The sequence below is a fragment of the Elgaria multicarinata genome, chromosome 13 (assembly GCF_023053635.1).
Source record: "Elgaria multicarinata webbii isolate HBS135686 ecotype San Diego chromosome 13, rElgMul1.1.pri, whole genome shotgun sequence".
Classification (NCBI taxonomy): domain Eukaryota; kingdom Metazoa; phylum Chordata; class Lepidosauria; order Squamata; family Anguidae; genus Elgaria; species Elgaria multicarinata.
The window spans coordinates 11842474-11913602 of NC_086183.1; the positions used below are offsets into that span (position 1 = coordinate 11842474).

At 46.3% G+C, this 71129-nt stretch overlaps 3 protein-coding genes across 4 annotated transcripts in view; 1 reads left to right on the forward strand and 2 right to left on the reverse strand.

The window, feature by feature from the left end:
- The window catches only part of NUDC (nuclear distribution C, dynein complex regulator), a 16220-nt gene extending 11756 nt beyond the window's left edge, over positions 1-4464 (reverse strand). The window contains exons 1-2 of the mRNA XM_063140092.1: positions 4314-4464; positions 598-675 (exon numbers count right to left, since the gene is read on the reverse strand). Coding sequence (XP_062996162.1) covers positions 598-675; positions 4314-4409 — 174 coding nt within the window. The 5' untranslated portion in view covers positions 4410-4464. The remainder of the gene's footprint in view (positions 1-597; positions 676-4313) is intronic.
- A 15883-nt stretch (positions 4465-20347) lies between these two features.
- Positions 20348-49583, reverse strand: KDF1 (keratinocyte differentiation factor 1). 2 transcript variants are annotated; one of them, XM_063140187.1, is made up of 5 exons: positions 49541-49583; positions 35372-35438; positions 31743-32845; positions 29745-29825; positions 20348-23764 (listed from the first exon to the last, which is right to left on the reverse strand). In XM_063140187.1, the coding sequence occupies exons 3-5, from the start codon at positions 32821-32823 to the stop codon at positions 23682-23684; spliced, it is 1245 nt and encodes a 414-aa protein (XP_062996257.1). In that variant the 5' UTR covers positions 32824-32845; positions 35372-35438; positions 49541-49583; the 3' UTR covers positions 20348-23681. The 2 variants fall into 2 exon arrangements, with proteins under 2 accessions (XP_062996257.1, XP_062996258.1); XM_063140188.1 differs by lacking the exon at positions 49541-49583 and adding an exon at positions 49151-49209.
- A 13427-nt stretch (positions 49584-63010) lies between these two features.
- TRNP1 (TMF1 regulated nuclear protein 1) lies at positions 63011-63550 on the forward strand. Its single transcript, XM_063140581.1, has one exon. It carries the CDS (start codon positions 63011-63013, stop codon positions 63548-63550), a length of 540 nt encoding a protein of 179 aa, XP_062996651.1.
- Positions 63551-71129: the final 7579 nt, after the last annotated feature.

Sequence of the window (71129 nt, forward strand, 5' to 3'; positions counted from 1 at the left end):
CCTCACGATGACACGCTTTGAGGAAGGACTCTTCAATGGATTGCATGCAAGCAATCTCTTATCTGGTGGGGGAGGGGAACGGAGGCGGCGGTGGCAGCACACGCTCTCCTGTTTCAGGCAGGGGGGACATCTTGCGCTGCTGCTGTTCACATTTGTATTAGGCAAACTTTGCTATTTGGGGACAAAGCCACCATTGCAGAAGTGGACTTAGTGCCTTTCTAGGAGCAAACAAACAAAGCAAGCTGAAAGTATTGATCCTGTAGCGTCTGTCAGGAGTTAAATCAGTACATTTTGGCATGTCAGCTTTTCAAACTATCCTTTGGTCAAAGCATAGCCCCCAAGAACTCCAAACAAACAACCCCCTCTCATTGAAACTGCTATCATGAACAGAGACAAACTTGATCAGACACTACTTGATGTGGCCTCTTCTGGTGCTTTCCAGGTTCAATAATAAAATGCGATGTCACTTCGTTACAGCAAAATCAAGGGAATCTTTATGGTATATTTGAGGCACAACATGACACTGTGGGAAACAGCTCAGATTGCCGCAAAGAGGTACCACCTCTTCACAAGCCAAGTGATAAATAAATCAAGTACCTTTTCAGCAGCACCCTCTTCTCCTCCCACAAAGAAATCAGTTTTGCGTCTCAAGAAGCTGAAAAAGGTGTTCACAAGCTGTAATGAAAAACAGACAGGATATTTTCAAGGGTTGAAGCTACACAATTAACGTACGTGTGTGTGTGTGTTGGGGGGAAGGGCTCTTCGAGAAGGCAATGCTTCTTATGGGCGACCCAATTGTGGTAGCTTCTCCTTTTTGCAGCTTGTTCCTGCCCCACCAAAGAGGGTCTGAGTTAGACAGGATGTTGTCAATGAAGCTGCCAATGATAATTCTCCCCCAGAATTCTGTATCCATCAAAATAGTCCATGAGAAACTGTACCAGGACAAAGTATGTGTTCCATTCATGGTTTCTTAGAGCCTTCAAGAACCAAAGGTTTTAGGACATCTTTTATATGAAGTTTTAAGCCCTTAGCTGTGTCAACTCATGACAGACCTTCCACTCAATAATAATCTTTAATGCAGTTATGTTGACACACTGACCACTTCCACTAATGCCTTTTCAATTAAATCAATAGGAGGGCACCAGTTTAAGTAGTCATTAAAGGAGCCCTTTAAAAGATCAGAGGTTTGATCTAGATGAATGAAAAACAGAGGTGAGAGAGATACACAATAATAATAAAGTGGAGAGGAGAATATGAAACAAGAAAACGGCTTTACTCTTGCCTGTAAAATAAAGATTATTTGAATGGAAGAATAAATCTCTTGCAGAGCCCAGAGGCTATGCTTTGTTTTTTAAGTTTCAATCAGGCTACACAAGCCACATCATATTAGGATATAAAGAGGTGCTTTACCAGAATAAAGCCAGTGATTCATCCACTCACACTTGCCCACTGTGGCAACAGGTCTCCAAGATCATGGGCAGGGAGACATTTTGAAGTCCTGGGATCAGAGAAGAGATCCTTTTAAGTGGAGACGCCAGGGACCGAACCTGGAGCCTTACTCACGTAAAGCAAACATTCTACTGCTGTGCTACAGAGCGCGTCCTGATCTTTCCTTTCCCCACATTAATTGTTTAAGCCAAGGTGAGAAATATGCAGACTCTGTCATCCACAATTGACTGTTGCCATGTTGCAAATTGACACTGGGGTGGGGTGGGGTGGGGAATAGAAGCCCGGTTTTTTTTTGCTTTAAAATAAGGTGCCGGAAGCACACACCTTGTTTTAAAGCAAAAACATGCCCCCCGTTCACCAGGCCTTTGGGAGCATCACTTGGCACTAAAACAAGGTGTGTGCTTCCTATGTGAAAAATCTGGTTTTTTTCTTATTAGTTTTAAGCTAACAGCAGTGTAGAAGACTGCCACTGGATTAGTTCTTGCTGCAGGGATGCATGATACCAATTGTTAAAGATTAAAATGCTGCTAAGAGTGCACTCTACTATCAGACTCTTTTTCCACAGTGTTGAAGTGTGCGGGGCAAAGATTTCTAAATGCTTTGTTATGATCCTGTCCATTTCCATCAGGTTTCAGGATGTGGAGATTCAAGCTCTGAAAGAGAATGGCTAACCAGATAGAGAGTGTGCAAGAGCAGAAAGAGAGAGGGAAGAGTGATAATCAGAAGTAGGTGAGCTGGATAAAAATACTTTTGTTTTTAAATCTTTCACATTCCGATGCTAACTGAAGCAAATTACATTACTGCGATGCCACGTACACTGCTTTCTTATTACCAAGACCAGCAATCAAGATAGAGACCTACCATTTACCCCAAACCCAATTAAGTAAAAATAAATAAATAGATGAATCCATAGCTAGAGGTCATAAAAGGTCCATGTAATCTTGAATTCAGTGACTAGATGTCAGAAGCCTAAAAATGACTTTGCTTTGTTTGTCCGCTGCATCAGGTAACTACTCTAAATATGGATGCTCCATTTAGCTGTCTGGGCAGCATTTATATGGAATAAGACAGAATGCCAAAGAATCCTGTCTTATTGTTGAAAACCTGAGTGCAAGAAGAGATAATCTAATCAGAAAGGAAAACTTTAGCAAGCCAGGGTTTGCCCTTGGGTTGCAATTCCTGGCTTGTATGAGGTGCAACAAGCCAAGAATCCCACTTTAGGTGACATGCTAAGCTTTTTCTTCCAGTTTAGTTTAGCCATGCCCCCTGGCAAAAGGAGCCAAGCAGAAACAAAACCAGTTTGTGAACGATAAGCCAGGATTCTCTAGACTCCTGGCCTAGCATTCTATGCGATTACAGCCCTATGTCTAATAGTGACAGACCTTTGATTGAAAAAATTGCTTACTTCTTTTAAAAATGTTCTAAGCTAAGCTTGTTGCCTTCACATCATTTTTCAGTGGTGGGATATTCCATAAATTATGAAGCATGAGTTATTATGCCAATTCTGAGCCTAATACTCAGTTTGATTAGGTGACTGCAAGTTCTAATATTATGATGGGATATTACCTTCTATCACAGGTTAAGATACTTAGGTGGTGAAATTAATATTTTTGTTTTATTAAGCTTTTTGCTCTCTGTCAGATACTTGGATCAATGTAGTCTATTCTTGTATGTGCCAAATTGAAAGGTGCATTTAGGGTGCCGGAACTGGATCGTCAGTCCCTATACTTTTATCTTTTCTAAAGAATACAGGGAATTTCCATCTAGATCATAAAACCAGGACCCGAGAATACATAAGGAAGGTCCTAGGAAAAGCCTATTGCATTATCTAAACAAAGGGGGTGGGGAGGAGTGTAGATCTCCAGATGTTTTGGATTTCAACTCCCAGCATTCCTGACCATTGGGCTTGCTGGCAGTGGCTTCTGGGAATTGAAGTCCAAAAGAACTGAAAGCTTTTGCCTGAACAGGGGTATTTTGAAGCTTCCAATCCAAACCTGTCAGCTTTCTACAACATCTATGGATACTTTTATTTATTTATTTACTACATTTATATACCACCCCATAGCCGAAGCTCTCTGGGCAGTTTACAAAAGTTAAAAACAGTGAACATTAAAAAGTATATAAAATTTAAAAACATAAAAACAACGGCATCCATTTAAAAACAACAGTTCTGGGGGCCGTTAAAAAACAAACAAACTTATCATTGTTAAATGCCTGGGAGAAGAGAAGTCTTGACCTGGCACCGAAAAGATAACAGTGTTGGTGCCAGGCGAGCCTCATCGGGGAGATCATTCCATAATTGGGGGGCCACCACTGAAAAGGCCCTCTCCCTTTTTGCCATCCTCCGAGCTTCTCGGAGTAGGCACCCGGAGGAGGACCTTAGATGTTGAGCCCAGTGCACGGGTAGGTTCATCTCAGGAGAGGCGTTCCGTCAGTTATTGTGGTCCCAAGCCGTGTAAAGCTTCATAGGTTAAAACCAGCACCTTGAATTGGGCTTTTCTCTCTGTTTCTTCCCTGAATGGATGCAACTCTTGTTTCTCAAGGTTAGTTCACCCACTATCCAACCCACAACAACGTAAGAGCAGACTTACTGGATCAGACCAAAAGCCTATCTATCCCAATATCCTGCTCTCTACAGAGGCCTATGAAAAGCACATCAGTGAGACATGAGTGCAAGAGCATTTATTCAACCCTCCCAATGTTGTTGGCATTCAGAGGGGAGGGGAATTATGCCAGAGGCGAAAGAAATACTACGAGGCCGGATAGGGGGGTGAATAGACTCCGGAAACGGGAACTTTTAAGAAAGGGAGCCGGGGGGGGGAGAGAAGGGAAGGCCAACCGCCCCCTCCTGCCCTCCATTTTACCTCCCGCACGCCGCCCTGGTGCTGCTGGGCCATGGCTAACAACATGCCGTCGAAGCGCTCCTCGCTGTCGGCCGCGTCCTCCCCGCTAGCCCCCATCACTGCCTGGTACGCTGGCCGGTTTATTTTTCTTTTTTTACTTCGTCTTTAACAACCACCGCTCGGGCCTCCCGTTATCAGCACGCACTGTCAGAGCCGCGCCCGGAAACGGAAACCGTACTAAAACGGTCAACCTGTTCCGGGAGATTTTTTTTTTGACCAATCGCCGAGCTCTCTGTGTTAAACGGCAACAGGCTCTTCCAATCAGAGTTGACAGGAAGCCAGGCGCGATCCGTTGGGTCCTCGGTTGGCGTCGGTTGCCGTGGTTACCGTCTGCCTGGAGGGCCGACGGGAACTTCCAGAAAACTCGTCCGCGCTCGGCGCGTGGAGTTAAAAACTCGCGCTAGTTGTAATGTGGCTTGAAATATGCACACACACATCTATTAAAGGACTGATTCTCGCTTGAGGCCATGGAATTGTTTATTACAGTTTTAGCTCGTCTTTTCTCCAAGGAATCCAGAGTACCGTTTTCTCCCGTTTAAACCTCACAACAACCCTGCGAGGTAGATTCGGCAGAGAATTACTGGCCCAAGGTCACTCACCCAGTGCAATTCATGACGGGCGGATTTGAATGTATGGGTAAAATCCGCCGTAAATCCGATTTAGAGTAGACCCCTTGAAATTTCTAAATAGGTCTTTTGTTGGATTTTACCCAACGTATCCCTGACCTTTGCCCAACAATTCCACTACACCACGCTGGCTTTCATTTCTCTGAAGAAGATGAAGTTGTTAATCCTTTGAAATATGTTTGAAAAATGGTATAAAAACAAATAAGACCAAATGTGCCTGGTAAAAAATGTTACCCCAGAAGATAAACCATGCAGAATTTCATTTATTTAAGTGGGCAACTAAGACACAGTTGTTAAAATCCTCGGATGCTCTGTTTCCATGTGAAAGTACCCCTGAAAGAGCATACAGCAAAGTAAAATACACATTTAAAAACATTTAGCTGCAGACCTGTATGCGCTTACCTAGTAATAGGGACTCTTGGAAATCAATGGGACTTACTTCTGAGTAGACATGTACAAACTTGTGCTCTTAATGTAATAAAATATTAAGCAGGATAACAGCACCAAGCGGGAGTTTGTCAAGCAACTCCAGATGCATTTGGATGAAACAGATCATTGGGATCCATTTCTATTTGTTTTTATAGCATGGAAACTGTTGGATGGCCTTTTGGAAACTGTTGGATGGCCTGTACTGAGAGGAGGACAGGGCACGCAGATGGAGGGGTGGGGTGCAACCCTAATTCTGGACCTGTCGGCTTTTGCTACTGTTATTCACAATTTCCTTCTGGATAGCTCCTTCGATTGGGAGTTAGGGCCACATGGCTTTACCCCTGGAGGGTGAATTCCAGAAGGTGGTGCTATGCTGACTATTGCTTGATCACATAGCATTTAGGCTAAGATACAGGGTGCCTCCTTGGTCCCTGGTGCCTGTTGTATAGTGACAGTTCCCTGTAAGGAACATGCAGGGACTTACAAATGAGACTAAGTTAATGCAGAATATGGGCCATATAGACAGTCCTTACATTTTTTAAAAAAAGTGTTAACATGAGGCTGAGAGAAAGTGGCTTGCCTAAAGCCACCTAGTGAGTTCACGGCAAAGGTGAGATTTCAAATAAAGAACGACATGATTCAAAACTCAGTCTCTTGTTGTGCCACAAATAAATAAGTTCAATAATTCTGCAATCCTATACAGGTCTACTCAAAAGCAGTTTCCATTTGGTTCAATGGGGCTTACTCCCAGGTAAGCAGATTCAGGACGGCAGTGTAAAATGTACTTACTGCATCTTCATCTCATTAGCTGATATAGATTAAAAGCCATTGAGCATCTTTGACTGGTAGAAATCCATCTATACATTTGCTGGTTTCCTTCAGTCTTGTGATTTTGCTGTCTGTTCTGGTATTAGCCCTTCCGGGGTGGTGGTGGCTTTGACCCCAAAACTGAATAAAAACATCAAAATGAATATATGTGGGGGAGTTCCCCTGATGCCCTTCCTATGGAGCAGTCAATGATACAAGGCATTGCACAAGACAAGGTCATCAGAAAGAAACACCTTCTATTCCGCTGGTTTCAGGGGTTGAAGTCCATGGCTTTAGGCTGAAAGACAGCTTTGATTCACAAGCAGTCATTTGTAAAACTTAGAAAAGATGGGATTTCATAGCAGGCGATAAAGAAACAGTTGACAGGAAATCTGCAGCTTGTTTCTAACGTATTTATTCCCATTATTTATGCTAGAACCTGGAGTCATCCTATGAAGCTGATTGGTAGGAGATTCAGGACAGATAATTGAATTGACTAGGGATAATCCCTAGTTTTCTGGTACCAGTCCCTGACAAATCACTATCACTTTTCTTTTAAAGAGTAGGGTAGAAATATCTTCTAAAAAATAACATAAGAGACATCATTGCAATGTATTTCAAAGGAGGGGTTATCAACGTGAGTAAAGTAAAGCTTCCCCAAGTTTTAACACCAGAATCCTAAACGCACTTATTAGGGAGTTAGCGCCGTTGAAAATCATGGGACTATTTTTGAGTAAATAGGATTTTGTAATTTTATAGTTTTTAACAGACTCTGACTATTTTTCAGTGCACTTGTTAGAAAGTCTGTCTAAACATTTTCAGTGGAATATGCACTAGAGGTGAAAGGGTATTAAATTTCCAGGGGGGAGCAAAGTCAATCTTTTTTGGCAAAAACAGCAAAGAGTCTTTTGGTTAAATAAATTCACTTTTCAAGGACTTGTCCACTTCATTAGATGCATGAAGTATTATCCTAAGCTGGCAAGTATAGATACGTATTGGGTGCAGAGGAAGTGGGGAATTTAAGCAGTGGGGTCAGAAGGAAACAAAAGGCCAAAAATGAAATGAAATAGAAATTGTGCGAATATTAAATCATAAATTTTTGTAAAGTAATTACTGTGACCGTTCCCAAAGCAGTGTTGATAAGAACACAAATGCTCTGGCATTCAATTAAGTCAATTAATCAAGTAAATTAACACCTGCATTAATTAAATAGCAAACCCAGCTCTGGTCTGCCACCTTGTGGATGCAAGCCTCCAACTTAATTTTTCTTCCTTTAGTTTATTATGTTGTTTTCAGAAACGTTTTTCATCTCTAAAGATGTGAAAGCTCTTTATTCATTAGATTTCTATACCGCCCAATAGCTGAAGCTCTCTGTGTGGTTTAGTCAGAACCATTAAGACCATAAAAATACAACTAGCTTAATTAAGTAGGCCCAACCTTGAGAATGATCAGTATCATTGTCCCTCTTTGATAGATGGATAAGCAAAAATATGAGGAAATCAAGCAGCAATTTCAGAGAACAAGGAGCAGGTTTCTCTCAAGGTCACACGCGAGTCTATACCAGAGCCCAGAACCTCGACTCTGTGACTCCAACTTGTTCTACCAAAGATGACTTCCCGCTGGTGCTACAGTGCGGCTGTATTTCCTGCAGTTCAAGGGTGTCACAGCATCATTTCTTTTGGCAGGCAGCAATCCAACAGGTGAAACTGTTATCATTGTGGTTTTGTGGGCAGTGCAGCTATTACAGGCTAGAAGCCTCAGCCAGTGGGGAGGCAATCATTGCACTGCTGTTCATTACGGAGGCCTGAATCTGTGGGGAGCTCTAACTGAAAAGTAGACCTGGCTAATGCATAAAGCCCAGAGAGGCTGTTGGCCAGCAGGCTCTGAAGGGTGGAGGCTGTGCTCCCCACTCCCTTTAGAGGTAGGCTGAGTCTGCAGTCGTGACATTCATTATATGTGGGACTTAACCTGAGCCAGGGTTTATCCGGGCTTAGCCACGGAACCAGTTTTGAAGGCCAGAATTCAGACCTGGAGCATAATAATATGACCAGGGTGGGATAGGGAGTGGGCTGCAGTATCGGACTAACACCAAGGAGACCCAGGTTCAAATTACCCTTCAGCTGGGAAGCCTACTGGGTGTCCTTGGGCCTGCCATTTTAGCTCAGCCGAACCTACTAGAAAATAATAATAATAATAATAATAATAATAATAATAATAATAATAATAATAATAATAATGCAGATCGGAACTGGGTTGGTCAGGAGTTATTAATCTGTCTTGCTTTCTGATTAGGAGCGATTGTCCTTGTGTTAAATGCTAATACAAAGACAGCCCTATTATAGGGTGACCATATGGAAAGGGTGACAGGGCTCCTGTATCTTTAACAGTTGCATAGAAAAGGGAATTTCAGCAGGTGTCATTTGTATGCATGCAGCACCTGGGGAAATTCCCTCTTCATCAGAACAGTTAAAGCTGCAGGAGCCCTGCCCTCTTTTGTATCTGGTCACTCACGGCAGGGTTCCTGCAGCTTTAACTGTATGCTGCATGCATACAAATGCTGTAATTCCCTTTTCTATGCAACTGTTAAAGATACAGGAGCCCTGTCCTCCTTTCCAAATGGTCACCCTACCCTATTAGGAGAAGGGTAATTGGGGAGGGTTTTTCAATCAATCAAATTTTTATTTGCACCAAGCCATTAGCCATTGCAATTTAGAACAATTAACTGAACATAAGGCATAAAACAGACAATAAATGTCCAGAGTTCAAGAAAAAACAAAGTTTTAACATATAAAACTCAGTGTCTCCAAGCAAATAAAACGTTAAATACAGTTAAGGTTAAAATTATATAATTTAAAACTCAGGGTGCAATTGCAGCCCTCATTTTAATAGCAATTGCTAAAAAATTCTCAGTTTTTGCTCTAACCATCCTGTTGCAATCCTCAAGAAGAAAGTTCACATAATAATCAGTTGAATGCCCTGGATAAGGTGATAAGGGAGGTTATTTATTTATTAATTAAAATATTTATATTCCATCCTATATCACAAAGATCTCAGGGGGCGGGCTCTTCCCTCACTGACCCCGAAGCAAGCCTTTGCAAGCCAAGAGTTGGAATTCCCAGTCAAGCCACTTTGACTATTAACTTCACAGTTTCACTCAGAGAAGCTTGAAAAGACGTTTTTCCTTCGCTTAGGAGCGTTTAGCACGACTCAAGTGTGCAACCCTTTGCGTAGTTACGGGGGAGCAGGCTCCCCTGGACTTAGCAGAACCGTCTGCTCTGAAGAAGCAGACGCAGGCTTGCAAGGCATCTCTGAGACGTGCCCTGCGCTAGAGGAAAACTGAGCCGTCGAAGGTGCGGGAGTCGCTCGCCCTCCGCTGCACAAGCTCAGAGGGCCCGCTCCACTTCCTCTGCTACAAGGCCACTGCTGTGGAATGCCGCTGAGGCAGTGTTGTCACCGGAGGCCAAAATGTTCAGGAACCAAGGCCTTGGCTGGCCGTCGTGCAAACAGTCTACTGTGTCCTGCTACTATGAAAACAAACAAGCACTGTGAGAATGGACTTTAGCCCAATGCCCTGCATGCTCCTTTTGTTAGGGGGCTGTCGTCACCCCACATCTGAAATAGACACAGGGGTGGTGGCGTTTTCTCTTCTCTCGGCACAGGATGGAACCATGAAGAAGGCGATGATAATTTTGGTCTAAGTGTTTAGTTCAGTTGGAAATTCCTCACCTGTGTGTGTCCAGGTGGGTAAAGATACACAGGATGCTTTTCAGGGGGATGGAGGTGGCGGGGGTGGGAGGGCACATTGCCCATTCCAGAGGGCACTGCCCCATAAGAGAGGCGCTTGCCAATGCCAGGTCAAAATACGTAAGCTGGACTTTGATTCCATTGACACTACATAAAGTGCACCAGGTGAAAGCTAGGACCGGCATGCTTTTCTGATAGCTAAATAAAACATAATGTCTCCAGCACCAAATTTTGTAGGTCTAGGTCATCTATTTCAAGTGGGTTAGCGAGTTCCCAGAGGGGCAGGAGCAAGCAAGTGCTGGGTCTATGTGAAGTTGCAAGTCATTTGTTTGTTTGTTTTGTTTATTTATTTATTACATTTGTATCCTACCTTTTTTTCCTCCAAGGAACCCAAGGTGACATACATAATCCTCCTCCTCTCCATTTTATCCTCACAACAACAACAACCCTGTGAGGTAGGCTGGGCTGAGAGTCTGTGGCTGGCCCAAAATCATCCAGTGAGCTTCCATGGCCAAGTGGAGACTAAAACCCAGATCTTCTGACTCCCAGTCCGACACTCTAGCCACTACACCACACTGTCATTCCTCTTTTTAAGGTACTAATAAACTAAGGTTTGTGCTGCAAAATGAAAAGAAGGTGTGATTTAGAAAAACAGCCTTTGCTAACCTGATGCCCTCCGGGTGTGTTGGACCACAACTCCAAACATGGCCATCAAGGAGGGCACCAGATTGGGGAAGGCTACTGAAAACCATTTTGCATCTGCTGCAAATGGTTCTGAAGCTCCTTTAGAGTTCTGACTGAAACCCAGAGCGGATTCACGGCTCCTGCCATCGGAGCCACCAGCCTCCACTGCTTTTTTGTGCATACTATGAGCAAGTCTTTAGCATCCCTCATGCACCTGAGCATCCCCTGTGCACCTGAGCTCTGAGTTTTCTTCAGGAACGTCTCTTCTGTTGCTTGAATGGCTCACGCTGCCCGAGAGCCCTCTCCATTACTGGCGCTTGCTATAACGTTGTGCTGAAGGGACAGGAGCCTCCTTTTATGCTGACATTCAGTGCTGCCCCCTGCAGGCAACACTGCACCCTGATGAAGACAGATCCCATTAATTGATCTTAGTTGTCCTAAACCAGGGATGAATCATAGAATAGCAGAGATGGAAGGGTCCTACAAGGCCATCTAGTCCAACCCCCTGCTCAATGCAGGAATCCACCCTAAAGCATCCCTGACAGATGGTTGTCCAGCTGCCTCTTGAATGCCTCTAGTGTGGGAGAGCCCACAACGTCCCTAGGTAACTGATTCCACCGTCGCACTGCTCTAACAGTCAGGAAGTTTTTCCTGATGTCCAGCCGGAATCTGGCTTCCTTTAACTTGAGCCCGTTATTCTGTGTCCTGCACACTGGGAGGATCGAGAAGAGATCCTGGCCCTCCTCTGTGTGACAACCTTTTAAGTATTTGAAGACTGCTATCATGTCTCCTCTCAATCTTCTCTTCTCCAGGCTAAACATGCCCAGTTCTTTCAATCTCTCTTCACAGGGCTTTGTTTCTAGACCCCTGATCATCCTGGTTGCCCTCCTCTGAACACGCTCCAGCTTGCCTGCGTCCTTCTTGAATTGTGGAGCCCAGAACTGGACACAATACTCTAGATGAGGCCTAACCAGGGCTGAATAGAGAGGAACCAGTACCTCACATGATTTGGAAGCTATACTTCTATTAATGCAGCCCAAAATAGCATTTGCCTTTCTTGCAGCTATATCGCACTGTTGGCTCATATTCAGCTTGCAGTCTACAACAATTCCAAGATCCTTCTCATTTGTAGTATTGCTGAGCCAAGTGTCCCCCATCTTGTAACTGTGCATTTGGTTTCTATTCCCTAAGTGTAGAACTTGGCATTTATCCCTATTAAATTTCATTCTGTTGTTTTCAGCCCAGCACTCCAGCCTATCAAGATCACTTTGAAGTTTGTTTCTGTCTTCCAGGGTATTAGCTATCCCACCCAATTTTGTGTCATCTGCAAATTTGATCAGCGTTCCCTGCACCTCCTCGTCCAAATCATTAATAAAAATGTTGAAGAGCACTGGGCCCAGGACTGAGCCCTGCGGCACCCCACTCGTTGCCTCTCCCCAGTTTGAGAAGGTTCCATTGATAAGTACTCTTTGAGTCTGATTCTGTAGCCAACTGTGAATCCACCTATTAGTTGTTCCATCTAGCCCACTTTTAGCTAGTTTGTTAATCAGAATGTCATGTGGTACTTTGTCAAAAGCTTTGCTGAAGTCAAGATATATGACATCCACAGCATTCCCACAGTCCACAAGGGAGGTTATCCTATCAAAAAATGAGATCAAATTAGTCTGACAGGATTTGTTCCTGACAAATCCATGTTGGCTTCTAGTAATCACTGCATTGATTTCAAGGTGTTTACAGATTGACTTTTTTATAATCTGCTCCAGAATTTTCCCAGGGATGGATGTCAGACTGATTGGTCTGTAGTTCCCAGGTTCCTCCTTTTTGCCCTTTTTGAAGATAGGGACAACGTTAGCCCTCCTCTAGTCATCCAGCACCTCGCCCGTCATCCATGATTTTGCAAAGATAATAGACAAAGGTTCTGAGAGTTCTTCTGCTAGCTCCTTCATTACTCTAGGATGCAGTTCATAGGGCCCTGGAGATTTAAACTAATTCAAGGAAATTAGGTGTTCTTTGACCATTTGTTTATCAATCTCAAACTGCAATCCTGCCCCCTCAACTTCTGTTTCACTTTTTCCAGGGGGGTCATAGACCCGCTTTTGGGAGAAGACCGAGGCAAAGTAGGAATTGAGCACTTCAGCCTTTTCTTTGTCGTCTGTTATCAATTTGCCATCCTCATTAAGCAGTTGAATCACCATGTCTTTCCTCTGTCTTTTACTACTCACGTATCTAAAGAAAGCCTTTTTATTGCTTTTAGCATCCCTCGCTAATTTCAGCTCATTCACAGCTTTAGCCTTCCTGATGCCATTTCGGCACTTCTGAGCCACATGTCTGTACTCTTCTTTTGTAGCCTGCCCTTCCTTCCACTTCCTATATGTATCCTTTTTTGTTTTCAGGTCATCTCTAAGCTTTTTGTGGAGCCACATTGGTTTCCTCTGTTGTCTTCTATCTTTTCTCCTGGTTGGAATTGTTTGTAACTGTGCCTTTAAAATTTCCTTTTTTAAATACTCCCACCCATCCTGCACTCCTTTTCTCATTAGGCTCACTTGCCAAGGGACCTTACTTATTATAGTTCTGAGTTTATTAAAATCAGCTTTCCTAAAATCCAGAGTACGTGTATGGCTATGCTCGACTTTTGTCTCCTTCATAATCAAGAATTCAAGTATGACGTGGTCACTTTCCCCCAGAGTTCCCGTAACTGCCACTTTATCCACTAAGTCATCCCTATTGGTCAATAACAAGTCAAGGATTGCCGATCCTCTAGTTCCTTCCTCCACTTTCTGTAGGAGAAAGTTATCACCCATACATGTCAGGAATTTCTTGGAAGGGCCGCTTTTGGCAGTAATGGTCTCCCAACAGATATCAGGGTAATTGAAGTCCCCCATCACTACTACATCACACTTCCTTGAAACACTGGCAATTTGTTTCTCAAAATTTTCGTCCTCGTCTTCTCCTTGATTGGGTGGTCAGTAGTAGACTCCGATTATCATATTCTTTTTATTCTTTGCCCCATTTATTTTAATCCAGACGCTCTCGACGGGGCTCCCAGTCTCATCCGCCTGTATTTCTGTGCAGGGATAGGTATTTTTTAACATATAGTGCAACTCCACCTCCCTTTCTATTTCTTCTGTTCTTTTTGAACAAGTTATATCCTTCAATTGCTATATTCCAGTCATGGGAGTCATCCCACCAAGTTTCAGTTATACCTATCAAGTCGTATTTGCCTTCATGTAATAAGAGTTCAAGTTCATTCTGTTTGTTTCCCATGCTCTGGGCATTAGTATATAGACATCGAAGACCATGTGTTTTATAGTCTGGCTTTGTTCCTACATTGTTGCAGACACTATTTTGGGACACTATTGGAGCTGTTCTCTGTACTGTGGTGCATTGGCCTTCATCCATTGTTGCCTCGAAATTTACGTCTCCCGCCCCCATAAGATTCAGTTTAAAGCCCTCCTGATCAAGTTCTTCATGCTGTGGCCGAACTCATTCTTTCCAGCCCTTGTGAGGTGCAACCCATCCCTTGCCAGCAGTCCATGTTCCAAGTAGCGTAGCCCGTGGTCCCAGAATCCAAAACTCTCACGACGGCACCACCTTCGAAGCCAGTCGTTCATCCGGAGTATTTTTCTTTCCCTTTCTAATCCTCTTCCAAGAACCGGGAGGATGGATGAGAAAACTACCTGGGCCCCAAAGTTCTTCAGTTTCCTTCCCAGAGCTTCAAAGTCTGAAATGATTTCTTCGTAGCTCTGCTTGGCGACATCATTTGTTCCCACATGGATGAGAAGAAAGGGGTATGTGTACGTGGGCTTTATGAGCTTCGGTAACCCTTCAGTCACATCTCTAATCTGTGCTCCAGGGAGACAGCACACCTGGCGAGTCCATGGGTCTTCACGACATACTTGGGTTTCAATCCCACGCAACAGGGAGTCTCCCACAACGACTACTCTTCTCTTCTTCTTGGTTGACCTACCTTCTGCCTCTTGATCACTGTTGCATGGTGTCTCCTGTACTTCTTCCTCTGCAAACTGTCCTTCAGTCTCATTCTACAGAAGCTGAAAGTGGTTGCTTAACTCTAATGGTTCCACCGGTGCAGAATGCCTTCTAATTCTTCTGCTCCTAACTGTCACTCTTTTCCAGGGAGTTTCCTCTTCATTGGTTTTCCTCCCCTCAGCATACTCCACTTCTGCTTCAGCTGGCTGTTGCTCTTCAATCTCATGTGCTTCTTGTTGCTGTTGCAGTTCCACTTTTCGGTCTAAGAACTCACTCGCCGCTCAAGTCCTCTCACTTTTTCTTCCAAAAGTGCCACCAGCTTGCACTTGTTGCAGGTATATGCCATGTTGAGCTCAGGCAGAAACACGAACATTGCACACCCTTTGCAGGTCACCACCTCTAGGGACTCCTTTCCATCCATATTGTCGATTTCTGCTTTGGTTTTTTCCTTTTTGATTATAGTGGAATTGCCTTTGCTTTGTCCTGTCCTCACTGAAGGTACACAACTATATGAGTATGTCTTAAGGGAAAGTAAGATCTTGAACCTCTGTCATCTTGAAGGCCAAATTCCAGTGATGGGCAAGAGACCCAAATACCAGAAATACCAAAAATAATACCAGCATACTTTAGCTTAAAGTTTCTACTTCCAGTAACTAAGCTTTCAATCTCTCTCTCTTTCAAAATACTAGAACCCAGGTCCATCCCATGAAGCTGATTGGTGGGAGATTCAGGACAGATAAAAAGAAGGACTTCTTCATAGTTAAACTATAGAATTCGCTACCACAAAACGCAGTGATGGCCACCAATTTGGATGGTTGTAAAAACGGGTTAGATAAATCCCTGGCGAAGGCCACCATGGGAAGTAGGTTCCACCACTGAGAAGGCATATCAAGTTGTCTGCTAATGAATCACTGCATAGTGCAAAGGATCTGCATAAAATTTGCCAATATATATGTTCAGATGCAATTTTACAAATCATTACTATGACTCCAGTAGAAATGCAATGTATCTCACCACAGTGGGGAAGACAGTGATCAGATGACTTATTTAGGGTGCAATCCTATGCAGGCTTAGAGAGAGAAAAAACTTGGTAATTCCCTAAATCGTTAATTCCTTTAAAAAATGATCTTTTAGGGAAGCTTTCTGCCATTAGTGAACTTCTGGTGAGGAACAAGTTTCAAAAGAACCCCATCATTTGAAAAACCACTGCGAACAGATTACTTCCTGTTCCGTAAATTTACGTGAATGAGAAGTTTCAGTTCTTTGTAGTATTTTTAGATAGTAATTTGCACATCACATAAAATCTTAGAAAGCCATAACAGTCTTTTGGGGGGCGGGCAGATTGCAAAAGTACATTTCTCCATTAATAGATGTTTTCTACAATCCTTTCCAGCATTGCATGCTAGATGGACATTAATTTTAAGTAAAACAGCTTGTTTTGAAGTGGCGGCTACTTCTGTTGTATCCAGCAAAATGCTTTTGAAATTATTGAGCCAATTCATCGTGGTGGTGCTGCCATCCTCAGGGAAAGACAGGTGATAGGTGTTTTATGGCCATGTTCCAACTGAAGCGGGTTCATGATTTCACAATAAATAAGCCAGTGTTTTGGAAAGGAGATCTGTCCATTGTGTTCTATTGTTACCTCGGACTAGAACAAGAACGATGGTTCATAATGAAGAGTGGAAACAAAGACAGTAGAGGACACCGTTGGGAAACCTCTGGCCCTCCAGATGTTGATGAACTGATGGGAAGTGGAGTCCAAAAACGCCACTCTGGTTGAGGATCATATAATGGGTTCTAGCCAAAACTTCTGAAAGGTGCCAGGTTGGGGAGTCCCTGGTTCAACTCTCATTTCAGCCACCAACTCAATAACAGAGCAATCCTGTTATACTTGCTTACTCAGAAGTAAGCCCAATTGAATTAAGTGAGGGTTACTTTCAGGTAGGTGGATGAAGGATTGCAGTGGCGTGGGCAACCTACTGTTCTCTCAGGCTCAGCCCTCCAGCTTCAACAAAGGGATAATAAATAATATGAGATAGAGCTGGGGAAAGAATTTCTGAGATGAAAGCACTTCACGTTAACACTTGAAATGCACCAGAGAAATGCAAGAAATGCATTCCGTCGCTCAGTAGAAGAGCACCTGCTTTGCAGGCAGAAGGTCTCCCAAGTCTCATCCTTGGCATCTCCAGGTAGGACTGGGAAGGACACTTGTCAGAAGCTCTGGGGAGCTGTTGCCAGTCAGTGTCGACAACACCAGGCTAGATGGAGCCATGGTCCGACTCTGTATAAGCCTGCTTCCTATGTTCCAAATAGTTATTTGAAGGAACGCCTCCTCCCATATGTACCTGCCCAGACCTTAAGATCATCCACAGGGGCCCTTCTCCGTGAGCCCCTGCTGAAGGAAGTGAGGCAGGTGGCTACTAGGAGGAGAGCTTTCTCCGCTGTGGCACCCCGGCTGTAGAATGAGCTCCCCCAGAGAGGTCCACCTGGCAGCTACACTGTACTCCTTTCATCGCCAGCTGAAGACCTTTTTATTCTCCCAGTATTTTAACACTTAATTTTAACTTAAATTTAAATTTTACTGTTTTAACTCTGTATTTTAATTTTATATCAATTTTGCTGCGTGGTTTTTATTCTGGTTGTGCTTTTTATATTGTATTGTGTATTTGTGCTTTTAACCTGTTGATTGTCTTAGTATGATTTTAATTTTTGTGAACCGCCCAGAGAGCTTTGGCTATTGGGCGGTATAGAAATATAATAAATAAATAAATAAATAAATAAATAAAGCTAGCTGCGCCCCTTCCTAGAGTCGGAAGACCTAAAGACGGTCGTGCACGCGCTGGTAACTTCGAGGCTCGACTTCTGCAATGCGCTCTACATAGGGCTACCTTTGTGCCTAGTCCGGAAACTTCAACTAGTTCAAAATATGGCAATTTGCCTTCTGAGAAATGGGAAATGCTGCAATTTTACTGCTGATTTCGGAATGAATGGTTTTTTTAGGCTGTTGTTGTTCATCTATCCAATCCATCATCAATGCAACTCTTCAAAGGTGAGGAGTCCTGACAAACGCACTTCTGCCATTTCTACAGCCCAGGCTGGACTCCCTCAACACAAAACAAACAAATGGGCAACTTGGACATCAACTATGGTGACAAAACCCAATGCTAGTCTATTGTAGCAAACACACATACACACAAGCTTGTGGCACCATAAAGTCTAAAGGAAGCTTTCATAAGCCAGACTTTATCAGCTGCCTGAAGCAGTAACTGCAGTGGGAGGCATAGCACTTAGTTTACATACACAGTAGAATGCAATGGCAGGGTTGCCAATGGTCTCCGCTGCTTTGCATACAGAAAACACACCCACCCACCCCTGTTTATTCTGTGGCATCTGCAAAAATGGCTGAGCAAAGCAACTCCTGCCTGAAATCCTGAAGGCACTGCCAATCAGCGTACAGCAGCAACACTGATCTAGATGGCACCGTGGTCTGACTTAGTATAAGGCAGCGCCTATGTTCCTCCCTGCTCGAAGAAAGCTAGCCCATCAGGGAGAGAGGTTCTGACCCAGACGTTTTCTTGTGGTGCTAGATTTCTATTGGCAAGGTATTTTTATACATCAGGAAGCATTCAAAAACAGAGTCAGTTTCTGGGGTCTCCAATGTGGTGCCCATGGATACTTCCCTTGGCACCTGCCAGGCTCCCTACCACCCCAAGTTTGATTTTGTTTGAGGTATTTAAAAATATATGTTTTTAACTGGGAGGGTGGCATGCTGCAAAGCAAAGGTTGCCCTCCTGGACCATCTTTATTTGGATTCAAAGGAAAGATTTGTGTTTTTGAAGCTCAGACCCACCCTACCCCGCATCTCTGCCTTGTACGTAGGTTCTTGGGCACATTAGTTTGCTTTTTAGCCCCAACAATTTGCCTTCTGAGAAATGGGAAATTTTTGACCGGATGTTGCCCCCACCCCCGGCAGCCATTTTATGGATGGGCAAACGCCACCTATGGCAGCCATTTTGTGAGAGCACCCACAAGTCTCTGAAAATGTGCCTACGAACCCCAAAAGTTGGGGACCCCGGTCTATTTTACCACCACATTCTCCTGGATGTGGAAATCTAGCCTACAATTAATTACAAAGAACAGGGGTGGGAGAGAGCCGCTGCAAGACTCTTGAAATTACTTTTCTGTGGAGTGCACGTTTGGTGACACAGCCAGTAGATTTTCCTTCTAGCAATACAGAAGGAGGAAAACTGGTCCTTCAAGTTGAGTGCATTGTAACCTTTGCATTCCTCTGAAGATATCAGGCCTGTGACAGAGAGTCAAAGACTTTTAACCCATCTTGGACACATTCAGACCCAGCCACAGCATTTCCCCCCTCGACACAAGCCTTTTCCAACCTGGTGCCCTCCAGATGTGTTGGACTACAACTCCCACCATCCTCAGCCAGGCTGGACATTGAAGTCCAACACATCTAGAGAGCACCAGGTTAGGGAAAGCTAGTCCAAAGAACACCATTTCCAGTCTGTTTATTTACGCAAACTCACAAATTCCGTTTTGGGGCGCAAATGGATGCTATTTTGTAGAGAAGGCTGGCTGGCTAAAGGAAGTAGTGGCAGCTCCTGTCAAAGTTTTGCTGGTCACCATTTCAGGGTAATAAGACAATTTCCCCGCAACCACCATTTATCCCCAAAGAGGCTGCTCTTTTACTTTCCCCCTTGCCGATAATTAAAACACGCAAACCATAAAAGCTAAAGGAAATTTTTAAGCAGCAGCTGTACAAGAAATTTACAACAACCAGGGTTGTGAACATGCTACTTTAAAAAGTTAAAAATTAGGGATCCAGAGAAACTGAATGGCGCATAAACAGGGCTACCCACCAATTCATGCAGCCCTTGATTTGGTACATGTGCTGAGCCCCCGAGTTCTTCCCAAGGTCAGAGATGCAGAGGAGGATTTTTCCTAGTGAAAAAATGGGCCTGCCCAGGCTCCCTTCCTCTGGTCTCACTTCTTTTCTCTGGCTTCCAATCATTGGGTGGTTTTTCCAGCTTTTGCATCTTTTCCCACCCCCTTCCAAATGGCCGAAATGCCTCTCCTACGGTGTAGTTACTAGCAGAAAGAGCTTTATGGCAAAGTATGCTGGTATTTTTGGCCCCCGCCCACCACTGCAATGAGGCCTCCAAGCACTTCAAAACTGAATCCCGTCCTCGGGCTGAAATAGGTTCAACGTCCGTGGAGAAGACGACCACGGTCTGGATGCATAGGCGTGCGCAGCACTTTTCATTAGGATGTGCACCCAGGGGATTTTTTTTAAAGGTGAACATTTATTGAACACTCAGTCATAAAGGACATTATTTGTATTCATTTAGTATTTATTAGACACTGATGTCCTACTCCGTGTTTGGCTTGCATGACTGCGAGAGGGCCATTGCAGTTGCGTGCGTGTGTGTGATAAGGAGATGTTCCTGAAGTCCCAACATTGGTGGGGAGTTGTGGTAATACTGGCCAGAGAAAAGGTTTAGGAGGTGTTATTAGCCTTTGGGGGCCTTCCTCCTTGCCTCTTTCAAGTGTGGCTCGTGGCAGGACGGCTACCAACAGAGCGATCCCTTTTTGCTCCTGCTGCCAGGAGAAACAGCGCTCTCTCAGATGCAGTAGTTATTTGGTGTGGTGGAATAGTCAGACAGCAGCTGGAGAACTGTTCCCGCTGCATCTGGATCCCCCTCTGGATTCCTACGCAAGGGCCCCCTCAGTTCAGCATTTATTGCTTGAAACGTTAGGGTGTGCTTGGACACACCCGGCACATCCCTTGCGCACGCCTATGGCTGGATGGCCCAAGCCTCTTCATGCGAAATGATGCTTCTCTTGCGTTTTAGGAAACACACATGCTCAAGCCCATGTTCCAAATTTTATTTTCAAGTAGAGCCAGAAGCAACTATTAGAACACTCTGCAAAGGTAATGTCCTTATTTACAAAAGGCAGAATCTTAACCCTTTCCTAGATCCGGTTGCCATCCTTTAGTTTGTCCTGTGGCTTTTCCCCAAACTAAAGGCCTTTCATCATCCCCAGCCAGAGGAAAGCTCCTTGAGATTAAATTAATCTATGGTGACCATATGAAAAGGAGGACAGGGCTCCTGTATCTTTAATAGTTGTATAGAAAAGAGAATTTCAGGTGTCATTTGTATGCATGCAGCACTTGGTGAAGTTCCCTCTTCATCACAAGAGTTAAAACTGCAGGAGCCCTGCCCTCTTTTGCATCTGGTCACTGTGACTGTTTCGATGAAGCTTTAACTGTTGTGATGAAGAGGGAATTTCACCAGGCGCTGCATGCATATAAATGACACCTGCTGAAATTCCTTTTTCAATAAAAGATACAGGAGCCCGGTCTTCCTTCTCATATGGTCACCCTAATTACTCCCTTTCTATGTGTGGAAGAGGGGAAGCTTTAAAAAAGAAAAGAAAAGAACCCCCTCTGCATTTTTTTAAACAAAAAAGGGTCCATTTGCTCTCTTTAAAAAAAAAAGCCAAGGCACGACAGGAATCAAAGGCATGTACATTTCAGTAACAGCTCCCCTCCCAAACTCACCTGGCATTTCCAAACCTTCCCTCCAGGCAGGCCAAGGTTCATACCAGAGAGAAAAATGCAAAAGAATAGAAAAGCCACAAGAGCCGTTGAAGAATTCTTTAGAGACTGGCACACTCCAGAAATCAGCACCGTACCATCTTCATGCATCCCAGTGTGTTATTTACAATGAAGAGTGCACATTCAAAGGGTGGGATGGGGGGGAGGAATTATACACCAGCAGTGATCAGGTCTGAGCTTAAAATGAAGATAAGCAACTGGAAAAATCACCAAAAGGTCATAGGAATGAACTTGGCGAGTGGGAAGGTTTCCCCATGGACTGATGCAGGGGAAGAAATACGGACAGGGGCTCCCATCCAGCAAGGCTTCAGTGGTAGAAGGCAAGAGAAGGGAAAGGGGATTCCACGGTGCTGATCTTTTGGCCTGAGATGCAACTGGGGGATGGGAGAAAAAGAGAAGGAGGGCGACATGTTTGCCTCTGCTCCCTGCACTGCAACACAGACACGCTTGCAAGAGCTCCCAAACCAGTATGCAGAGTTACAGAGCTTTGGGTCACGGTTTCCGTTCTTAACATCACCCTGTGATCCTCATTCATCCCAGTTAGGCTCAAGCCCTGTGGCCGGGAAAACCACCCAACGATTGGCAGATTGGCAGCTGTGGGAAAGGAGCGGGGTCGTGGGAAGGAGGTGTGGCCATATGGGGAACCCCAGTGGGCTGGACTTGGTCCGTGAGCCTGAGGTGCAACATCCCAGCTCTGGGGCTGCAGCTCCAGCAACAATCCTATTGCACTGCCATCGTAAGAAACACCTCCCCTTTGAAGGCATGCAGAGAGCCACTCTTGGGGGCGGGGTTGTAGGAGGGGACAGCTGGTTGTCCAGGAGACAAGAACCCCATTTCAACCTTAGCGCTGCATTGTTCCATCAGCAATATGTCATTTGGTCTTTTAGGATTCTTTGTAGTAATGGCAGCTTAGTTCGTAGGCTGAAGTAATTCTACTGATCAAGTAATGCTGAGAAAGATGGAATGATGGGCAGAACCAACTCCAGGGATCAATCTGCTGTACAACAGTGGAAGTGAAGCCTAGATGTTGGTGAAATTACCCACAGCAGCTACACTTCCATTTACAACTCAAAACTCTTCTGCCGCTTAAGCAGAAGCGACATGATTTCAGGCACAAAGCGGAAAGCCCAGCTCCAAGAGGGGTGTATTTCGTCAGGAGCTCTCTGGCACATTTGCACGACAAATCTAAAACCAGTTTCAAACCGTTTTTAACTGTACCTGGGTCCCAACCAAGGAACCCCAGGTATAATTATTTCTGTGGGCAGATGCGAATTACTAAAAGAATTGCCCCAACTTCAAGAGGAGATAAGACACTAAAAAACAGGTTTCAAGCCAGTTTGAATTTGAAGTTAGATGCACCCATCTAAAAATATTGTGAATTCCTTCCCACCTGTCATAAAGTCCCTGTTTCTCCCCATAATAGACAAAACGTATCAAGGGACATTTCCTAATAGCATTGTAGGGCGTAGAAATTACAATGAAAGCTATAATCTGCTTTGTTATACACCTGCTCCTTCTCTTACCTGCAAGACTTAAAACACTTGGCGGTGTAGTGAGGGATAAGGTTAGAAAAATAAAGAACCAACAATTACACTTGAAGCCAAGTCCTGTAGTTTTACAGTTGCAATCCACAACGTACTCATTTTAGTTGCTTGTGGACTGCAACCTTGATTTCTGACTCAGGGTGAAACAATGTTCAACAATTGACCAGCAATCCACCCAAAGCCATGTTCAGGCCAGTTTTTTTTTAGCTGAGGTCAAGTGTCTTGGATCAACTTAGTTAGAAACCATTGGGAAATGGCCTCATGTTGCTTGGAGATTGACGTGCCACCACTGGGTTCCTCTCTCAGTGCAGTCCATCTAAAACACAGGTGAGGGACTCTTGGGCCAAGCACGACTCCACAGGTGTTGAAGCTTCAGAAACACGCCGTCGCAATCTTCAAGCGCTTAAACGGACACATTTAAGGTCAACATGCGGGATATTGCTTTGCAGGAGTTGCAAAATCCTTTGGAACGATCACACAGAAAGACACGTGCAAAACGCGGTCATCGTTGCTACATAATCTCAGTTAACATCTCTCGCGCTGGAAGAGATGACAGTCACTCAGGAAAGAGTAAAAATAAAAATGCACCAGCTAGTCATCTGAAGGCAGGTTTACAGCAGAATCAAACTTGGAAAACGGCAAATTGAGCATTTGCAGGAAGGCACAGCCTATTGGGCATGCTGGCATCCTTTGCCCGTCGTTTTGCTACTTGAGACTACATCTCCATCACCCGTTTGTGAGGCTCGCTTAAAACGCAAGTGAAAACGAGGCAAGTTGAATTTTTAACATCGAACAAAGGAAACTGGCATCGCACTCGTCAGTTACAAAAGGGGGATTCTGTGGCAGCCTTGTTGTCTACCGTATGTCCGTTTTCTCAGCAATATACCGAGAGTAGAGGCGCCCCAGAGGAATCCGTCTCTGTGTCCTGGAAAGAAGAGCCTGTGCTCAGTGGAGATCCTTGGGGTGGGTGGGTAGGGGGTGGGAAGAAAAAGAAGAATTTTTTTTGGTAAAAAAGTTCATATTGGATACAAAGCCTGGCAAATGCACGCTCAAAGGGTATAACTATAACCAGGGCTGTATTACAATCTGCACCAAAAGAACTCTGAGGTTCTGTGCAAACAAACAAAAAAACCCAAATAAATGACTAGGAATGGAGGTTTGTAGATTGGCTTTGTTTTAAGATCCTTAGTGAATTCCTGCACTGAGCAGGGGGTTGGACTTGATGGCCTTATAGGCCCCTTCCAACTCTACTGTTTTATAATTCTATGAAAGGCGGATGTTTTGAAGACTATTGTAATAGGCAGGCTTCCCCAACCGGGCACCTTCCAGATGTGCTGGAATACAACTCACATTGGCCATGCTGGCTGGCAATGATAGGAGCTGCAGTCCAACGTTATTTGGAAGGTGCCTGCTCAGGAAAGGCCACAGCAGGGCACAAATATCACTGGGTTTGTTAAAGCGTCTGGCTGAAGCAAAAACGACATGAGCCAGATGCTGGAAATCCCCTTCTCCACCCAAAAGGATGAAAAGGCATTTGAAACGGCACAAAATCAACAGACCTCAGCCACCAAAATAATGGGCAAACAGCATAAATGCACTCCCGCTCCGGGAAAATGGCATCCATTCATAATTCATCGGACTTAAAAATAAAAAAATCATGATGTAAAAAACTGGATCTGTTTGTATTTATGTAAACTTTAATGGGCTTTTATTTATTTTTTAAAATCCTGTTTCTGCTTGCCATAGAGAAAGAGCACTAAAGCCCAACAGACTACCGAAGTCTTGGTCAACATTCACTGCTGGCCAAGATCTCACAGCGTGTGTTTTTAAGTGTCCCTTTGTAACCACAACAGCTCAAGGCTCGCTTTAAAAATAAAGAAACGGAGGCTAAGACATTGGCCCAGTTCAGACAACACGTTTCTCAATGGTTTTTACACCACCGTTGAGAAATATGATGGCTGGAGGGAAAGCTCCATGCAATGGTGGGTTTTTTTTTTTAAAGAAAACATTCCACGCTGAATATCCACACAGTGCAGAGGAGAGTTCCTGCACAACCACTGTGTGTTGTGAGGTGGGTTCCATGGAGTTTCCTATTGCGTTGACTTTTCCCGCTGGCTACAGAGTTCCCTGGCAAGAGTGGCGAAAAGAGTGAGTGCCGCTCTAGGAGAGCCGCTGGGTTTTTTGCAGCAATGGCTGATGGGATACCATCGGGAGGACTGGGAGAGGAGAGAGGGCAGAGGACCTGTCAATCAAATGTCACAGTGGATTTTACTCAACTCCACAGGAACCCACAGTCACACAACGGTGGAGTTACAACATGTTGTGTGGGGAGTACCCCCTACAAACTCAACCGTTGAGTGGGGTTTTCCCACTGCGTAGAGAAACGTGTTGTCTGAACTGAGCCATTCACAACCCAAGCCCAATGCTCATACATGGTAATTGTACAAGAAATCACATCCCTGTTTATAACTAACCCGAGACCCCACATAAAACCCACGAACTGCACCCAGCCAGTCTTGCATCGAGCCTAGAGAACGCGGCTCGACTGCAAGCTATTCTTGTTGCTCTCAACCTTTGTCAAAGTCAAGTGACCCTAAAGCAGGCGCAGGCCCTCCAGGCCTTTTAGGCCTACAACTGCCATCAGCTCTCAGCATGAGCTATGTCAGGGGTGCAGAACTGTTTTTGGTGGCGGGGCTGGATGATGGCAGTGGCCGAGGCCCCACCCAATGATGCCAACCCCTTTTTTCTTTTCACGCTGGAAGGAGGCATGTTCCCAGCATGGAGAAAGAGACCCTGACAGCTGTATGGCTGTCTTCGATCAGGGACAGCAGAAAAGAATGTCCTCCGAGGGGATTCCTCCAGGGGCAGGGCTTGTAGCCTAAGTCCTGCCCCTTGGAGGAACTCCAAGAGGCTGTATGGGCTGCATTGGGGGGGGGGGCTGTGGGCTGAATGAGGTCCGCAGCCTGGAGGGTCAGTACTCCTGGCTGATGAGACGTGGTAAGCCAAAAGCAACTCGAGGGCCACGAGTTGCCCACCCCCTGCGCTAAAGCATAGCTAAGGCACACCAGTGAGGTCACATGTGACAGTCACTTCATCTTTAAGAACAAGAGGCAGATGGAAAAAGGAGGGGGAGGGAGGGAGGGAGAGAAAGAGGAGAGCCACACAGGTCTGTAGCATCCTTTTAAAGCAGAGGTGGGCAGATCACTGGGCAGCTTGCCATAAAGCTCCTGACTGTTAGAGCAGCATGATAATGGAACCAATGACCTAAGGAGGCCGTGGACTCTCCCACGCTAGAGGCCTTCAACAGGCAGCTGGACAGCCACCTGTCAGGGATGCTTTAGGGTGGATTCCTGCATTGAGGAGGGGGTTGGACTCAATGGCCTCATAGGCCCCTTCCAACTCTACTATTCTATGATTCTATGATTGGCAAGAGCTCCCAGTTGTTTGAGAGTAGCAACAATATCACTGTTACAATTTAAATTAGACTGAATTGAAGGAAGCATGGTGCAGCTAGGAGTGGACTTTTGTGCGAAAGGATGAAGATCTGAATTCAGTTCTGGTAATGAAAGCAAATTCCTGGGCTGTTCTTTAATTCTGCATGTGTGGGTTTTTTTAACGCCTTGCTCCAGTTGAAGGATCTTGGGATTTTAATAATTAAACAAAGTAGATCCAAACAAGGCGGACGTCTGCCCACCCCTGACTTAGAGGCATCCCAGCCCTTTATTCTAAATGTATGGCAGGTTGGTGGACCTCATGATTCTAGCAAAAAAAAACCCCAAAGTAGATCCTGCAGTCTCCAAGTTTGCACAGCCCTGTTTGAAAGTACCTGGGAAAGGGGAAGAAAGGAAAAATGTGCACCTATGGAAAGGGTAACAGGTATACAGCCAGCCGCTAGAATCCAACACAAGCAGGGGAGCCCTCTGAAATGTCTGCAGCCGTGAGCGCTAGAACCTGCCTTTGAGTAAAGACTGAAACCTGAGATTCTTTGCAATCCACTTCATCTGGTGGATTCCCTTTTCAAGATCGCAGCCTGCCGTCCATTAAACAACAACAGCCACCCCAATTCCAACTATGGGTTCAACTATGGAATGGTCTCCCTGATGAAGCCCACCTGGGACCAACATCTTTTCGGCGCCAGGTTAAGACCTTTCATTTTTCTCAGGCATCTGGCAACGTACGATGAATTTTAATTAGGTCCTGGATTTGTTTTATGGTTGATTGCTTAAAGTTGTTTTTAGATATTTGTTGTCTGTGTGTGTGCGGTCCATTTGTTGAGTTTTAAGTGAATTGTTTTTTAAAAACTTTGTATACTGTATCTTTAATAGTTTTAAATTTTTGTAAACCGCCCAGAGAGCTTCCGCGATGGGACGGTATAGAAATGTAAAATAACAATATTAATTTCTAGAGACCTCCCCTGACCCTCTGCACATGCACACTCGCTCTCCATCCTCCAAGCCTTTGGCTTGGGTGGAAACTGTTATTGGAGGAGAGAATTCAGAATCTGTTGAGTCTCAGCTGGCATTTAAAAAACCAAGAGCAAGTTCCTAGCCCTTAGGGCTGTGCAAACCGGCTTGAAAACGCACAGGCACCGCCTTGAGAAACCTCAGAAGCCAACAGAGCATGGAGCACCACTTCCAGGAGTCCGAGAGCAGAGCTTCCATACCTTGTACAGTACTTTGCCTCTCTCCGTGGCTAGCAGAAAGAGAATAACGTTACAAAAGAGCTTTTGCATACATTATACAGGTCAGTAGGCCCAGAGGAAGAAATGTGTAATGGGCTTGTGATGGGGAGGAGCGCTAAGGCAGGGTGAAGTGAGTCTAAATGGAAGAACAGTCCAAATGTGTTTCATTCATTCATTAGGCGTTTTACTTCGCTTTAATGTAAAAAGAAGAAGAAAGGATCAGATCATGCAAGCACTGAAAACAAGTCAAACACACAAAAAACAAGCACTTGTGTAAAACCAATTGCTACAGTCCCCTTCCAGCTCACGCCTTCTCTTTTCCTTCATCATAAATAGCACAGAAAGAATGTCAATAAGAAAATCCAGCTGCAAAGTGGCCCGTGGAGAGAGGAAAACAAAGTTCCCAGTACATTTCCAGCCTCAATTAAAAATGCTGGTGTTCACCTTGAAGCCCTAAATGGTTTGGGAACAGGTTAGCTAAAGGTCTAGAGGTACAATCCTGCCCCTACGCTAAAGGTCTGCTTCAGAAGTCCTGCTTGTGCGCCTGCTGGTAAGATCAGTTGTGCTGACAAGCACAAGGGGCAGGGCCTTTGCGGTGGTGGCCCCTGCAAACCCAGAAATCTCTTTTAATCAACTTACACCTTGCTCATTCAGTACAGGCATTTATTTGAGCCTTGAAGACCACTCCATTGCTTTTTAACTAATGCTGTAAACAGCTTAACTATAACAGCTTTCTTTTTATACTGGGCCTGTCCAGACCACACACTAAGCCATGCTTTGGCCACTCACACTTTTGCAGCAAATGGTTAGTAAACATGTTTAAACCATGGTTATGTAGCCACCACGGTTAGGAATGGTTCACACAATGCGCTAAGCCATAATGTTTAGCTCAAAATGCTGAACCACAATTGCTTAGCGTATTATCTGAACAGGGTCACTATAAACTTTAGCGAGTTTTCTGATGCGCCTTCCAACAACTATATTTGCATCATTCCTTACAATGTGTGCTGCTTTGTGAGGGCATCTGTGGCATTACCCACATTTCTATTCTCTTAGGTATGTCTGAGTTGAGTATGTCTAGAGAGTGCGGAATGCTGGACTGAGTGGGTGTGGTTGGTGATGCTGTGGAAAGTGGGAGGAGTCTATATATTGGGGAGCTGAGTGGTCCGAGGTGTTCAGTTGGTGGTTGGGTTTTGGAGGGTAGATGTGTTTAGCTGAGTGATTTCTTGTCAAGAGTTGTGTGAGGAGCGAGTGAAAATAAGATCATAGGGTCTAAGGTTGGTTACTACCAGTATTCTTAAGAATAGGCAGGATTGGAATATAATTCAAAGGAACTAAGAACTGTAAACTACAATAAAAATTTCTTTATTTTGCTACCATAAAACCACATGTCAGTTTGGCTGTGTCTCCTGCTCTATTAGTTCATAAATAAACACATTACATTAAACCTTCAGCCTGCTATATTCATAGAAAAGCCTTTTCCAAATCCCCTTAGCTTTTCCCTCTGCTATAAGGGAAAGGTTATACTTTTCTTTTTACCCCTTCCTCAGGTATTTAAGTGGTGGTGCTTAGCCCGAGGGAGGTGTGCGTGACAAAGCCTTGTGTGTGTGTGGGGGGGGGGGGGGCGTCGCAGCATCTCTCTGAAAAGGGCTCATAAATACATTGGAAAAACGATGTTGTCAATCATTCTTTGGACAGAATTCCACAACATGGAGCAAGTTGCACTTCTGACCCCGTTGGCCACACTGGCTGGGAAGGACGGGCGTTCCAGTCCAAGATATGTACAACTGGCACTGTGGATGCTAAAAAGAGAAATCAACTCTGGTGTTTGATAAACGTGTTAAAAACTATTTTATTCTTTAAATCCAAAAAATACTCTACTCAACGTTTCGGACGTATTGTCCTTCCTCAGGAGCTGGAAACAGTTGCTGTGCTAGCAGGAGCTCCTGTGTCTCACTGGTTTTCTCACCCGCTGTTTCCAGCTCCTGACGAAGGACGAGACGTCCGAAACGTTGAGCAGAGCATTTTTGGATTTAAAGAATAAAATAGTTTTTAACACGTTTATCAAGCACCAGAGTTGATTTCTCTTTTTAGCATCCACGCTTATTGGTGCGGTTTTTCCCCCTACATCAGCAACTGGCACTGGCCATGCTGGTGATGTGAGTTGCAATCTGACACAACCGGAAGGCACCGGGTTGGGAAAGGCTGAGCTATTGAGACAGGAACAACAACGTTTATTCCGTGAAGAAACCTTACCTGCAGCGCTGTGCCGTCCCTGCCGCATGTGCCTGGCTTGCATATCTGCAGTGGTTTCTACAGATATCTGGACAGACAAATCTGGAAGGTAGATCACAAAGAGGTTGAAAAGGGAAGGGACACGAACCCTACCCACAGAGTTGTTTCCTGTACACGTATCTTGGGCATATCCCCAAGGGTGTGAAGGTGGCAAAAGCACTACACAGTTCATGCAGGCACACATTTAACACGGGGGCAGGGAGTTGCAGCCCAACACTGCTTCCCGACGTGCTGCAACGGGTGGCAAAGCCCGGTTTGAGATGGCTGAAGAGCCAGTTTGCTCGCTGTTATGAAAATGCTACCGCTCTTTCGCTTAGACCCTGGTGTAAGCAACATTTGTATTTATTTCAGTTTATAGCCCTTCTATTCATTCTCAAAATCGCCCTGCAATTTACACTGCCATTATCCCCATTTTGCAGATACAAGACCGAGGCCAAGAGACAGAATGATGGCCAGCAAAACCGGAGCCCGACCGGAGATTTTGGATCAAGGGTCCCACATCTGCCCATTTCCCTCATGCTTGGACCTATTTGCTAAGACAGAGCTCACCCCATGCTCTCTACGCGCACCATGAACGTCTCATTTATCAAGCAATCCCAAGTAAGAAGCTACTTGTGGCATACATGGCCATGCAGCCTCCCATGCTTATTTGGTCTACGGAAGGAAAGTATATAGAGAGAGCAGGGGCAGCTGTCTTTCCCCAAGCTTGTGCTTTGCGATCCGAGACCAGGGAATCAAGTGGTTGTCCGGAGGGATCTCATGGTGGCTCTATGCAGAATCGGAGGGACCAGGTCTCAATAACAGTGAAAGCGCTTGTCTTTAAGTCCTTCTCAGATGTGCTCCATTTGGGAGAGCCGCTTTCTAATCTCAGACCCCCAAACTGATCTCCCACTGTCTGCCCTGTGGGTAAGAACATAAGAAGGGCCCTGTTGGATCAGACCAAAGGCCCATCTAGTCCAGCATTCTGTTCGCACAGTGGTCAACCGGATCCTCGTGGGGAGCTCACCGGTGGGACATGAGCAGAAATGCACCCTCCCAGAAGGACTGCCCTAGAGCAAGGCTGCCCCCTTGACTTTCCCCATTCCAGATGTTTGCTGCACCCACAATGGTCCACAAGACACCTTTGATCTTTCCTCACTCAGGATCCACCTTTAATCCTGAATGTGGAGAAGGGTGTTAGACAAGTTCTTAGCCCTCGAGGACGAGATCCAATTCTCTCTCTTTTCAACTTCATCTCTTCTTTCAAAAACATCCTGGGCTATCAAAACCAATTCTTTGCCCAGTTTTGAACATATTACACTCCTCTCTCTCTCTCTCTCTGATGACAAATCAGTGGGGCTCCTACAGTTTTAAGAGCTGCACCTGAGAGGGAATTTCAGCAAGGAAGAAAGAAGCATGGCTGATGGCACAAATATGAGAAACCCAGGAGCTCCGTCCCCCTTTGTGTCCAGTCATTCTCTCCCCTTTCGTGTGGTCAAAAAAGAAAGCAGTGGTAGTTAATCCTCCCCCCCCATGCTGCCATTCTACACACACATTGGCCCCATTCAAAAGACACCTTAACCATGGTTTTAACTACGATGGTTAAGCCAGAAAGCCAAGCCGTGTTCAGTAGACACCTTAAACCATGGCTTAAACCATGGCAAATAAAGCAAAAAGCCTCACTGGCAAATTCATCAGCGTGGTGACAATTTCAGCAGTGGTAGGAAGGGGTGCAGCTAGGGAGTAGGAGCCAGTCAGCAGACCTGCAGAAGTTGCTCACCTTCTCTGCTACAGTGTCCCCCCACTCCCCTAACTCTTTGGTTGTTTCTCTCGCTGAACTAACCCCCCACCCGCCCAAATATTATAATCTTCCCTTTGAAAAGAGGCAGTCAGAGCCCTTGATGGTTTTGGGCAGCTGCTTTTCTGGACCGTTTCCTCTGCCCCTGGGAGCGCCGCAAGAAACGGAAGGTTCACACGTACCTTCTCCGCTAGCGACCACGGAAGCCAACATGGTCTCATTGCCGCTGTCGGGTGGGTTGCCTCGGTTCGCGGACTCCTCCCGGCTCGGGAGGGTCGGGGCAATGACCCGGGGTCGGGTCGGGCGTTTCCGCGTGCTGATGCGTATGATCCCCCGGACCAGCCTGCATTCAGCATCCTGCTCGTCCAAGTGGTAGTCCTGAGTGATGCTGTTGATGAGGTCCGAGATCTTGTTGGTCTTCTCCAGGAAGACCGTGTCTGACGTACACTTGGCCAACTCGTCGATCTGGTGGACGCTGAAGAGCTCGGTCAGTTTCCGGAAAATCAAGAAGTCAATCTGCCGGCTGGACATGGAGATGGAGCTGATTTGGTCCTCGTTCTCAAAATCCAACTCCTCGACGAAGGAACAGTGTTCCTCGGAGCTTCGCTGGCTATTGGGGGGAGGCTGCTTCTCTACGCTGTTCTGGGAGAGTTTTTCCGACACAGGCTCCTTGTAGCACGAGTCGGTGTCCGTGTGGGAGCTGGGGTTCTGGTTGGGAAAAAGCGGGATCCCTTTCAGTTTCAAGTCCGAGTAGCTGAAACTGCTGCCCACCGTGCTCTTCTTGGTTTGGCTCCCGTTCTTTTCCGGTGGGGAGCTACTGGCTGGGCTGCTGGGCAAACGGCCATTGCGCTCCCAGCTCTTCCCTTCCTCAGTCAAGGAATCATTGTACGAGTACGAGATGGTGGGCCGGCAGTCCCGGAAGCAGCCTCCGCACGTCACGATGCAGCAGAAGACGGCTTTGTAAGCACTCCAGGCTTGGGACAGAGTGGAGCAGCACGGAGGCCGGGGAGCTTCCGCGGGGTCAGAAATAAAGGTGTCGGTTTCTCCCTCCCTCCCATTGGAGTCTTTGGGATCGACTTTGCAGGCCTTCCTGTCCCGGGCGAGCTTGCGCGTCTGCTTGAGCTCCGGGGTGGAGCCGCTGAACACCTCCAGGCTGATGTTGGTCACCTTGGGGGAGTTGATCCTCTGGGGGACAGCAACATCTTGAGCGGGCTGGTGGTAGCTGCCGAGGTGTTGGGGATGCCCTTGTCTCATTCCATGCATGACTTGCCACCCGTTGAGACTCCTGATTTGGGAATGGGAGGGGAACACTCAGAGGAAAATTCTTTCTCTCGCCACACTGGACCCAGATAACCTGAGCAGTAGCACCGGAAGAGGAAGGAATCAAGCGCCCCCAGTCCCCCGCCCCCACTCCCAAGTCAAGACTCTCCTCTACAATCAAGGCCCCTTCCTTTCTGTGTTATATTTGAGCTGTTGAGCAGGATCCACACAGAAATCACACAAAGCAGAAAGGATCACATGTGGATCACAGGGGCGCAAGGATCAAAAACAGACTGTACAGCTGGGCTTGGAAAGGGCATTAACTACTGACCGCCCAATTCAGAATCCCACACAATCCTGGTTTGGGTCCAGGTTGCCTGTGGGATTGTGTTCCCCCATAAAATCTGCCCCGCATACTCAAGTCCTCTGGGGAGAACTTACTTCAGTCAGCCAAAACTAGGCTGACAATTGTGACCCAGAGGACCTTTTCTTCTGTCGCCCCCAGGCTGTGGAATGGCCCGCCGGAGGAGATTCATCAACTTAACATTCTCTCCGAGTTCAAGACAGCCATAAAGACTAGCCTCTTCCGGCAGGCCTACCCAGATGAATTTTAAAATAAGAATTTTAAGATGTCTTGATTGTTATTTTGATATTGTATTGGTTGTATATGCTCTTCTAATTAATTTTTATGTATTTGATTTACATATATTGTATTGTTGTACTAATGTTGTTCCCTGCCTTGATCCAAAGGGAGAGGCGGGTAAGAAATAAATAAATAAATAATAATAATTACCACAATCCTCTCCTCTTTGTGCGACTTTCTTGCAGATCCCACCTGCAGCTCCGAAAGCAGGCAGGCATGTTTCCTCTGCCCTGCACACCGTGGTGCATTTGGAAATGCAGACGCTCATCGTGACCGTTCCCATTGCCACGCCCTCCCAAAATGCAGGCTGCTGCTTTGATCCATACTAACAAACCCATTCTAGCCACCTTCCTCTCCACCAGGAGCAAGTCTTTTGTAAAGCTAGCGGGTCCAAATTACCCATTCAAAGACCAGGCCACCCCGAAAAACTTCGCATTCTAACAAGGGACAATACGTTGCTGCTGGGGAAATTCATTTTTGCCTCCAGGGACTGCATGATCGCACGGTGGTTCATCAGCCACGGTAGCTTGTTAACCAAGCCTGGTCATGGGAGTTGCATGCCAGGGTGTTAGCAGAATTACACTCAGCAGCACGGCTTGTTGTGTTGTGCGAACCTGGCCAGGGTGATTAGCTGCCGTGGGTAATAAGCCACCCAGAACCCATGAGCTGCTGTAGGGTTCTGGGTGGTTTATAACCCATGGCAACAAGCCACCCTGGCTGGGTTCATACAGCAAGCCTGCTAGGATGATTTCATCTAAGCTCAGAGGGAATAGGGAAGACTGAGGTGGGTAGCAATGACATCAGCATCCCTGAGGCTAAAGCAATGCAGGTGCTGCATCCCTGAAGGTCCTGGTTCTGCCTACACCCTTGATCGTTCATAGGAAATCTGCCTTAACAGGGGGAAAAACTGTACACGCGTTAGTTCTGTCTAGTTCACTGCTCCTTGATCCTGTTCCCTCCTCTTGCCCTATGTCCCAGGGTGGTCCAATCACTCAGAAGCGGGGACGCAACACTGTCAAATTTCTAAGGAGAGACTTTGGGCGCTGAACAGGAACCGCCCCGGTTTCCTCGTCCCACAGCACTGCCTATAGGAGGCATGGGGAACGTGCCACCTTCCAGACGTTGGTGGATTGCAACCCCCATCAGTCCTAGCTAGCATAGACAATGGTGAGGGTTGATGGGAACTGCAATCTGGAAGACCACACATTCCCCATCCCTGGCATACATGTATCAGATGAAACAAGGCCCTCTGGCACTGAAGAGAGACTTTATTTATGGCACAAAGCTTCAAGTAATCAGATGGAAGGCATCACATGTTTCTTTCTTTTTCGCACGTATGCTGCAGAAGCACAGAATGCTAAATCAGATGCAGAATTCAGCTGCGTAGGAAACTCTGCTTTTTATTTTTATTTTTTTTAAAAGCAAGTTTCCAGCTTTTATGGGAGGGAGAAGAGGCTGGTTGCCAGGTTTGTTTTCCGGCTGCAGCCCGATTCTGGTCCTGAGAGTTTCCAACACTTTGGAAGGGGTCAGGAAAATACTGGGGAATCCTGACCCATAAGGACAATCCCTGGCAAAGTCTCAGAAGGTGGCTGAATAAGATCTGCAGTGGTCTAGGGTGGAGGTGGGGCTTTGGTATCGGGTGTGGCCCCTTGCCCCTCCCCATTCCTGGCAAAACTGGACTCTGCAAAACAGTAAACCCAGCAGAGTTGCACAAGATAAGAGAAATCGCGCTCCTTCTGCCTCATTCGTACAGGGCTAGGAATTCAACTTTTCTCAAGGGCAGGAACAGGATTGCCCGAGGGAAGAATCAGAGGTCTTTTAGAACGGAACGCATCTAACCTACCTTGTACTTTTTCTGACTCCCATCTCTCTCATCTCCACCACCCCAACTTCTTTTGAGTTATTTACCTTTCGTCTTGCCTTCTTTGGGGTTAATCGAGACTCTAAGCAGCTGCTTCGTCCATTTCAAAGGATCCTATGCCCGCAGAGACAAAAAATATATTAATTCTTTTTGTAAAAAAAATTAATGCTTTATCCATCAGTTGATTCAGGGGATGGGTTCTAAGCAAGCATAAATTCTGTTTACATATTGCCATCAGCATACCTGGCACCTTGCAGAAATAGGCAATTTCCTGTTCCCAAGGAGCTTAAAATCTAAAACAGGCGTTGGGGAAGATGACAGAGGAGAAAAGCGGAGAAATAGACATGAGTATTCATGCAAAGCATTGAAAGTTGGCTCCTGAGAACTAGATATTCCAGGGAATTTGTATAATTATGTATCTCCCAAGGTCAGGGAAAGAGGAATGGGGGCAAATGCTGGTACATATTATTAGAATTGGGAATGAGAAGCAGTGTGGCCATGTGTCCTACTTTACAGGGGACAGTTCTCTTTCTGAAGGCTTGTCTGATCCAAGTCTGGCTTAAAGATCAAGTACAATCAGAGGAGAGATGGGAGCCTTGAAGTTGTCCTTCTGAAGTTAGCACCTGTACAGCAGAGGCAAAGGTTACCTGGTCACGGTCTTCCCGCTACAACGAGATGCACTGTATTGCTATTTAAACAATATTTATTTATTTATTTGTTGCATTTTTATACCGTCCAATAGCTGAAGCCCTGCAATAGGAAATCATTACAATAGTCATGGGTTCCAAATCTGCTATACATCCGAATTAGCATACAGACGCCTTATGCAAAACTGTGCCTTCTTCTCTGGCGATGGGGAAGTGGCCACCTTGATGAGGTCATAAGCCAAAGGCCAAACATGAAAAAAGTAGCTTAAGTGAGGACCATGGGAGCACTAAGTGCATGACCAGCCCGAGATATTTTCTTGTCTAAAGGCTTCATCTCATGTACCTGTTTCCCTCGAATTATCCCCTACAGCATAAAGCTGTAGTTGTTGTTGCTAGCTAAATCACACCCCGGGTGGCAGCGCTCCTAAGATCCTTTGCATACCAGGAAAAGGGTTTAAGGGGGGAAATGTAAAAAAATCATTAAAAATCAATGGATGACCCAATCCGATTCAAATTTGGTATGCTTAAAGCTCTCCTTAATATCTATTACTGTGCCTATTTTGATGTCTTTGTCTTTAAAACTCACGCAGATGTAAGCATTTGTTTAATTTGTACTTTAAACATATCAAATCCTCCTCCTGCGCCCCCAGTGGCCGCTTGGAAAACAACAAAAGATTCGCTCCTAAACAGGTAGCAAAATAGGTCGATTCTTTTGGCTTTATAGCAGCGGTCCCCAACCTTTTTGGCACCAGGGACCGGTTTCGTGGAAGACAATTTTCCCACGGACTGGGGTGGGTGGGTGGGTTGAGGGGATGGTTTTGGGAAGCCACGCCCGCCCCCCCACTCCAGCGTCCTGGCTTCGCTTTGGCTAGGTGGGCGCCCAACCGAAGCGAAGCCAGGACGCTGGGGCAGGCGGGCGGCTTCGGAACAGCGCGCCCGGAAGTCCCTCTCCCAGAGCGGCTTCCAGCCGGGCGCGCCGTTCCGAAGCCGCCGCCCCCACCCCGGCGTTCTGGCTTCGCTTTGGCTGGGTAGGCGAGATGGCGCTCTGTGCCCAGGTATGCTGGGGTGGGGGTGGGTGAAAGCAGCTCACCTGCGTGGCCCGGTTCCTAACAGGCCACGGACCAGTACAGGTCTGTGGCCCGGGGGTTGCGGACCCCAATTAAAGCAGGATGCATGGGAGTGCTTCACAGTCAAAGCAGATTATAAACTGGAAAACGTCAGAGTCCTTTGCCTGCAATTCACAGTGATTGCACAGTATAATGCTGGTGTGATGAAGCTACACAGCAGGACAGAAAATGAGCAACTCCACTCCCCCCCCCCCCCAACCGGCCACACACGGCCACACAAGTCATGGTGCACAGCGCCCAAGGCTAGCCAACCGGTTTTGGTACTGAAGCCAAAAATCCCACAAGTGCCCCACCCCCGTTCTCTGGCAGTAAAGATACAATAAATGACATAATAAGCCATTTGCTGTCCTTTCATGATGTCCAAAATCAGCTGCCTTAGGCGGTCGTCTCACTCTGACCAATGATAGGACCGGCCCTGATATTCACACATACGTTCAGGGAGGGTTTCAAAGCTTGCTTGCTTAAGAAAAAGATTCAGAGCTTATCATAAAACAATTAGCCCCAATCTGCATGCACAAGGAATTCCAGAGTGTTTCTGTCAGATGTCCCTGTCCATTACGCCAAAGACTTTAGAGGCCTATCAGAGATCAACCACCTCACTTTCTTTATATGAAGATCATTCAAACAGTGCTCAAGGCAAGAATTTTGCAAGGGTTGCTGCTTACATGGGTGAATAAGGTAGGTTATTAAGAAATACAGGATCAGTTCAGACTTATGTGAACTGCTTAGGGATTTTATTATATTTAGTGGGATATACATAAATAACACAAATAAAAATAAATCAATAAATAAGGCGAAACAATGGCATGGTGCTAATTTAGAATGAACTCTGTGCTCCCTCCTCTGCTCATGGGCCCAGATCTCCCCTCTTGCTTCCTATATTGTCATGAGAACATAACAGGAACCATGTTGGATCAGATCTAAGGTCCATATGGTCCAGCATTCTGTTCACACCATGGCTAAACAGCTGCATGTCGGAAAGCCACAAGCAGGGTATGAGAAACTGAAAGAACTGGGCATGTTTAACTTAGAGAAGATTGAGGGGAGACATGATAGCACTCTTCAAATACTTGAAAGGTTGTCACACGGAGGAGGGCCAGGATCTCTTCTCGATCCTCCCAGAGTGCAGGACACGGAATAACGGGCTCAAGTTAAAGGAAGCCAGATTCTGGCTGGACATCAGGAAAAACTTCTCGACTGTTAGAGCAGTACAAAAGTGGAACCAATGACCTAGGGAGGTCATGGGCTCTCCCACCCTAGAAGCATTCAAGAGGCAGCTGGAGAACCATCTGTCAGGTAGGCTTTAATGTGGATTCCTGTATTGAGCAGGGGGTTGGACTTGATGGCCTTATTTGTTGTTTATTCGTTCAGTCGTTTCCGACTCTTCGTGACTTCATGGACCAGCCCACGCCAGAGCTTTCTGTCGGCTGTCGCTCCCCCCAGCTCCCCCAAGGTCAAGTCTGTCACCTCCAGAATATCATCCATCCATCTTGCCCTTGGTCGGCCCCTCTTCCTTTTGCCTTCCACTTTCCCTAGCATCAGCCTCTTCTCCAGGGTATCCTGTCTTCTCATTATGTGGCCAAAGTACTTCAGTTTTGCCTTTAATACCATTCCCTCAAGTGAGCAGTCTGGCTTTATTTCCTGGAGTATGGACTGGGTTGATCTTCTTGCAGTCCAAGGCACTCTCAGAATTTTCCTCCAACACCACAGTTCAAAAGCATCTATCTTCCTTCGCTCAGCCTTCCTTATGGTCCAGCTCTCGCAGCCATAGGTTACTACGGGGAATACCATTGCTTTAACTATGCGGACCTTTGTTGTCAGTGTGGTGTCTCTGCTCTTAACTATTTTATCAAGATTTGTCATTGCTCTCCTCCCAAGAAGTAAACGTCTTCTGATTTCCTGGCTGCAGTCAGCGTCTGCAGTAATCTTTGCGCCCAGAAATACAAAGTCTGTCACTGCCTCCACGTTTTCTCCCTCTATTTGCCAGTTATCAATCAAGCAGGTTGCCATAATCTTGGTTCGAACTCTACGACTAGTGTACATAGAGATAGTGCCTCTGATACAGGAGGTAGCATATAGCCATCAGGACTAGTAGCCATTCTAGCCTTCTCTTCCAGGACTCTGTCCCATCTCCTTTTAAAGCCATCTAAATTGGTGGCCATCACTATATCTCATGGAAGTGAATTCCATAGTTTCACCATGCGAAGAAGTCCTTCCTCTTATCTGTCCTGAATCTCCCACCAAACAGTTTTATAGGATGACACCAGCTTCAAGGATTATGAAAGACGGAGAAAAATGTCAATGCGTGGTTTGCCGCTAAAACGAAAGTGGGAGAAAGGAAGTCAGAATGTGGGATGGTGTGAATATGAGGAGCTTGTTCAGGTACATCCGGACCAACCCATCATGTGTAATTCAATACAATCTGACAGTAGTAGTTCTGAATTATTTGCAAGATCCAGTCAACTGTGGAGATAACTTCCATTTAAATGTAAATTACTTATTGAAAGTGCGTTGAATTCTGATTAATTATTTTGAAATTGATAGGAATTTAAGAAACTGTTTGGTCAGGTGTCAACTGTTTCTTGGCTAGTCTTAGTAGCCAAATCAAATATTGTGGTTGCCGTATACTGTGGACGCTACTCCTGCTGGTTGGACACATCTCTGCAGAGATGCCAAGTGCCTCCACCATGCAGCAGCTAAAGAAATCCCCCTGCCAACCTTTTCTGCTGTGGAGCAAGAAAGAGGGTTGGAGGGGGGCCCTTCCTGATAAGGCCCTGTGTGGTTCTGAAAGCCTTGCAGCTGCCCTGGGCTCACCATGACAGCCATTTTAAAAGTGGCAGCTCTAGCATGTATATGTAGGTTGTGTGTGTGTGGAGGGGGGGGCAGGCATGGGGAAGAGCAGGCAACTTAGGCTATGGCTAGATGAGGGAGTTGGAGAGCAATGATCTCGTGATTTTATAATCGTGAGATCGTCACCCTCGTCTACACGCGGCCGCCATTTTGGATTTGGTTTTTTGAAGGAGCGCACTAACGCTCGTCTGAAAACTAAGGTTTTTTTTTAAAAAATACCTTCCCCCTCACCCACCCCACCCCCGATAGGTACAGAGCTTCTGAGGAGCTCTGTGCCCCATGCCCTGCTCTTTGCAGTTACTCGCGAGGAGCCAGGACACCCGCTCATCATCCCGAGACTGCAGGAAAAAAGGCTATGCTGATATCCCGGGGCAAGGGAGGGATCATCCCTCCCTGCTCCCGGGATGCCTGGGATGTGGACGCACAGAAATGATCCCAGGGCAATCCCTGGGATATCGTCTGGTCTAGCTATGCCCTTATAGTGCTCTGTTTTGGGCAACAACATCTCTTGGGCCAGAATTGGCTTCCTGTTGCCCCTCTGCATGAGACCCCACTTCTTGGGACTTCTTTCCATTCATCACTCAGGATAGCGACTTCTGCACAAACAAGAAAGGACTATTCCTGCTCTTCAATGTGAACCTTTATGATCAGAGTTTGGGAAGCACTGCACTGTGTTTTCCAGATTCTAGTTTCTCTCCCTCCCTCTCCCATCGTGGAACCTCTCGCAGATGTTCAGGCTCTCTTCAGCATCAAGTAAACTGCAAGGGCTTCCCAGGTATGGAGCAGATGTGTGCCCATGCTACCAAGTCATCCGTTTGGGGAGGGGATACATACACAAACACACACACACATACAGAGGAATGAATGCACTTCCTGAAAGATCTGCGAGAGGCAGGACGACCGTCACACTTTGCCTTTCCAGAATGTGCAAGAGACAGCAATGCAATAAACAGCACGTGCAAAGAGCCCTGGGGGCATTTGTGCTTCATTTCCTCACATATGAAAGCATTAACAAGTTTTTCCTTCTATATTCCCTTAGGGCTTCCCAGAGACAAATGAAGGTGTCTTAGGTTTGTGATGCTCAAGAGCGCCAGGAAGTTCCAGTACCACAGAGCCTACACCTTCCCTAGATTCTCCAGGCCAAAGGCTCACTGGGGTATCATTTGCCATAAGCAAATAGACCAAAGGATGCTCCTTTTGCAAGGTAAAGAAATAATGTTGCAGTGCCTTAAGGCAGTCAGGAAATCCCCCATCGGATTAATTGAGGTTACAGTGAAAACAACAACACCTCTCTCTACCAGTTAATGGTGGGAAACATAACTTTCATTTTCATAAGATCACAGCAACCTGAGTTCTTCCACTGGATCAGGGCCAGTTCTCCCCCTTGAGTAAAATCATTACGATCCCATCATGGTAAAATCATTACGATCCCTCTTGTGCGTTTATACCTCGTAGGACGCACCATGACATTTGTTGTGGTAGTTTGGATAATAGGGAATAATAATAATAAAAAAGAGAGCAGGAAATAATATCACAAAAGCGGTATATGGAATGTGCCCCAACATTTCAATATCAGTGCACTTCAATACCGCTATAAAGCAGTAGTGTAGATCTAGCCCAGACAAAAATGTTTTGGTGCTTGAGAGGCGGGAAATCCAAAGGGAACCCTCTGCCTCTGGAATTAATTTGGGACATCAACCCCCTGGGATCTTTTCCTGCACAGAAAAGGTGAAATAGGATTGCAGGTGTGCACGAAGCTTAAGCCAGTGAATTTCCTATGTTCTGTCTGCCTCCTTTTAAGCCTTTTACTTGTCTGGTGCCTGTGACAGCCATCTAACCCGTGCCGCACAGCTGCCTCTGTTTCTTCAAGGGCCACTTCCTGTTACGAAACTTCGCTGTCCCATAGGCCATACCTGCAGGACTGTGCAAAAGGGTGACAGAACCTGATTTGGAGGATGGGAGGGCAGGCACAGACAGGTTACATCCTGCCCCTCTGTGGCTTGGAGGCCCAAGGTGGCTAGCGCAATGTAAAACCACCACCACCACACCAAGGGCTAAAAATTACAGTTACTAAAAACAACAACAACCCCCCCTGACATTAAGAAGCATCCTCCAAACGCAAACCCAGCAGAGCGAGATTATGCAGCATTAGAGCACACCGAGTTTGTCCATTCCCAGACATGCCCTGGAACAGCAAAGTCTTCATGAAATGCCTGAAGGACAGGAGTGATGGAGTCAAACAGGGTTCTCAAGGAAGGACAGTCCAGACAACAAGTAGCGCACAACCTCCAAGAAGACCGTATCCTGGGAAGTGACACATTTTGGATGGTCAGGGGGCACAGAACAGGAGCTCCGATGAAGACTCACGGATAGCTTCAGATTTGAGGTGGGGGTAAAGCTATCCTGGCCCCAACCCACCGAGGGCTGGAAGTCAAGGCCAGCACTTCAAACGGAGTCCACAAAACACAATGGATGCGAAGATGCTATAACGCTGGAGCTTTATGTGTCAATGTTTAGAACCGGGGTCCCCGACTGTTCTGGGACATCTTGGAACATTTGGGGATTTGAGGGTTTTCTGTGGCCACCAAACAGACCCCCACGGAGGATGTGGCTAGTCACAGAATGGCTGTTGTGATGGCCTGGCTAGTCAGCAGACAAAGAATTCACCTAAGAAACTAAATGCCAGGGGAGGAAGGGCCTTGAACCGCGAAGCCAATCCACATATTTGACTCACAGAAGCACAACAAAATACCCATTTAAGGTTGCAGTCCTACACATGCTCACATGGAACTCAATGGGAATTACTTCTGAGTAGGCCTACATAGGATTGCTCTGCTCATCTAATCTGCACACACACACCCCTACCTTTGCCCAGCCCCCAAAAGGAAAGAACACTTTCCCCATACTTTGACCCCAGGCTCAGCCACACTTTCCCACATCCTCCTCTGCCATCAGAGCCCCTGCCCAGGAAGGTGCAGCGGTGGGGAAGAACGAGAGAAAAGAAGAAGAGGAGGAGCTGGGAAGGGAGAGAAGGCTAGAGGGTGGGGGAAAGAGTGAGAGAAAGACCAAGTTCAGATGACACACTAAGCCACAGTGGTTAAGCATTTGGAGCTAAACGTTATGGCTTAGCGTGTCGTGTGAACCATTCCTAACCATGGTAGCTACATAACCATGGTTTAAACATGCTCACTAGCCATTTACTGTAAAAGGGTTAGCGGCCTAACCGTGGCTTAGCGTGTCGTCTGAACAGGCCCAAAGAGTGAGGCTAGGAAGGGAGAGAAAGAGCAAGGCAAAGGAGTAGAGGGGAGAGAAACAGAGCGCCTGTTCAGATGATACACTAAGCCATGGTTAGGCTGCTAACCCTTTTGCAGCAAATGGTTAGTGAGTGTGTTTAAACCATGGTTATGTAGCCTCCATGGTAAGGAATTTTTCACACAACATGCTAAGCCATAATGTTTAGCTCAAAATGCTTAACCACCATGGCTTAGCGTGTCGTCTGAACAGGGTCATCGACAAACGGGGTTGGCAGAGAGAAATAGTGAGGCTAGAAGCTGGGCGTGAAGAGAATGGAAGAAGATAGGGTGGGACCAGACAGCAACTCTTTCCTTCTCTTCCTGCAAAACAGATGGCTTGGGACCACAATACCTGATGGAACGCCTCTCCCAACATGAACCTACCCGTACACTGCGCTCAACATCTACGTTCCTCCTCCTCCGGGTGCCTACTCTGAGGGAAGCTCGGAGGATGGTAACAAACGAGAGGGCCTTTTCAGCGGTGGCCCCCCAATTATGAAATGATCTTCCCAATGAGGTTCGCCTGGTGCCAACATTGTTATCTTTTCGACGCCAGGTCAAGACTTTTCTCTTTCCCCAGCCATTTAACAATGCTAAGTGTTTTTTTTAAAACGGATCCCAGAACTGTTGTTTTTAAATAGATACTGTTGTTTTTATACTGTTTATGTTTTTGATGGTTTTAAATTTTGTATACTTTTTAATGTTCTCTGTTTTAAACTTTTGTAAACCGCCCAGAGAGCTTCGGCTATGGGGCGGTATATAAATGTAATAAATCAAATCAAATGATCAGGAGCAGGTTCAAGAACAGGAAGGAGAGCCACCCCCCCCAAACAGTTTTCAAGTTTTCTCATAATAATAATTTTTGAAGAGTGCAGGCAGTTGAGAGCTTTGTGGGCACGACTGGAGATTCCCGTGGGCGTAACGCTGGGGATTCCTGGTCTACAACACATATGGAGTGTGTTACAGCAGTACAGTAAACCTAGTCTGGATGTTACCAAAGCAATCATGAGCATGTCGGTTGATTTTCTTTTTTAGGGTTAAAAAAGATAAAGCTCAAGCTTGAATAGCAATTAATTTCCTCTGTGCCAAACAGGCAGGGCAGCCCCTCCACCAAAGGGATGACGGATAGCTGTGCTCAGCCAATCAGTGTGGCGCAAAGGCGGACCCCAGGCACAGCTGTGCAGTTAGGCTGTCACTGCCCCTGGGGAGGGAAAAAGGGGTGAAGGCAGCCAATCGGGGTGTGTGAGGAAGGAGGCGGGTCCACCCCACATGCAAATTTCAGAAGGGGGGATTCACTATGTATGAGCCACATTTTCGTTCTTCTTGAACCCCTCTGTGCTGAGGGGCAAAAAAAGGGGTAAAGGAACAGAACTACTAGCACCCATGGCAACAAAGACTTTACACTAGCAGGCTAATAAAAGTGTCCACATGTATCTAGTGGACGTGAGTACAGTAAAGTTGAGAAATATTGCCCAAGCTTAGAGTATTTTATAACACTGAATTGGGAATATACAAACATCATGAGCTAATACCTGTGTATCCCAGCCCGCCATCCACACTTTCTGCCAAAAAGCTCAGGGCGGCATATTTGGGGATCATCCTATTTTATCCTCACAACCACCCTGCGAAGTAGGTCAGGTGGAGAGAGAATGATTGCCCAAGATTCATCATGGCCAAGGAGGAAGGTGAATCCAGATCACCCAGGTTATAGGAACATGGGAAGCAGCTTTAAACAGAGCCTGACGGCTGGTCCGTCTACCATTTATTTATTTATTGCATTTTTCTACCGCCCAATAGCCGAAGCTCCCTGGGCAGTTCACAAAAATTTAAACCATTCAAAGTATAAAACAAACAGTATAAAACATGATCTAAAATACAATATAAAAGCACAACCAGGATAAAATAGCAGCAGTGCAGAAATACAAATTTAAAACACAAATGTTAAACAGCACAGTTAAAATTAAATTTATAGACTGTTAAAATGCTGAGAAAATAAAAAGGTCTTCACCTGGCGTCTGAAAGAATATAGTGTAGATAGCAGGCAAACCTCCTTAGAGAGCTCATTCTACAGCTGGGGTGCCACAGCAGAGGAGGCCCTCCTCCTGGTAGCCACCTGCCTCACTTCCTTTGGCAGGGGCTTGTGGAGAAGGAGGACCCCTGAGGATGACCTTAGGGTCCGGGCAGGTACATATGGGAGTTTCACCTTGTTGTCGCTAGGGTGAAACCATCTCCTAGTGAACCCCAGCTGGGCTGCGGGACAAAGAGGTGGGGTCCCATCAGCTTATGGGCCGCAAAGCAGCCAATAGGTTCTGCACTCCTGCACAACCCCTGAGAGAGAGCAGGATGATCTAGGGAGAAAATATTTTGAGATAGGGACAAAAGTTCTGTAAATACACTAAAGTTGCGATCTAATACACTCTTCCCTGGGAGTAACCAGCAATGAACTCAATGAGAGTTACTTCTAAGTGGACATGCAGAGAACACTTCAGTTCCACTCCTGACCACATGTATTCTGTATGTACTGACAGACATCCAAGTCCTCAATCAGTAGAATAGAAATTAAAGTTAGAACTGCATGTACTGTGTGCAAAAGATGGGACACTGAAAATTTTCGATCTAGGTAATCCAAACTGTATTCCGAGGAAGCCTTTATAAATTAAGCAGATGGTCTACTTTGCACGATTAAAACAAAAGGGGAGACGAGACATGATAGAGTTTTACAAAAATATGCATGGTATGGAGAAGGTGGATAGGGAGACATTTTTCTCCCTCTCTCAAAATACTAGAACCCGGGGTCATCCCATGAAGCTGATTGGTGGGAGATTCAGGACAAATAAAAGGAAGTACTGATGGTTGTGTGCTATCCCCAGTATTTGAGGCAGTAAGCCTGTGTGCACCAGTTGCTGGGGAACGTGGGTGGGAGGGGGCTGTTGCACTATGTCCTGCTTGTTCATCCCTGGCCGATGGCTGGTTGGCCACTGTGTGAACAGAGTGCTGGACTAGATGGACCCTTGGTCTGATCCAGCAGGGCACGTCTTATGTTCTTAAAAACCAAAGAATTAGTTCCTCCTTCTTGGGGAATGTTCCTGTAAGTATGTCATGTGGTGAGTAGGTGGGGGAAGAGAAGAAAGGTAGCCAAGTTGTGACAAAAGGAGGATTGGTTAAAATTGGGCAAGCTGTGATTTATTTATGTGTTTATTTATTTTAAGGACTTGCTTTTAAAAAATGCGACACACTTCATGGACAAATAAGAACATAAGAAAAGCCCTGCTGGATCAGACCAAGGGTCCATCTAGTCCAGCACTCTGTTCACACAGTGGCCAACCAGCCCTTGGCCAGGGATGAACAAGCAGGACATGGTGCAACAGCACCCTCCCGCCCATGTTCCCCAGCAACTGGCGCACACAGGCTTACTGCCTCGAATACTGGGGATAGCACACAACCATCAGGGCTAGTAGCCATTGATAGCCTTTGCCTTCAGGCAATCTCTCAACTGGATTCTTCTATTTTGCCAGCATTACCGGCACACCTTCAAGCCTATTTTCACAGCCTTAAGGGCTAAAAACGTATGAAAGTTGAGACTTAATTTATGGACTTGCACAGTGTTGTTGTTGCATACACACAACCCTGTTACCTGCCACGCCCTCCCCCAGGCTCCAAGATCAAGTCCCTGCTCTGGATACCACTACCTACGGCACTGAGAAACAGGGGCTTCTCTGTGATGGCACCCTCTCTGTGGTGTATGAAAAACAGGGGCTTCTCTGTGATGGCACCCTCTCTGTGGTGTATTCCACCAGAGGGGCTTGTATGGCCAACTCACCAACAGTGCAAACCTATCCATGTTTATGCAGAAACAAGTCACACTGTGTTTAATGGGGATTACTCCCTAGTAAATGTGTTTAAAATCACAGCATGAGTTTGTATAGGAAATCATTCGACCAATTGGGCTAACGTTGCTAATGTAGGTTTTTTGTTGTTGCATTTATGTACAATTTTAATGTTTTCTTTATTTAAATTTGGAAGTTAGCTAACTTTAAAATAGTTCTGGCTAGTATCCAAGTTTTCTTATCCCTTATAAGTGGAAGTAGCAGGGCTGGCTAAAGAGATTTTGCCACCTGAGGTGAAGAAAAAAATCCACCCGTCCCCATCCCTAATTCAGCAATACAGAAACTGGTGTCTGAATGATACTTCAACACAGCTATCCCCTTCCACTGCATCCGAGGGCAGCTTAGGGGGCACAGGGTAGTTTGCACGGCACATGCAGCTCCGTCCTCCAACACAGGGAAAAGTCCAGGAGGGCTGCCACAGCCCTTCCCCCATATCCCAGCATTCACCACTGAGGTTGTTGCCTTACTCTGCTCAATGATAGGGCTGGCCCTCACCATCACCCGCTGTAGAAGGGTATTGTGCAGTTGGCATGGATAATCGTTTAGACCAGCCTTCTCCAGCTGGGTGCCCGCCAGATGTTTTGGGCTTCATCTCTTAGCATTCCCAGCCAGCATAGCCAATGGTCAAGAATGCTGGGAGTTGTAGTCCAAGACATCTGGAGAACACCAGGTTGGGAAAGGTTGATTAAGCTGACTTTACACATTGAAGAGAAATGGGAGATCTTCGGAAGAAATAGGACTTTCCCAGGATTTGTGTGCAGAAAGGCAGTTGAGCAGGGACCCCCCCTTCACCAGCACCATTTCTAGCAACAACTAAATACAGACGCAAGAAAATCCAGAGGAGTGCGAAGGCAGGATGGCAATTAAGGGCTTTGCAAAAGTAACAAGGAGCACCTTCAGATGTGAGGCTCAAGCCAGGGTGGCCTTGACAGTCGGAACAGTTAAGTTTTATGGCCGGTATTCTGCACTGCTTAACAAGGGGGTGACTTCCAAATGAAGGAATGAAGCAGACAACTGTGTGTTGAACAAACACAAGATCTCACTGTCGGATCCCATTTGGAACAATCAGATGAAGCCATCCCTGCCATTTGTCATTTAAATCCTTCCCCCCCCTTCCCCCTACACAATCCCTGTTACTGGCCAGTTGATGACTGCTGCAACTATTGCCACACTGCCTTTTAAAATAAAATAACCAAAACGGAGCTGGTGGAATGTATAAACGACTGTTTGCCTTGTAGGACCAAGGCTGTACACGTATATCGCGTGAGTGTGCACAGATAAGTCACCCTCAGCACTGCTTTTTCTGCACCCAACCGTTTAATTTCCATACAATCAAAGTGGTCCCAAATGGAAGACCCTTTGCTTGCTTTCATTCGGAACTAGAAGCGCAGCTGCTACACCAAAGGCAACATGAAGTAGCTAACTCTGCATTCCAGGAAATCTTCAGAGAACCAGAGTAAATGTGTTTTAGGGGCTACACTTGCAACTCAAGAAAAGCTGTATGCTTGATGAGCGAGCGAGCATGCATGCATGCAAACATGTAATCTGGATTGAGTAGCAGGTTATAGTACTTCTACAGGGTGGGTTGTAGAAATGCCAGGAACAGATGTTCAGACCTCCCTGCATCAGGCTAGCTGATCTTCCAAACTGAAAATGCCAATAAAGCCCTCTGGCAAAGATGCAGTCCTGAATGTTCTTACTCAAGAGTAACTCTCAGTGTAATCAATAGTACTTGCAGTCATTTCGTTTGAAAAGGCGGTGGGGCGACAGGAAGTCAAATCCTGACCTGAGAGAAGGAGTCATGTCAGATGAAATCCACTCCCAGAATAACAACAACAAAACAACAACAGGGAAAATCCTCTACATTTAAACCTGCAATCCTAAACATGTACTTATTCGAGGGGGGGAAAGCCCCCTCCCACTGAATTCAACAAATCGTACATGCGATTGAGGGTGAAAAGGGCATTTCCTTGTTTTTGCACATAGGAAAACACAACCCCAAATCAAAGCCCAACCGATTACCTGCAACTCAGCTTGGGGGAGCTCTCCATGCAAGTGGCACGCCTCGCCAGCCAGGAGCCTCAGAGTGGAGCTGGCTTCAGCCTTTTGCTTTCATGCAAAATAAACGAGGAAGGATCCCAGGGGGGCTGGGGGTGGGAGGAAGAGGTGGGACCCACCCAAAGGACGGAGAGAGGGAGCAGCACGGGCGGAAGTACAGGGGCGAGGAGGCATCGAGGGGGTGGTGCCGCTCTTCACACCTGGGCAGGGCCTAGTCCTTCCAGAGGGAGGTCGGGGTAGCCCCAGCCCACTCAGGTGTTCCCGGGGGTGCGCTCGCTTTCCCTCGGCCCTACGGGGATCCCTTCTCCCCCTCCCTCCCGGGAATAGTTCTGTCCAGCCCCGCCTCGGCATTACCTGCCCAGCCAGGTGAACGGCGTCCGGGGCCCCTCCCTCACCTGAGCCCAGGTGAAGCCACGTGACGCTACGGGCCGCCTTAGAGGACACGCTTCTCTATAAGGCAAAATTGCTCCCTCGAGAGGTTGGGACCGCGCCCCGCCCATTTTGGGAAGAGGGCTCCGCCCCCAGCTGTGATCTCCTCCTCCTCGTAGAACTTCGAAAATAAAACGCACTTAGGATGGGGGATGCGGATAATTCACAACAACAGATCTTTCTAATCCTACATCTGCGGGGGACTTCATGGAGTTTGCAACCTTCCTCAACCTGGTGCCGTCCAGATGTTTTGGACTACAAGTCCCAGAATTCCTGGGTGTTCGCCATGCTGGCTGGGGCTGAAGTCCAAAACATCTGGAGGGCAGCAGGTTCGGGAAGGCTGCAGTTAGGGGAAAGCATTCTGTACATGCTCAAAGGCATCATTATTTAGTCAGCGTGGAATCTGCAGATTCGAGGCCGCCCTAAGGCAAAGAGGCGAAGATGCGCGGCTGAAAGATCGGGGACTTACTCTGACTTTGTCCCCCGCTTGGAGGTACTCCGGGGGCGTCCGGGTGGAAGGCAACCTCCAGAGGGGCAGGGCCCGGCAAGGCCAATGGCCGAAGGAAAGCCTGCGCTACCTGCTCTCCTTAGGACAACTTGGTGCCACTGCAGACCAGGGATAGTGCGGGGTTTGGCGGTTCACAGAAGGCTCTCACAGCTGATGTGATGGTTTTGGGGGTCACCTGGAGTTGCATCTCGGACTGGTGGGATCAATGTATTGAGCAGGGGGTTGGACTCGATGGCCTTTTAGGCCCCTTCCAACTTTAGGATTCTATGATTCTAAGAAAGGCAGAAATGTTTGATTCCCCCATTTTTGTAAATACAAAATCCAGCTGTTACTCCGAATTGTCTCTATCTTGGGCGAAGCACACTGGCTCCTTTTATCAGTTTATTATATTCATATTTTCCTTTTCCCTTATGGAGCTCAAGGCACTGGTCTCCCCACCATCACCACTCCATTTCATCTTCACAACAACTCAGAGAGGTAGGCTCTGATGAGTTATAATGGCAGGCCAAAGGACTTCCCAGCTGAAGGGGGATTTGAACCTGGGTCTCCTTAATGTTAGTTCAATACTGCAGCCCAGTCCCTACCCCACCCTGGTCATATTATTATGCTCCAGGTCTGAGTTCTGGCCTTCAAAACTGGTTCTGTGGCTAAGCCGGGATAAACCCTGGCTCAAGTTAAGTCCCACATATAATGAATGTCACGACTGCAGACTCAGCCTACCTCTATAGGGAGGGGGAAGCACAACTTCCACCCTTCAGAGCCTGCTGGCCAACAGCCTCTCTGGGCTTTATGCAATAGCCAGGTCTACTTTTCAGTTAGAGCTCCCCACAGATTCAGGCCTCCTTAATGAACAGCAGTGCAATGATTGCCTCCCCACTGGCTGAGGCTTCTAGCCTGTAATAGCTGCACTGCCCACAAAAACACAATGATAACAGCTTCACCTGTTGGATTTCTGCCTGCCAAAAAAATGAAGCAGTGACACCCTTGAACTACAGGAAATACAGCCGCACCATAGCACCAGCAGGAAGTCTTCTTCTTTGGTAGAACTAGTTGGAGTCATAGAGTCAAGGCTCTGGGCTCTGGTGTTGACTTGCATGTGACCTTGAGGGAAAATGGCTCTTTGGTCTCTGAAACCGCTCCTTGATCTCCGCATATTTTTCGCTTATCCACCTGGCAAAGAGGGACAATGATACTGATCTTTCTCATGGTTGGGCCTACTTAATTAACCAAGGAAAGAGCTTTCAGATCTTTTGAGATGAAAGAAGCTTTGAAAAGCAATATAATAAAGGAAGAAGAAATTGAGTTGGAGGCCTGCATCCACTAGATGGCAGACTAGTACTGGGTGAGCGATTTAATTAACACAGGTGTTAATTGGCTTGCCAATATCAGGATGTTTGTGTTCTTATCAACACTGCTTTGTGATTTTTCACAGTAATTATTTACATACTTTAATGTTTTAATGTAATTAACACAATCATCTGTTGTTGCTGCTGCTGCTGCAGTTTTCTCTGCTTAATTCCCCCATCAGTATTTATTCCTGCCACATTAGGATAATGTTTCATGTGTGGGACTGGAAAGGGCGTGTGGGATTGTGTGTATGAATGGTGTGTGTGTTTGTATGACAAGAGAGGAAGAAAATCATTTCTCTCTAGCCACTTTCTTCACACCATGCCTAACTTTATAAACCTCTATCGTATGTCTCCTGCTTCATCAATCATTTCTACATCCCCTCAGCTAAAAAGACCCCTAGCGCTTCACCTTGTAGGGACGGTGCTTCGACACCCTGATAATTCTCTTTTCCTTTTCTATATCTTTTCCAACTCTACAACATCCTTTTTTGAGATTGGGGCAATTAGTACTGTACACCATGCTGCAAATGTGGCTGCACCATAGATCTGTGTGCAGTAAGTTGCGCTAAGCGGCATGATCCTGGCAGCTTTATTTTCAGTCCCTTTCCAAATAATCCCAAGTGTGCAATTTGTATTCCTCCCCCCAACCCCCACTGAACGGATGTTTTCATTGACCCCAAGCAGTGGGGCAGTTAGGTCATTTTAGAGCATCTTCAGATGGGGGGGGGAATCGCATCTCCTTACCATCACGTACTGTTGCTCTTGCTTCCAGCTTTCTTCCGTATTGGGAACGAGCTGAAATTACACAGGGAAAGAGAGCAGAGACCGTGTGGCCCATACAGACCAATGGGAACAGCACCCTCTAGTGGGCATTTTATAGCGCAACTTTCCTGCACATGGTAGGAAATCCCGACAAATACAGTCTTTTTTTTAAAAAAGGCTTTTCTATAGATTAATTTACAACTCTAAAACTGGAAAATAGAGCAGGAGACACGTGGGAGGATCACTGCATCATCAAAACGACCCACGAAGATCTGCAAGTGGACAAACATGAGCGTGTGATAAAACGCTCGTCTGAAGAAGCTCTTAGTCTCTGGGCTTAATTATCTTACTGGGTATTCCATTACTTGCTTTCAAATGTGGTAAGCTAGGCCTTCTGCATTTGGGGGCCCTCTTGCATGTTCTGCTGGGTGGGAGCTCTGAGCCTCTGGCCCAAAATAGCATCCCTGACACATTTGTGGCAGCTTAAATGAAGAACAGATTCTACTTAGCTTTGTCTGCCATGTTTCTAATGGGTGGGTGGGTGTAGGGTTGTGTGTATGTTCTCAGAATCTGGTCTCTCCAGCACCACTACCCTACCAGAATGTCACTCTACAATTGCTGGCTCCAGGTTGTACGCTCTGGCAAGAGACAGCTGTAGATGCCTTTGCAGCTTGAGTGATGCTCAGCATCAGAGAGAGGTGGGGGGAGACTGTGTTATTAGTCAGCAGACTGAACTGTGCAGTCAACAGCGCATTAAAGCAGCAGTTGCTGACGTCAGGGCTGCTTATTGGCGGCTGAGCGCCCAGATGGATAATGCTCTGGCAAAGGGTCTGAGAGCATCTTCAGCAGAGGGAGCACTGGCTGCTAATTAAAGCATCCGTTCTGCTCACCCTGCCTGATTGGAGCAATGTCTGAACACGTTCTCTGATACAGCTTTTCTTTTCTTTTTTCCAATAGCCTTGCAGTTAGATAGCCAGACTGCAGGCTTTTGGTTTTTGGGGTGAACAATCTGAATGGCCTTCTCCCTCCTGCCAATTAATGTGGGGCACAATCCACCAGCACACTCTTGCTTCTTTCATTGGGGCTTGCACATCCCTGTGGATTGGGTCCCAGAAGCCAAAGCTTTCTGTTTTTTCCCTACTGCTGCCCTTGATGGCACTTGGCTACTTTGTTCCACATATAGCAATGCCCACTACCATAACCCAAACTGAGGCCACCACCTTCAGATGAAGAAACAACGTGGTGACCTTGGAGCAACTGAAAATGTTGCCGCGAAAAAGTGTAGTTTCAAGGGAGAAGCCCGACATGGCTGCAAATTTGCAACTCCATCATCTAAACATCACAGCGCCACTGTGCAGCCACAACAGGGTATACAGGGGATGTAGACAAGCCCGTGGGGTCCTTCAGCAGAAGCCAGGAAGTACCAGCTAGTCAGCACTGTGCATTGTTGGCTTTCCACCGCAAATGCTCACAACCTGTTTTCCCTGGGCTCAGTCCTGCATTGTAAACATGTTCCCATGATGACTCCGCTGCTAATTTAATGGGCGTTAAAATGAAGCCTCTGCACACTTCTCTCGGTTGCTTGCAGATATGTTTCTCCACATATTATTTGTGCGCTATCTAGAATCATCATCTCCGGTCCGCGAGGTGAAAAGAGGAAATCAATTGACATTCGCAGGTCCCCTTTGCAGCCTGATTTGGCTGCACCAAGTCGCCTTGCCTAGAACGCTCACGTGCTCTCTGGGTCACCTTGTTCGCCTGGTGGCAATGGAGTTAGCCAGGCTGCAGCAGGGCTTACTCAGCCAAGCGGCTGACGTACACGTGAAGCTGAAAGGAGGCAGATCGCTTACCAGTGTCCCCTGACTGTGCAAAGCATCTGTCATGGCACTGACTGCTTTGCAGAGCTCGGCCAACGATAGAAATCACAGCATTATTTATTTATTTATTTATTTATTTATTTATTTATTTATATAGCACCATCAATGTACATGGTGCTGTACAGAGTAAAACAATAAATAACAAGACCCTGCCGCATAGGCTTACATTCTAATAAAATCATAATAAAACAATGAGGGGAAGAGAATGCATCAAACAGGCAGTATAAAAGTCAGAACAAAATCAAGTTTTAAAAGCTTTAGGAAAAAGAAAAGTTTTTAGCTGAGCTTTAAAAGCTGCGATTGAACTTGTAGTTCTCAAATGTTCTGGAAGAGCATTCCAGGCGTAAGGGGCAGCCGAAGAAAATGGACGAAGCCAAGCAAGGGAAGTAGAGACCCTTGGGCAGGTGAGAGACATGGCATTAGAGGAGCAAAGAGCACGAGCGGGGCAATAGTGTGAGATGAGAGAGGAGGAAGCCAGAGGGGCAGCCTGTACAAGATGGGCTGGAAGCCAGCTTGGCACAAGGGAAGAATCACAGTATTTGTCTGCTTTTAGCAGAGATGGGAAGACCCACAGCGCGGCCAACAGTGAAAGCTACAGCATGGTGCAGAGCTTTTGTGGAACTTCTGGAGAACTTGCTGTAGCTCAGCCTTCTCCAACCTATTCCCAAAATCATTTAAGTAGGGCCTCTAACCATTCTGATTATAGAGACAACGGGAGGGCATTTTTGCCTGCAAATTATCCGTCTGAGTTGCACATCCCTAAATTCAGGAAAGCTTTTATCCTATCAAGATTCTGTGTTTTCCCTTCCGCCTTATTGGTCGGAAGGTTTAAAAGGAAACCATATCAGGAACAGGCATGCCCCTGTGGGTCGGGAGAAGTAAACAACAAGGCATGTTTTGCTACATTGTACTTTCTATCGGGATTTGCACCACATAGATATAACTCCTATTTTACAATGGTTCCTAAGGAGACTGGAGGAACAACATCTAGATAGAGATGTGAAGGCCTGGAAAAAAACTGGAAAAATTCGGGAAAAAACATTCCCCACCCCCATTTTTTTCTTTTGGTTTTTTCCTGAAAAATTGAAAAAATGAAGAAAAAAAAAGATTACGGGATGTTTTATTTTAGCATGATTAATAAAATGTTTAAGACAAGGTGTTCAGATATTTACTTATCCAAATGATTTCTAAAAACTGTACAGTATCAGATTGTTACAACGTCTGTACACCAAGGACAAGCAAGTCCTAGGTTGCAAACTGAGACTACAACTCTCAAATGCAAGAACAAGATGCATTTCTGCCTCTAGGGGGCACTGTCATGGAAGCAGAGACTGAAACTAATAGTGATAGCGATAGGCCAGAAAATGAATCTGATTAAATTTCATGCATATTCATTAAATCTTGGTTCCCCCTTTTTTCTCAGTTCTTTTTATGGGAATGGGGGCTTTATGTCTGGAGGACTAGCGGAAACATAAATAATTTTCTTTGTTACTAATGTTGGTGGTTTCTTCTGTTGTTGTTTTTTAAGTTGATTTTTTTGCCTGCTCATAAACTGGCAGAACCAAAGAGGTTCAGGGGTTCCTAACAGTTCAGGAGCTTGTAGCTCCATTTGTTACCAAAAAAAGTTTAAAAAGTAAATTAAATTTGTAATAATTGTTTGAATACACTGTAGTTTTAATATACCAAATGTAATAATTTTATGCCATACCAACTTGGACATAATTACATTTCATGTTACTAAAGTAACAAAGTGACTTTCAATCTGTAAAAAGTGCTAATATTGCATTATTTCAATTTCCCCCAAAATGTCCATATCCCCCCCCCAAAAAACCCCAACAACCCTGGTTTTTTTCCATGGCTTCAACATTTCTGGAAAATTTTACATCACTACATCTAGCACATCAACCTTCAGACAATGAAGGTTACCTAGGGAGGTTGTGGGCTCTCCCACACTAGAGGCATTCAAGAGGCAGCTGGACAAGCATCTGTCAGGGATACTTTAGGGTGGATTCCTGCATTGAGCAGGGGGTTGGACTCGATGGCCTTGTAGGACCCTTCCAACTCTGCTATTCTATGATTCTATGACCCCAAAGTCTCTTCCAAAGTGGCAAGTTTGTGTGTGTCTGCAATTAATCAAAGGAAACTGACATTACTTGGCATTACAGAATAGTAATAACTTAATTTTAGGTTTTGACTCTTCTGAATGAATTATACTTATGTATTCTAAGTATTTTATTCATTGGCTTTTATTATGGTTGTTTTTTTAATGTATTCTATATTTTATTGACATGCTATATTGCTTTTGTGCTGACTATTTGACTGGTCTAATAATAAAATCAATCCATTAACCTATTGCCCTTCAGATGTGCTGGACTACAACTCCCAGCATCCCCAACCAGCTGGGGAGGTTGCTGGGAGTTGTAACCCAGCACATCTGGAGGGCATCAGGTTGGAGAAGGCTGCTGTAGCTAGTGGAAATGTCTGTCTCCATCTATCTATCTAAACTTCAAAGGTAATTGATGAGAATCATAATAGGAAACAGAGCCTGGGTTCAAAATAAAATATCAAATCAACCCGCCTTCCAGGTCTCCCTGGTAGAAGGCATTATAAAAGAGGCACCATGCGGATAAGGTTTTATCGGATCCAACCTATTAAATAAATAGATGTATCCTGGCAGCCAAATGAAAAAACTGGAAAGTGACAATCTGCCTGCAAAGCTTAAAATGCTTAGCCTGTGATATACAGCCCAGAAATGAGTTTATCTCTGATTTCCTGGAACACTCCCCCCGCCCCTGCCCCCGCCCCCTGACCACAGGTTGAGCTTCCCTCCTCCTGCCCATTAGCTTTTAAAGAAGCATTTGTTTTCAATCACAGTACTAGTAGTATCTCTAGTGGTTTTCAATCCAATGCTGTCCTTTTAATCAATGACAGGATGGAATGTCATGAGGCCATCCGAAACCATTGTGGTGCATCAGCTGAAGGGCAAGGTGGCACCTCCTTTACCACCCTTTCCATATACAGAAATCGACTGGACAGGTGTTGAATCTTACTTCAACACTGGTGATGGGACAGCGTCCTTCACTGCACCTGAGGGCTTTGTTGTCTTCTGGCATTGTACCCCAAACTGCCCTCCCCAACATAAATAAAGTTCCCTTTTATAGAGGAGCCTCTTATTTTATGCAGTTTAGCCCCGTTTCTTAGAAAATAGTGGAGAGGTATGGCTGGATTTTATAAAACCTTGCTCTCCTGAGGCAACGGAGACTCCTCGAAGCAAGGCCTATTATTAGTGTTGTGCTAAGCTCCCCCCTGCAAGAAAACATTGTCTCTGGGCCCACTTTGATCACCTCTGCTTCTCACTGGGGAGCTCTGTGTTGGTAAAAACCAATTCCATGGAGGCTCATTAACAGTGTATTCTACCCAGGTTCCTTAAGGCCATGGTGTGCAAACAGAAGTTCTGCTCTCCCAATAACAAGGTAACTGGAGGTATTGTCCTTTTGAAGTTCCCAGGCCTATAGAGACACCATCTCACCTGCTGCTGTGATTCCTTTGAAGGAAATTCCCACAATGCATTGCAGTGCAGTGGGGCACGTGAGCTTGTGGGACAGAGAATCCCAACACCCCCACTCAACCCTGAAAATGATTGGGTGAACTTGGGCAGTGGAGGCTGGATGCTCAGATGTCAATAAGGGTAGTAAATCCACACTGGGTTTTAGTCAGAACTCTAAAGAAGCTCTAAAGACAAGATTTCATCCTTCATTTTGAAAGCGGTTCCACACCGCTGTTGCAGTGGAGGCTGGTTACTTTGAGGTCAGTGGGGCAGTGAATCTTCTCCGGGTTCCAGTCAGATCTCTAAAAGAGCTATCTAAAGCGCTTTGCTGAATCTGCTCCAGATTTCAGTCAGAACGCTAAAGAACAGATTTCATCCCTGGGTCTGAAAGTGAGTCCACACCTCTGTTGTAACGGAGGCTGGTGGCTCCGATGTCAGTGGTGTGGTGAATCCGCTCCGGTTGATCAACTGGCATCTCTGCACATTCCTTGCAATTTTTTGTTTTAATAGACAGTTCCCTTGGGAAGAGACCTCATTGCGTTTTGCTGTGCCTTTTATAAGTGGGTCTCTCCTTAAGCTGGTGATGCTGCCATCCCCTCACGACAAACCCCACATCACAGACACCAAACCTCCATCTTAAAAAGGAGAGATTCCTTTTATGAAAATTCAGCCTAGCAGAATGCAGGATGATTTTTGAGCAATGCAAAAAAAGAAAATACGACTGCCATTCGTGTTGCAAATGCAACATGCTTTCGGGAAGGAAGGGTTGTGTCCCCTTGCTAGCCCTTCATGGTAGCCCTTCATGGATCCAAGGCGCTTCTGCACCTTGGATAGCTTCTTTGGAGTTCTGACTAAAACCCGGAGTGGATTCAACAACTCACTGACATTGGAGCCATCAACCTCCACTGATCCTGGGCCAACCTACCTCACAGGGGTGTTGCAAAGATAACCACCTATGTTGCTCTGAACTTCTTGGAAGAAGGTCAAGATAAAAAAAATGTAATAAATAATCGTGTCCAGTTGAATCTACAAATCCTCTCTAGCCTTTGCAAGCTCTGATTAGGGACCCAAGGGCAGTGAAAACGTACCTTTCAAGCCAGCATAACAATGATTGCGAATGATGCAGCGTGATCTTTTCCCTGTACCTGCTCTGCACAGTCTTACTGCCTGCACACAGTATGACTTGTCTTTTACTTTCAAACATCAAGGGCTTTGTCATTCTTTCTGCGAGGCTTAGGAAAGGGGAACAATTCCTTGAACCGCAGCTATAAATCTCTTTGATGCAACCTCCCTGCTTCCCCTCCCTTTCAGGAGCTCTGTTCTCCCTTTGCAAGGTTTCAGGATATCAGCTGAGACTGACAAGCTTTTAATAATTTAGTGGCAGGGCCAAGCTGAGATCTGGGAATGGAGATGTTTGGAGCTGAATTTCTGCATCCATGAAGGGCTACCGAGGAGACCCAACCGTTCACTCCCGAAAGCATGTTGCATTTGCAACACGAATGGCGGTCATATTTTCTTTCTTTGCATTGCTCAAAAATCATCCTGTATTCTGCTAGGTTGAATTTTCATAAAAGGAATCTCTCCTTTTTAAGATGGAGGTTTGGCGTCTGTGATGTGGGGTTTGTCGTGAGGGGATGGCAGCACCACCAGCTTAAGGAGGGACCCACTTATAAAAGGCACAGCAAAACGCAATGAGGTCTCTTCCCAAGGGAACTGTCTATTAAAACAAAAAATTGCAAGGAATGTGCAGAGATGCCAGTTGATCAGTCGTATGGATTTTAGTAGAGGAACATCAATTTGTGAACTGCCCAGAAAGCCTTGGCTTTGGGGCAGTATAAATATGTAATAAACTAACTAATCAACAGTCCAGAAAAGAACAAGATAGCCATACTGGTCCATGGGGGTGGGGGTGGGGGTGGAATCCAAAATCTAGTTGTTCAATACCTGAGATTTTAATCAACAGTGCAACCCTGTACAAGTTTATCCAGAATTGCAGCCTGAACCTGCATACATTTGCATATGAATAAAGAACAAAAGCTTTGAAAAAAAAGCATATTTTTGTTTTTTAAAGGAATGTTTATGTCACAGCAGGAATAATACATATGCTCTCCCATGTGGAAGAAGGGGGGTGGAATGCATCTTTTAAGATGGTGTCTCTCACCAGCAGTATTTCTTATGTAATTTAAAAATAATAAATGCTCTAGTCCTAAAAATGTTTACAGTACTAATGTTCACAAAGTAGTGTGTGAGCTTTGGATTTACACAGAACTCTTCATCAGGCTGGATGTTTAAAAAGAGTTTTAAAAGAGGGGCAATCTTTCTGGGAGAGGGCATGGTGCCTCTCCTTTTTCTGCATATTGAGAACGCCTGCTGGGGAACAGGGATCTCTTTGCCTCCTTTTAATCTGTGACACCTGCTATGATGGAGCTTTTAAATGTTTACATGTTTTAATATTTAATTTAATGTCATTTTAAATGTTTACATGTTTGAATATTGGAACAATTTATTTTTAATTTCTGTATATTTGTATTTATAGGTCTTAAATGTATATGTTTTAAATCTTGTAATGCCGCTTCCGGGCCCAGCATTGGGCAAAAGGCGGGATATAAATAAGTATAATGAATGAGTCAAGCTGTAAAATGAAACCACCAAGCATACAAGCCACACAAGTCTCCAAATCCAGTCTGTAGATTCACAGTGTCCAGTTTGTTCCAGTTAGAACTGGCAGCAGCAAAAAAACTAATTTCATTTTTAAAAGAGAGAAATGTACCCCCACAAAGTGGGTGACTAATGTTGCCTTCTGTTTAGCTGGAATACAGTGAGCTGTAGCAGTGACATTTGGTTGCCATGTAGCTCTCTATGGGCTCTGTGATTTCTTGCCAACCCATCCCACTGTAAGCCTTATTAATAAAGCCTTATGTAATCATGCTATTGGCAGACACGTTGCAGTATCAGGTGGAGCATCTAGTGGAAGGATGGTGTAAGTCAAAGAATGTGCAGGAAGCCCACCAGCCTCATTCCCCCCCCACACACACAATGTGATTAGATATCGTAGAGGAGAACAGAATCACTTGGATGACTTTGATGTGGGCATAAAAATCAAAAACAAAACTGGTACAGGTAATTGCTGCTAAGGACGAAGCCAACCCACAAACAAAGTGAGACTGGATTCAACTTCCTTGGTAGGGGAAGGGCCCCCTAAACTCACCCCCTATAACAACATCAGAAGAGCCCTGCTGGATTCAACCAAGGGACCATCTAGTCCAGCATTCTGACCACACAGTGGCCAACCTGCTGCCTGTGGGAAAACCAAAAGTAAGACACGAATGCAATAGCACCCTCCTGCCCATGTTCCCCAGCATGTGGCATACAGAGGCACATCGACTTTGAGAGAACCATCATAACTAGTAACCATTAGTAGCCTCATCCTCTCTGTACCCCCAACCCATTGTCACCCCAGGATTGTGCCCAAATATCCACCACTTCTTTCCCTACCGCAAGTTCGGTCCCTGCCACAGCCTGTCTCAGTGCTCGCAAAAATCAGGATTAAAACCAACGTATTCCATAAGAGCCAACATTTAACATAGCAATGAATGCACCCAATGGAAGGATTTCGCCATCCCTGCACTGAAATATGCTCGGTTTCGCTATTGTGGCTGCAGGTTGGGTATTTTGTGAATGGTGCATCTTGATGACTGCAGGGCAGGGTTCTTAGACCCTCTGCTCATGCAGACAGCCGTAGGTAAATGACTGATCTCCATCTGTGTAGGAAGTGATGCAAATAAATATATACCTCTTTCTGGTAAGCACTGATCTCTCCTTTCTCAATGGGTCCTCTCCCTAGAGCTGGCGTTTTCCCTACACGCATCACTATAGAAACATCTTCTCTAGGAAGTTGCCACGGTTTCATCCTCCCATCTGCTGCCTTCTCTGGACTCATGCAGATGCTGTGACAAAGATAGATAAGTCTCCAGCCCTCTGATGAAGCTGACTCAAGCCTGCAGTAGCTGTCTTTTTCTGGCTGTGTGACAGACACTTGAAAATACATGATAAATAGTTGCTATTAATCATTGCCAATAAAGAATAACAATAATGCAGAGAACGATCTTTCTTTAGATCCATCATTTCATTCATAGGGAGTTTACAGCACAGTCCTATGCAGGTGTACCCCCAGCTAAGTCTTAATTGCTTAATTATCAAGAAAAGCCCACATGATGAATTTGACACTCCACTCTGCTACAGGTTTACTCGGAAGTAAGTGCCACTGTGTTCAGCGGCACTTATTTTCGGGAAATTGCGTTTAGGGTTTATTCTGAAAATGTCTTTCATCAGTCCTATGGCCACCTTTAAGGTTTGGGCTGGGCTATTTGCCTCGACTAGCGTGGGTAGATCCAGGTGTCTGTCTGTGAGAGAAAGAGGTGTACATCTGGGTAGGAGGGGACACGCTCCGTACACCTAACCAATGTCGCCTCTCTGCGCATTTGCCAGTCCCGATTTCTCCTGCATCCTTCCTTCACCGGTCTCATGTAACCTTGTACACCGGTCAGCACATTTTCTAACTTAACATCCGTTAGAGCAGTAGTGCTCTAGGAAAGTGTACCTTGAGGAACTGTGGCGTTGTGAGAGAGTTTGGGGTGTGGGAAGGCATCCCCCAAACAGAGCGACAATCTGCGTGGCCAGAATCGCTTCAGGCAGGCAAGTTCTTGAGTGCGCTTGTTCTAAAGAGGGAAGCGATGGACGGTGTGGGTGGGGTGAAGGGCAACGCGAGTCCACGTCCTACCCCCCCCACACACACACACCGGCGGACGTGTGCCAAGGTGATGCAATGGCCGGACGCGAGGAGAGACAGCGGCCCGAGCAGGGGCTGGGTTGGGAGACGGGAGGAGCATCCGATGGTGCTGGGTGGATCGCGGGCGGGGATTAGTTGTCGGAGTGATGCTCTCGCCGCTCCTGTGAGTGGCTCAGGGCAGCATCTCTCAGCTGCCTGCTGCCAACCCATCCTCCCTCCCTCCCGTCCCGTTATAAGAGCGCTCGGAGCCGTTCCGTACTGACAGAGGGCAGGACAGCGCCTCGCCTTGCTGCCAAACCCAGCGCTGCCAGCGAGCCCGGCGGAGCTCCTGCCGCGGTCCCTCCTCTCCGGGGCCCGCCGCACTTCCTCCCGGAGCGCATCCCCCAAGCATCGGGGCTGGGAGGGTCCCTCCTCCGCTAGCTAGCCCTGCCGGAGCGCATCCCGACGCGCCCAGGGCGCACGGCCCGCGGCGTCTCCAAAGCGCCTCGGCGCGCCCAGCCCCAGCCTCCAAAGCGCGCGCCTGGATGCCCGGCTGCGGCGCCGCGCCCCCTGCCGGCGAAGTCATGACGCCGCGGAGGAGGTCAGAAGCCGGCAAGCCGGAGGCGGCGGTGGCGGCTGCCGCAGCGGCCAGGCGGGAGCTCGAAGGGCGCGGCGCCGGGGCCGTGTCGTCGTCGTCGTCGCTGCCCGCGGCGGTGCGGGGCGCGCTGGAGCTGGCCGAAGCCCGCCGGCGGCTGCTGGAGGCCGAAGGCCGGCGGCAGCTGGTCTCGGAGCTGGAGGGCCGCGTCCAGCAGCTGCACCGCGTCTTCATCGAGGCCGAGCTGCGCCTGGCCAACCGCGCCGAGAGCCTGGGCCGCCTGGGCAGCGGCGTGGCGCAATCCGAGCTGCACCTGACGGCGCACGGGCAGCGCCTGAAGAAGACCCTGCGGCGTTACAAGAAAGCGCGGCCGCCGGCCCTGCTGGCTTCGGCGCTGGGGCTGGGCAGCTGCGTGCCCTGGGGCGCTTGCCGCATGCGCCGCGGCCGAGGGGGCGCCCCGGAGCCGCCAGAGTCGCCCTTCAAGAGGAGCCTCCAGGGCGCAGCGGCTCCACCTACCCAACGGCCTTAGAAGGGCGGGGGCGAGGCGGGGGTCGCCGTGGCCGCGCAGAGGATGGAGGGCGGCAGCAGCGACGCCCCTCGCCGAACTCCCTGGGCAGAGAGGACGGCGCCCACACCCGCTCCCCAGTTCGCAGGAGGCATTCGCACGTTCTTGGCGTAATATCCGAGGAGAAGGGAGAGGCGGAGCCCGGGAAGAGACATTTGCCGCCTCTCAGGGGCAAGAGGGAAGGCTGACCAGGTTGCCACTGCTAGTGGCAAGTCCTGCCTCCTCCCTTCCCAACTGCTGGTGGCCAACGAGTCCTCTGACTCATTCTCCGCCACGAGTAGATGGCAGTGTCCCCTGCTCTACCCTTGAAGACGCCGGATTCCCATGACCATCATCCATTGATACCAGACAGCGGTGGGAGCTGGAGGCTCTGATGTCAGTGGGGTGGTAAATCTGCTCCGGGTTTCAGTCAGAACTCTAAAAGAGCCATCCAGGGTGCGGAAGCACTTTGTTTACCTCCTTTAGAGTTCTGACTGGTTCCGATTGAAACCTGGAGCGGAATCACTGCCCCTCCGACATCGGAGCCATCAGCCTCCACTGTCTGGCAGTACTGGGGTGGGGGCAGCTGTTTTTTTTTTTTTTTTTTAAAAATAGCATTTGACATTTTTTAAAAAATTCTAACCATTTGAGCTGATGGCGATATATGAAATCTTGGGCGCATTCTCAGGCTTAGAAGGGAGTCTTATGGTTCATTTAAATATCAATAAAGTGTTCTAATTATCAATAATTAGCAATACAGGTTCAAAATTAAACAATGTCCTTAAAATAGAGAGATCACATATTTCATGTCTAAATCAAAACGTAAATATTAACAGTGTTTTAAAGTGCATGATCTAAACCCACCTACTGTTCTTTCAAACTGAGTTCAAATTATCCTTTTGATGCAACTCATTTTAAATGATGCATTGATTTGTATCCATATAAATACCCTACTTTCAAAAATAGGATAAGTTCCCAAACATCCCAAATTGTCACTAAAATCTCCTATTTTTAAAAAAATATCAGTCTATTTAATATATTCAATGATCCTAACCATATTTTTACTAACCATAATTTTAATGTTGGTGTCAGATTACATCTCCATTTTTTTGTGGCAGTTAAAAGATTCCAGGTCAATTTGTAATTTTAACACAATCTTTAACATAGCCTAAACGTTATGAGAAGGTTTAAAAGTATCATATGCCCTGAGATCAATTCAATGGCTGGCTGAGGTATGCTCAGAGTTACAGAACTTTTTATTCTGTCTAAACAGGCAAAGAATTGCACCCTTAACCTTTCCCCAAAATAGCATACAGCTCTATGGCGACTTGCCAGCCGTGCTGTGTTAGGGCTAGCTGATTGTCAGAAATATGGCTCAGAATCAGCCAAGAAGTAGCTGTTGGCTTGTTGCCCTTGTCATTATTATTATTATTATTATTATTTATTTATTTATATAGCACCATCAATGTACATGGTGCTGTACAGGGTAAAACAGTAAATAGCAAGACTCTGCCGCATAGGCTTACAATCTAATAAAATCATAGTAAAACAATAAGGAGGGGAAGAGAATGCAAACAGGCACAGGGTAGGGTAAGCAGGCACAGGGTAGGGTAAAACTAACAGTATAAAGTCTGCACAACATCAAGTTTTAAAAGCTTTAGGAAAAAGAAAAGTTTTTAGTTGAGCTTTAAAAGCTGCGATTGAACTTGTAGTTCTCAAATGTTCTGGAAAAGCGTTCCAGAACCATTGTCAGCTGGTTGTGAGGCTCTGCAGGGCTGGAGCTGGCTTTTCCTGGGAGGGCTACTTGGTGAGATGATCATGGGAATCAACACTGGAAGGTTTGCCATAGGAAATAAAATTGCACTACCTGCTCATGGGAAATGAGTCTGGCCCATTGGCAGGGCAACTATGTTAATTGGTTCTGACCTTTGGCAGTATCCTTCATGGCCCTGTGCAGCGCACTGTAGGGAGAATCCTGGGCAAGTGGGTATTCGTGTGTCTTGAGGCAGCCCTTAGAGGAGCAGAAAGTGGGGAGGTCTGTTTCAGCCAGTTCTTAGGCAGTGAGAAAAGTACCCGTTCGTTCTGCAGAAGCTCATTTTCTCCAATCCATGAATATGTGAGAGCTTCTGGTTTCTTCCGAACCTGGAAACATTTCAGCTTGTGTAATTCCAAGCCAGCCAATTTCCCTGTGACATGACCTCTGAAATTCTTGTTGAATCTATAGAGCGTTGAATAATGACATTTTGGCCATCAGTGGGAGAAGAACAAGCCATATTGGTGTGTGACTTTTTCATTCTTTTTTTAGCATGGCTTCCAAGTTATCTGCCAAAGATTCAAGCTCAAACTTGCTCAGCTGGCTAGAAGACTTTATGATGTGGAGGGCTAGGTTTACCCAGATTTTGGCACTGTCAGACTTTGGCCTTCACCAGAGACTCCTCTGTTAGCTCTTCCTTGAGACAGGCTCTTCTGTCCAGCCATGCTTCACTTCTGATCTCCTTCCCCCCTCCTGGACATCAAGTACAGGGAATTGGATGCAAACAAACTGCCTTAATTTTGCCCTTCCACATATGAAAGCTGCTGTTCTCTACCAGGGGAACACGTCTAAGGGAACTGCAATCCAGCCAAGAGCTGCCCTGAATTGCCCCTTCCTGCTCTTTTGGACAATGCCTCCGGGGACGGACTCAGAAGGAACTTTTCTTCTGTCTATTGTATTATACCTATTCCATAACCTACTGCACAGCACTTACTGACCTGAGTTGGGCAAGTGGGGTGGTTCTGCTGTCCTGAATGTGCCGGGTCCGGCACACAGAAACGATGTTATTTCTCATATTGAGAACCTGTCCTGGTTATAGGGGATGATTCATCCTAGTGTAACGGCACACCAGGGCTAACTTTTGCCCCCTGCCAATTAAACTGATGGGGAGTTTTGAAGGTATTTTTATAGCACTTTTAATGTAGATGGTGACATTGCTTTGCCATTTGAGTTCCACAGGGTAGTCGTTTGGGACACAATATCCAGTGGATATTGTGCACCTTTGATCCTTTGCATCCAACTGGTTTGGGTGTATGGGGCAATGAAGACATCTAATCTCTGTACATAAGCAATAGCCCCGCTTTAAGCCACTTCGACGAGGGATTGGATTGAATCATATTTCAAAGCATGGGTTAATGGAGACTGAAATAGAGCCATGGTAAGTTTCTTTTTGGTAGGGCTGTGTGTTTAGAATTCCATGCTGAAATCCCCACTAATGATATAATGGAAATACATTGTACAGTCTAAGCAATATCAGACAAAATCCCATAACATTCTAACTGCAAAAACAGCTATTTTCTTGTCGAATTTGGATGGCTTTTGCATCCAGTGAAGAGTCCTGTAGCACCTTAAACATTAACAAAAACTAATTTGCAGGAACTTGGGACTAGTGGAGAAGAAAGACACACGAGGCACTGGGAGATGGCTGGTGCAGGGGGAAGATAGAGAAGTCCTGAAGATGGGTATAATAGCTTAACAAAGCATCCTATGCATGTCTACTCAGAAGTAAACCCCATGAAGTTTAATGGGGATTAGTCCCAGGTAGATGGATATAGATTGCAGCCTGAGAGAGAGTTAAGATGCCAAACCTTCCAGTAACCAGGAGTTTGGGTAAACAGCTTCCTTTTTAAACAGAGTTGCATTATCCAAAGCAAATTTGGATAAATGAGGTTTGTGTAAGGTGTGTGTGCACATTTCTAACTGTACTTTGGGGAGGGGGAAGGATCAGTACTGGTTCTGATCCAGATCTCTTGCAATATCCCCCTTCCTGTATGGCAAAACACAATCTGTTACAAGAATGTCAAGGATAGGGAGGTTTATAAAGGCATTTATTTTTTGTGTGCTCTGATTTCCTTTGGCATCAGGAAGGACTCTTGTTAATTACTTTACCCCTATCGAGAGAGGCTATGTTCACTGATTTTTCTTATGCTTTTAAATGAACTTGAAGGTAATTGCTGACATTATGCATGTCACGCACACGCACATAGACAGACTGATAGAGGTTTTATGAAAGTGCAAAGACTACTTCAGTGTGGATGAGAGACAGCTGGCCTGTTATGTAATCTTTGCCTCCCATATGTTTCTGATGGATGAGAGGTTCCCTGCTGATGCAGCACAAAGGCTCTGGTGGAATGAATGTACACAGGAAAGGAGCACACGGTTTACACCTGAATAAACATTTTGTTCATTGCGTATCAAGTGTCTTTGGAAGGTCGCTGCCTGACGTGGGGCAAAAGTGATGAGACGGCCAAGCAAATACCTCCAGAAAATGCTAAAACCCATAACTGTGCGATAGTTTTGTAAACCCAAGGCAAAGGGTCACAAAATACCGTGCAAGCCCTTCAAGGTGGGAAACAAAGCAAAAAAAACGGAGGTGGTGGAAAAAAGTGGCTGGCGAAAGCCACGGAGATAGACTGAAGGCATAGCTAGACCAGCCGATATCCCAGGGATCACCCTGGGTTCATCCCTGATGCACAGGGTATCCCAGAAGCAAGGAGGGATGATCTCTCCCTTGGCCCGGGATATTGGCAGGCCCTTTCCCCCTGCTTTTTCCACAGTCTCAGGATGATCCAGAGACCGCGGAATGTGTGGCCGGGCATCAAGGATTGTCCCGGCTCCTCACAACCGCGGGGAGCCGGGGCATGGGGCACAGAGCTCAGGAGCTCTGTGCCCATTGGGGGTGAGGTGGGGTGAGCAGGGATTTTTTTAAAAAAACAACACACACATTTTGTGTTTGAGTGCTCCTACTCCTTAAAAAAAAATGGTGGGAAGCGACATCCTCTTCCTCCTAGGACTTCGCGCGCTGCGTGTAGACAGAGGGGGAGATCTCACGATAACCATATTGCAAGATCCTCCCCCCTCCGTTGCGCTAGACCCGGTAGGTCTAGCCATGGCCAGGGATGGTGACAGACTCCTCATCACTACCATCTGCTTGCTTGACAGGCAGAGAGCCAATAAGTGGCCAGGACGGGGCATCTCCTGCCCCTCCTTCACACCACCACCGTTGTCTGGGCCAGAGTGAGAGGCAGGTGAACAAGCAGGTTGCCATGGGGGAGAGGAGGAGGAAGTCCAGGGGGTGCTTGTGAGTGGGCCCCTAATGGGATATAGGCCCTCTGCAAGTGCCTGCCCATGCCTATCCTTTAAGTCGGCCCCCTGCTGTGGTAGCAAGCAAAGGGGATAATCTGTTTCTAATGCAATATTTTCCTGGCTTACTATTGCCCCGGAAACGTACAGGTTGGGGGAGGACGATTGAAGTTGGGAAAACGGAGGGAGAAAGGACTAAGGTTCCAGCACCACAGTCCTATTCCAGTCTTCCCACCCCCCCACCTATAAACATTTTTAACCTCTTGAAAAAGAAGCACAAGGCACAGGTCTCCAGAGGTTATGGAGACCATATTATTACAGTTGCATCCTGCTTTTCCTTCACAATGGAACTGAAGGCAGTATTTAAAGACTTCTCTGGCACTCTCCCATCGAGGCATTGACCAGGCCCAAACTTGCTCACTCAGCTTCAGCAAGGTTGCTGCATCCTATACCAAGGCAAGGATGCACAAATTGAGCCAGCCAGTTGCCTGGTGTGGCTCTAAGCCTTCTGCCCCCAGTGACCCCCCAAGCAGCCAGTGTTGCTGAGCCTATTTCTATGCTGCCACAGGTCCCTCACCAACACCAGATGTGGCCCTCAAGCCCGAATAGTAATGCTTCCCTGCTTAAAGGTATGGCTGCTTACTGTGGGCTTCTTTAGATTAAGAGGAAATTGTGTATCCTTAGAGGGGCTTTGCTTCCTGCTTCACTTGCGCAATTGTAATGGGCCACATTACATGGGCGGAGAGGAGTGACCACATGGTCTATAACTGAAAACTCTCAGTCTCATAGCTTTGAATGGGACAGCACCTTCTCCTATGTGCTTTGTAGGGCAACTTCGGCTGCACGCAGTAGGAAATCTTGCATTATTTCAGAAGAATCGGAAAATCCAGTTTCTTTTTAGAACGGGATTACTGGGGGAAGGTGTGACGGACAGGCAGGAGGTTGACATCATCAAATGCCAGTGAGTGGCCAGTCACGAGCGTGTCTTATTTTGCTTGTGTGAAGAGCCCTTGTATTACAGAGTTGGGGGAGGGGGGTTGGTCAAGGGGAAAAGTTCTTCACAAAATGGAATCTAGACAATGCGAGAAAAGACACCAAAAAACAACTCTGTGTCTGTGTGTGTAAAGTAACTTATTCAAGGGGAAAATATACCTACCTACCTATGCTGCGTCACGAGGTGCACATGCTGTGTGTCACAGCGCTGACTCAACTACGATGAAAAAAGGCCTCGTTTTGCGGCTGACTCATGCCTTCTGTTTTTATTCTCTCTAGTTGAAAAGCTGGCTTCTTCCAAATGCCGCCTGCTGCAAACTTTGCTTTACGTTGCTACAGTTGGATTTACCTGCAGGTTGTCAGTCATGGGCACTGATCCATCGGATAAAGTCCGAGGAGAGCCAGGTGAAGGCCAGGAATCGATCACCGCAAAGTTAGACAATTCCAGAAGGTTAATTTGGATGGAGAGTAGGATTCATCTCTAGCACCCTAACACAAAACGCCAGATCCATGACTTTTGGAATAAAAAATATTCTGGCACCTGGGGGTAGTGCCTGCATGCTCTCGGGGGAGGGGGGGAAGCCATTGAAACGCTTTGTTCATAAGGCAGGAGTGGGCAAGTTGTGGCTTTCCAGAAGCCCCTTGGATAGCTGAAACCTGGAGAGAATTTACTGCCCCACTGACATTGGAGCCACCAGCCTCCACTGTCCAGATGTTGTTGGACTTCAAGTCTCATCCGCCTTAGCCAGCATAGACAGTGGGGAGGGATTATGGGAGCTGCAGTCCAACAACATCTGGAAGGCCACAAGCTATCCATCCTGCCACCAAACAATACCAACTGCACATACTATTAGATACCCTCCCCACAATCACAACATAACCCAGGCCACAATCGGAACCCCACCCCGCCCCACCCTGCCCGACGACCTGTGCCTTGTAGGATATACGCGGGAGGCTTAACGAATGCGCAGACAGCAGTTGCAATAAACCGTCTGTTAAGACTTACGGTAAAGATAAAAAAAGAAAATGGCTTTATTCCGAGTAAAAATATACCTGCGTCCTCATCTCAGACACTGAATGCTGGAGAAGCCAAAAACAAACCTCATTCTAAAGCGAAGAAGTAAAAGATAAGAATTGGAGGTGCGAAGTCAGAGCAGATTGGAAAGGGAGTGGGAGCGGAAGAAAGGGCAGAGCCAAGTAAGCCAATAAAGACAAATTAAAGGAAGGCTAATCAGGTTAACCCTTTCCAGGCCATGGCTAGACGAGGGCTTATCCCGGGGATCGCCCCGGGATCATCACTGTGCATCCAGATGACGCACAGGGGATCCCGGGGGCATGGAGGGATGATCCCTCCATTTCCCTGGGATTTTGCTCTACCCTTCTAGTCCAGTTTTTCCACGGTCCCAGGCTGATACCGAGACCGCGGAACATGTGGCAGGGCATTGCAGTTTGTCC

Bases quoted from the DNA above. Each gene is read 5' to 3' on its own strand.
- TRNP1 (XM_063140581.1), top strand. From the start codon at position 63,011: ATGACGCCGCGGAGGAGGTCAGAAGCCGGCAAGCCGGAGGCGGCGGTG.
- KDF1 (XM_063140187.1), bottom strand. From the start codon at position 32,823: ATGCATGGAATGAGACAAGGGCATCCCCAACACCTCGGCAGCTACCAC. The intron at 29,826-31,742 runs GTACGTGTGAAC...TCTACCTTCCAG, and splicing joins CGTGGTCGCTAGCGGAGAAG to ATTTGTCTGTCCAGATATCT. The intron at 23,765-29,744 runs GTAAGGTTTCTT...ACCCACCCCAAG, and splicing joins GGGACGGCACAGCGCTGCAG to GATCTCCACTGAGCACAGGC.